Source organism: Bactrocera tryoni, chromosome 1, assembly GCF_016617805.1.
Source record: "Bactrocera tryoni isolate S06 chromosome 1, CSIRO_BtryS06_freeze2, whole genome shotgun sequence".
NCBI classification, from domain to species: Eukaryota; Metazoa; Arthropoda; class Insecta; order Diptera; family Tephritidae; genus Bactrocera; species Bactrocera tryoni.
The window spans coordinates 46,025,132-46,097,220 of NC_052499.1; the positions used below are offsets into that span (position 1 = coordinate 46,025,132).

Sequence of the window (72,089 nt, forward strand, 5' to 3'; positions counted from 1 at the left end):
CGTAAATTTTTAGTTAACATGTCTGACATCATATTGTTTGTTGAAATATAATTTAAATCTATTTCATTGTTAATGTACATCTGCCGGATATGATGCAATTTGATGTCAATGTGCTTGCTCCGTGCATGATAGAATGGATTCTTCACCAGACTTTGGGAACTCAGATTGTCGTTATTTATTACCATAGGTCCGCTCTTGCCAAAACCCATTTCTTTTAGAAGTTTGGTTATGTACGCTGCTTCTTTTGCTGCCGCAGATAATGCTATATACTCGGCTTCTGTACTACTTAGAGCTACGACGCTCTGTTTCTTAGATTCCCAAGAGAACGCACCACCAGCTGCTACGAAAGCATACCCCGTATAGGACTTACGGTCAGTTGGATCACTACCCCAATCAGCATCTGCAAAGCCTTCAATATCTTTGCCAGTTTTTACGTAGTGTAATTTAAAATCCGCTGTCTTCTTCAAATACCGTAGTAAATGCTTTAATCCAGCTTCATGCTCTATATGTGGATCTGTATTATGCTGAGATAATTTGCTAACTGAATGGATGATGTCAGGACGAGTTGATATTGCTAAATACATTAGCGCGCCTACTATTGATTGATACTGCACTTTATCGACCTTCTTGCACATTTCGTTACTGCAATGAACCTTAAACCCAGCATCCAATGGAGTTGTAGCGTCTCTACAATCTTCCATATTGTACTCTTTAAGCAACCTTAAAATGTACTGCTTTTGACACAACGTCATACTGCCCGTTTCATCGCAACGCCCTATTTCCATGCCCAAGAAATGCGTTAACTGACCACCGTCAACGATGTCAAACTTGCTTGCTATGTCGGCTTTGATCTGGATTAGTTCAGACTTATTCGAACTCGCAATGATTAAATCATCTACGTACACTGCAATTAAAATCGTTACATTTATCGAATTTCTTACATAAATGCATAGCGAGTCATGCTATGGCTTAAATCCCATATCTTGAAGAACAGAATCTAATTTCTCATTCCATTCACGACCGCTTTGCTTTAAACCGTATAAAGACTTCTTTAGTTTCAATACGCGATCTGGATATCTTCTATCGATGAAACACTCTGGTTGCTGCATATAAACCACGTCAATTTGGTGTAAGTACAAATTATGTTCAACCGCCAATGCGATTACCATTCGAATATTTGCGTATCTGACGGCTGGAGAAAATGTCTCAAAATAATTTACGCCGTATCGCTGACTGCAACGCTTGGCTACCAATCGCGTATTAAATTGCTTAATGTCGCCGAATTTGTCACGTTTAACAGTATATACTCACTTGCAACCAACCACCTTTTGACCTTGTGGCAAATAAGCAAGTATCCACGTGTCATTTTTCACGAGTGCTGCATACTCCTCCATCGCGGCTTTCCATTCAGTAGAATGATCGCTATTTAACGCCTCTTCAACACTGTTTGGTGTCTCTACTGACTCTTCACACATTAAATGGAGTTCATTGTTTGTTTTCGCGAACGTCCTCTTTTGCCAGTATGCAACAATTTTAGCCTACCTCGACCACTCACTACTGCATCCCGTACATTATTGCTGTCGTCGTCACTTTGATCACTTTCTACACCTTCGCTGTTTACCACTTGAGTATCTGCTACTTCGCCATCGTTGTTTTTACTATGTAACTGCACTTTAGTCAACACGATGCCCTGCAGTTCATCTTCGTTGAATTCGATGAGTTTCGTATCTGCCTGCTGAGTATCATTAGGCTTTTCGATGAAGATGACATCGCGGCTGACAAAAACTTTTCTGCTTACTTGATCACACAGACGATAACCCTTACTTATTTCTGAATAACCGATCATAATGCACTCTTTACCTTTAGTGCGAAACTTTTTTGATTGTTTTTTATCGAGAGCCACTGCCGTCCACCCGAAAATTTTAAAATGCGATACACTGGGTTTCGTACCCACCCACAATTCATGTGGCGTTTTGTTCACGAGAATTTTTGTCACTGTTCGATTACGTATATATGCAGCTGTTTTCACTGCCTCTACCCAAAAATGCTCGCCAATTTTGCATAATCTAACATTGCTCTAGCCATTTCTACCAATGTCCTATTTGCATGTTCCGCGACCGTTATCGCTTCTCAAGTTTTTAATTTTACATCCGGTTTGCTTTTCTGCCATAGCCTTGTATTCTTTAAATGCCTCAAAAACAGCATCTTTCGTTTTTAAAAAATATACACACACGCGATTTGCCATCAATAAATGTAGCAAAATATCGTGAACCACCAACTGATGTGCAATTTATTGGACCACAAACGTCACTATGCACTACAGAAAGTAACTCTTTTGCAGGCTTTTCTGAAACTTGAGGAAAGGGATTCACATTTATTTTTGCTTTTGCGCATGTCTTACATACTATTTCATTCGGCACTTTACCAATCTTTAACCCAAACACTGATTGGTTGCTTGACATGTCCTTTAAACAATTAAAATTTACGTGTCCATACCGATTATGCCACTTAAATGCATTTCTTTCTGTATCATTTTGTGTAACTTTGCTTAAACATTTGTTATGATCGCTCTTGTATATAAAAAGTCCATTGTCCTTGAACGCTTTCAATAACACGCAATTTTTGTTATTTTTAATTTCGACGCAATCACGCTCACAGACACAAAGTTATATTGTAATGCTGGTACATACAAAACATTTTTCAATGTAATCAGTGTACCGCCGACGTCAACGTCGCCACGGCCTACTGCGTCAATACACTGTCCACCAGCTAACCAAATTTTTTCACTAGCGTTCGTATATTTTGTAAACAAGCTGCGATCGCAACACAAATGCGAAGTTGCACCGCTATCCACGCACCAAGTATGTGTCGCCAACACGTTTCTGTTATTCGTTTTTGTATGCATCATAAAACAAGACCGTTCAACCCTGTTGCTTTCTTGCTTGCACTCACTCTTTTTCGGCTGTCTACATGCTGCTGCGAAATGTCCACGCCGACCGCAATTGAAACACTTGGCATTTTTACCGTTTTTACTGTTCTTGTTTCCTAAACCGTTTGCTACGCTTGCTTTGTTTTTGTTCTGTAAATTACTAGATACGCATGTCTTAGCTTGCATTAGCACTTTTGTACTTTTATCTTGTTTTTCTTCAATTGCACATTGCCGCGCACCCTCTTTCATATTGCGCCGGCAAACTTGATAATAAAATTATCACTAATATTTCCTCTGGAAGTTCAACTTCTATTTCAGAGAGACTCTCGCGAATTCCACAAAATTCGTTTATATGATTTGCAATGGCAGTCCCTTCAAATATATTTAGTTGTAATAGTTTTTTAAACAACAAAATCTTTCGCGCAGGTCCTTTTGGCTGATGTATTTCGCGGAACTTATTCCATGCTACCAATGCGCTTGTCAAATGCTTCACATGGTTTATTTGTGACGGTTTTACACAAAGTAAAATTGAAGCCAATACTTTTTCATTTTTAATATCACATGCCGCTTTTTCCGCAATCGTCATAGTGTCTGATTTGACCTCACGGCCACACACAACGCCCCACAGATCGGAGTGTACAAGAACACTTTCGATTTAGAAAAGCGAACTCATTGTCTTTTAAACTATAATACACCGACGGACAGTATAATTATTTGCGTTTACAAATTTAAATACCGACACACAGTCTTTCGCTATTATAACATACAACAACGCGTGCGCACAAGTCTATGTTTCACACAATTTCAAATTCGCGAATGTCGACACACAGCAGTCCGCTGGGCCCATAACCTGTTTGTTTGATTTATTGTGATAGACTAAAAATGAAGTGAGTATGAGAAAGGATTACAAACTAGTGTGCAAAGAGATGAGGATAACGGAAAATAGTGATGGGAAGTGTTGCCACGTATATATATTTCCAACAGATACCATCTACTCCTGGTGCTTTGCTATTTTCAAAGCGCTCAGCAGCCTGATAAACTTCGAGCTCGGTGATTTCTGGCGCTTCTACGACTTCTTCGCGGTAAAAATTTCCCCCTCCTTGGTTTTGTTGTTGAAATAGAGTTTCTACAACATTTTGGAGTAATAAGGGGCATGTAGGCGCTTGACGTTTGCCACCTTTAATACTTGACATTACAATCCTATACGCCCTTCCCCACGAATTTTCGTCCACTTTTTCGCATAATTCTTTGAAACATGTCATTTTACTCTTTTTAATAGCTTTTTTTAAGTCGTTGCGTTTCATCTTGAATGCTTCTCGTAGTCTGTGACAATCTAAGCTGCCTATGTTTCTTTGAAACGGCGCCTCGCTTTTTGACTATCACTTTTCAGTGATTCGATTTTACGATTCCACCAATAAGCAGGCTTTCTCTGGGCGGTTGTCCTCTTTTTATTCATAGCGGCATCACAGGCTTTGCTAATGTTTTGTACCAACAATTTAGCCTGTTGGTTTATATCATCAATTCCGTTTATGTTTTCATCCAGCATTAACTTAAGTTCCTCATCTAGGGTTTCAATTCTCCATCCCTTGGACTTCACCTTTTGGTGGCAAACATTTCGCTGTTGCATACTCTTGCTGATACTTATCATTATAGCCAGGTGGTCACTCTGGGTATATACGTCGCATATCCGGCAGTCTATGTATCGATATAGCACTCTGCTGGCAAAAGATATATCGATAGTGGAGCTACGCCAATTTTTCTCAAATGTGTTTTGTCTTCCTGTATTAAACAGTACTACGTCTAGAAAGTAAATGCTGAAAGTAATGCACTACATCTCAAATTTGTTTTTTGCTGCCCCATTTTAGAGCCCAGGCATTAAAGTCACCTGCAATTATATTAGGTGTAGTTGTCATCGCATCTTTTCATCACGTGGTCGTTTTGGTGTGACTTTAGCAGTCGTCTGTTCCATAGCTACGCTTCTACCGGCTATCCGCGACCTGCCGACCCACTCCCCCAGCTTTGAGCTCATCTGATATTCCAGATCCCGTAGGATCCAAGACTAACGGGCGCTGTGTGCACACAAAATCTCATTTTTCTTTTAGCTTATGATGGTTAATGGCTTATATTACCAAAAATAAGAAATATTAAAAAAATCACATACCAATATACAAGTTGTTTTGAAACTAGCATCATTTAATTAGAATGTTATCAGTTTTGCATGTATTCATAAAAATGCGCAAGATGATAATCATATCAATTAATATGATTGCATGAAAACGTATAAAAATATAAGCAAAAGGCCAACAATATATATTAGTAATGTATATATTTGAGCAAAATTTTCATTCAATACTCAGCTCTGTTCACGCGCCACTGTTAAAATTTCTCCTGCTGAGCTAGCTGTGGTGAAACACACTCATTGCATTTTGTTTGCTTTTGACACTTCACACGCTTGTTGATATACATAGAATACGTTCTCTGGCACTATATACACACGCAAAAATGACGTGTATAGCGAAACGATTTCATACAGATCGAACACACTTGTGTGTCGTGATGGCTACTTTAATAGAGAATGATTATATCAAGATATCAAATGGCCACAAAAGATCATTGGCGACCTTAAAGTGCCCATACACGAGCACACAAGTGCGTCCGATCGGTATGAATTCGTTTGCCCATACACGACACACAAATCCATTTTGCGTTCGTTCTTCACTGATTTAACATGTGCGACAGGCAAGCGGAACTTTTCTTCGAATTTATTTCTAATGTAGCACTTTTATCTATTTCTTTATTTCTTATTTCGTTAATAAGTTATTCCAACTTTTATTTTTCTCAATTTTATATTTATCACTTTTCATTTGCCAAATTGCCAATTAATTTTTTATAATAATATATTTATAAGATCAATAAATTCTGATACAAAATCTTTATTAAGGGGGAGCCTGCTTTAGAAGCTTCAAACAATCGATTTTTTTTTTTGCTTAAGTTTTCTTAAAAATTATCTAAGAATATGTCCCAAAGTTATAGATGGGAATTCGAAATATTATCGAAGCTAGAAGGGAAGTGACCGAGCGTCTAGCAGATATACATACATATGTACTCGTATGAGCGCTTGGGCAAAAAGCGAAAACTTTGAAGCGTGATTTCTCGGTTTTTCATTTTTACGATTATTCTTAATTGGCGGGCAGGATAGAAAAACAACTAAACGTCGTATGGAATTAGGGCAAAGTTTATTATCATTGGCATAAAATTAACTCATATTTAAACTAAAAAAAATTTTAAGAAAAGTCAAGTTTTAACATACTTTTAAACAGCATAAAGAAACATTTTCTGGTCAAAAGTCACTACTTATTCAATTTAAAAAAAATTAAAATTTTACACTTTTTTTTGAGTTTTCTTAATTTAACTAGAAGATAAACTAGAAGATGAATCCCTTGAATTTTTTGTTTTCAATAGAATTTGCGACCTGCATCCTGCGCGCCGTCCGAAAAATGCACATGGGAGATGCATCGGGCGATTGCTTCCCAAAGGCAGAATATCAAAGATTTCGTATCCAAAAAATTTGTGAAAGATGTTGAAATATATAACTATAAATCCTATAAATTTTGCTTGAATCAATTATTTCTTTCCCTCCCAAAAAAATCCTCAAAAAAATCGGTTTTTTGAAGCCCCGAAAGCAGGCTCTCCCCTTAACACTTGCCATTGTCCGCGATCTTCACTGTTTGTGCGCAGATAACGCCATACACGATACACATGTTCGCGCACCGATCATAAAAAATCAAACATTTTCGCGAACATGGATCGGTCCACGAACAAGCCCATACACGATAAACCGCAAGCGCACACATACAGATCGAACGCACTTGTGTGCTCGTGTATGGGCAGTTTTAACGGCAATGTATTTGACAGTTTGCTAGCAATGTACAGTGCCTGTCGAGGTACCTTGTTTTAATATATTGCGATCATATTCTAGAAATACTTATTCTAATAAATAATATATGTATTATATATTATTCTGACAATATTGTACTAACGGGGCATCTTGACAGGATAGAATTTATAGAATACTAACTGTCAAACGTATTGCTATTGCCGTTGCCAAATTTGTATGTGGGCTTTTGCAAACATATTATAATCATTTGCGCAAAGGCGTAGGGTAGGTATCTGATGTAGCGCACATTTTAAGCTCTTGAACTCCTTAAATAATAATTGTGGCATAAATTTTATATACCAGTTAAAATAATAAATTTAAAATGAGCAATGATATTTTGGTTTTTATAAGTTTATTAAATTTAAGATTTCGCTTAAATCGAACCCAATTTGCATAATTTTTCAGTAAATTAACAATAATAAACTAAATATTAAATTTTTTTTAAATGTTATTTTGAAAATGTACTTTATTTTTATAATATAACACAACCTTCTTAATTCTCGCTCTTCTAATTTCCATATTACCGAAATGAAAATGCCGTCGTCATACATATGTGCAAATGGGATATGTTGCCTCTTAGAAATTTTCATAGAAATGAAAACTGCGCTGTCAAACTGCTGAAGTGACAGCTTATAGCTTACGATATACTAATTAGTTTGCCATATATTGTAAGCAATAAGCAATGTGGAGTCTCCACTGGCAATAGGCACGGCAATACAGTTAGTAAGACATAGATTTTATCCTGTCGAGATGCCCCGTAATATGCCTATGTAGACAGCAAGCAATACTATCGTTTTAATATAACATAATGTATTCCTTGAAACTTCATAATGCTATAAAAAATTCGTGTAGATCCAAGAGCCTGCGAGGATGTAAATCTAAATTGTCTGATTTAAGTGCAAAGCCGGATCCTAGGTCTATAACAAAAGACTATGTGGGTCCCCCGGATAAGTTATCTAATATACGCCCCTATGTCAGACATATTCCCAAGAATGAAACAGACTTGGAAAGGCGCCTAAGGCAAATGCAGGAGCAGACCGAAAAATGGAATCATGATTTCTGGTCAAATCACAATAAGAACTTCTATCAGGTATTGAAATATTTGATTATTGTGTAAAGTTTAACTAATATTTGTAGAGTTTCTCATTAAATCACGCTCTCATTGTAGTTTATTGAGTTTTACCTAAAACGAAAATGGAAAACTAATCGGAATGTTAAGTATTCGTCAGTATTAAACAATTTGTAAACAGTATGTAAAAATTTTCAAAGATTGGAGACGGTATCAGTAGGGGAGTAAAAAGATTGGGTAAATTTTTGAAAAGCATCCCCGGATTTCGCGGTTAAAATGGGTATGTATGGATAGAGGAGGTCCTCCAGATTAGGAAAATATATATATAAAGTTGCCGCTGATTTATGGTTTTTGAGATATTTGCATTTAAAGTTAAAAAATTGGAACTATTTAAAATGCGTATTTCTCCCATTTATGTATAATGAATTTTATAGTAATATTTTTAACTTTTATATCCACTAACACTTCACTAATTTTTCTAACCATTTATTTTATATTTAATAGTGCAAAATAACTTTTGTTCATTTATTTTTTTTCATACGATAACAAAAGGGTTGCATTCTAAGTAATAATCGGTGCTACCGTACGTTCATATTTTACAGAAGCACCAAAAGAAATGAAAACAAATAATACCACAATGACAGGATATAGGTAACACATTAGTTTTCCGCATAGAATTCCTTTCTGCATTGGGGGCCTTCTTCCGCGTTTCAAAAAAAATAACCCTCGGTCGGACCATCGCCTGGACGTGCTCAGGTTTTTTGCGTTGAACTCTTTTTTGCGTTGGGGGGCCTTCGGCCGCGCTTCAAAAAAATAACCCTCGGTCGGACCAACACCTGGGCGTGCTCAGTTCTTTTGCGTTGAACACCTTTTTGCCCGATCCAACACCGTGATTTATCAAGATAATGAGAAGTCTAAAAGATTTTACATTACTCATCACACGATAATGAATTTAGTTATGACGTCATAATCTTTCTTTTCTCTTAATTTTATTCCATTACAAAATATGGTAACACTGATTTTTTGCTTGTTTACAACCATTTTCTTATTTTATGAATAAATGGATTTAAACTAAAGTTTGATATGGAATTAAAGTTATTTTTGCACTATTTAATATAAAATAAATGATTGGAAACGATTGAGTGAAGTGTTAGTGGATATAAAAGTATAAAAGGAGCATTGGCGGCAAACGCGCGATATGAGACATGCCGAGTTGCTAATGGGAGGATACAATTTGAGTAGGTTCAAGGTTGTAATAAACCTTCCCAGGAACAAACTCAGGCTACTGGTCGCATGGTATACCGGCCACTGCAAGTTGAATAGGCACCTGTACAACATGGGCCTATCCTCTTGCGATAACTGCCGGTTCTGCGACTTGGAGCCTGAAACCCCGGAGCACCTGCTGATTGACTGCACAGCAGTCTGTATGTTTCCAGATAGGGATCGCATGGCTTCACTAGCGCCCGGAAGTCTATTGAACTTCATCAATGCGCTGGGGCTAGGTGAGTCTATGTAAGTTAGGAGAGGGCACAATAGACCAAAGGTCCCGATGCATTCCTCATATTGAATCAATCAAGTATAAAATGTAAGTGTAAAATGCATTATAAATTGGAGAAACACGCATTTTAAATAGTTGATTTTTTGAACTTTAAATGCAAATATCTCAAAAACCATAAGTCAGCTGCAACTATATGTATATATGTATATTCTTGATCTGGAGGACCTCTATCCCTTCATACCCATTTTAACCCCGAAATCCGGTGATGCTATTCTAAATCGCAGCCAAAAGATGAGGCAACATAAAAACTATAACGTTCGAAAGTTACTAAATTAAAACTTAAGGATTAGTCTAAATCAATAGGACCAGTTAAATTTTAAAATAGCCTCCATGAGCTATATAGAGAAAGAGGAGGTTCTCCAGATTAAAATAATATAGGTACATATTTCCATTAAAAGTTGAAAACTTCAACCGGTACAATTTCGATTTCTTTGGCACCGCGATCTGAAGGTACCGTTGAGATATTCGACTTTCAAGTTCAAAAATTTGAACATTTCAACAAGCTATTTCACTACTTTTAAGACAATTTATTTTTCACTTTAAATTCGGTTAATCAAGTTGTAAATATTTAAACAAATTCATATTTTACACTTTTACATGCTTTATAAGCAAGAAATCTATATTTTAACTACTTTTTACACTCTTAGTGGACATCATTTATGTGCTAACAATTCCGATTACTTTGGCGGTCAGGTAAAAAAAAAACTAATTTCGCTATAAATGGGGTATGTGCTGCAAGGGGAGCTTCCCCAAGAGAGAAATATGCAAATATTGCTAACACTAATATTTTTTAAAATATTCCCAATTACAAATTCAAAAATTTGTGTTAATAACGCATAGTGTCTCTCAATGTTTCAGTATTTTTTTTTACTTTTTCACTTAGTATATTTAAATATACACTCTAAACATTGAAATAAGTTCACATTTCACCTTTATTTTGTTATTTTTTGCTAAATTTATTAATTTAAAAATCACTTAGCACACTCACCGTTGAAAATGTTAGATGGTTTACAATTATGAGGAAAACGAGCGTTGCCACATCTTAAACACCAAATATAAAGAATTTTCAACGACAGTACTTCCTTTTTTTGTTTTTGGTTTTCATTTTAAAGGATTATCTAGTCTCCGTTAGGATGGTAAGGTTTATCTAAGTTGTTGTCGACGTCATATGACAGGAGGCCCAGGAAGCGTGCTGTTTCGACGGGGTCGGACCACAAGGAAATGGGCGTCAGATAAGTCGGGTTGGCGGGGCATGCAAAGAGGTGGCCAGTGTCATGCGGAGACTCAATGCACTGAGGACATATGTTGGATATGTCGAGGTCTGGACAAAATCAGAACCAAGCTGCGCAACCATCACTCGCTTTTCTCGCGGCAATTCGAGCTCTTCGTCTGCAATGGGTGGTGTTTGGACTCCAAGAACGCCATTGGGGAAACTTTAGTATACCATCCCACTATTTCAGGGTTAAAAGTGGTATATTTGGATAGGGCTGATGCTCCAGTTTAAGAAAATATATAATTATAGCCGTCGCAAAATTAGTTATACCTATGTAGAAACAATGTAGTGAAGTGCAAGTGTATAAAAAGTGCATAATATGAAAGAAATAAATACTAGAAATCGAGAAATTGCAAAATAAAATTTGCAAAATTTTCAACTTTAAATGCAAATATCTCGAAAACTATATTTATAGCAGGCCGATTGCCTTGTAAGTTGCCAACAACGTTTCTTTGTCTTTTCCCCATGTGCTGACGGCTAGCGACTTGAGGATTTTGTTGCGGCTTTGTATATTGGCGATAATCGCGGTCGTATGAGGAATGAAGCAGCATAGACTATCATATGTTACATCTAAAATCTTATGCCCAGTTTCACAGTCCATACTTATGCTGTGCCAAAAAAAATATAATCTTAGCTAAGCATTGTTGCAGACTGAGTATTCGTTTGCGTTTCACAGTCAATGATTAATTTCTTTGAAATTTTATAATGATATATGGCAACGTTATGGGCAACATATGTTTTACAAATGTCATCCATAAAATACTTAACATACTCAGATACTCCAAATAAATCTTCTACGGTCCTCAACATACTTCCCGTAGCATAAAAGCGCAATATAAGCCAAAACATTTGTTCTGGGGGTAGTGCATGATTCCTAAAAGAAATGTATACATAATTTTGTGCTAAATTTGTAGTCGAATACAATCGAGAACATTTCAGACTGTTTCTTGCTTATCCGAAATCTGTCGCGGAAATCTTAATCGTCATATATGTAGCATGAAGAATTTTGGCCGTGATCTGAACTCTTTTGTTCGTCGCATTATAATATTCCACAGGTCATCGTATTCTGGGTCACTGTCAAAATCGCCATCCCAATCCGATTCCATATTTTTTTCACAAAAAATTATTTCTTCTTATTCTTCTTTTCACAAATAACTGAAAATTCAAAACAATTCAAAACAAAAATCTTAATCACTGCTTAGATCTACCAGCACTGCTCTGTATCAGCTAACCTCTGAGATAGAGAGTTCACTGGAGAATGGGGAGGTGGTGCTTTGCGCTTTTTTAGACATCGAAGGTGCCTTTGACAACACGTCTCATAGGAGTGTAGCCAGAGCACTGGAGAAAAGGAATGTGGCAGCACCTGTGCGTAGATGGATAGAAGCCGTACTGCGCACCAGAATTGCTGAGACCACAGTAGGAGATAAAAGAATTCGTCTCGGCACAAGAGGCTGCCCACAGGGGTGTGTGTTATCACCTCTGCTGTGGAGTCTTGTCGTAGACGACCTGTTAGCAATGCTAACGGGCAATGGGATCCGCTGCCAATTGTATGCGAACGATATTGTAATTATAGCCAAAGGCAAATATGAGGACACTCTCTGCGACCTAATACAAAGAGGTCTAAACCTGGCAAAGGGGTGGCGCAAGAAGGTTGATTTGAACATCAACCCCTCTAAGACGACCATAGTCCCGTTTACTAGACGCAGGTCCCTACCCGGTCTCAGGAATCTCACACTAGGAGGCAGAGAGATAGAGATGACCAATAAAGTCAAATACCTCGGACTCACGCTGGACTCTACTTTGCGGTGGAAGCAGCATGTAGACCTGACTTGGTCAAAGCAACAAAGGCATTAATGGTGTGCAATCGGCTGGCGGGAAAGTGCTGGGGCTGTAAGCCAAGGATCGTTAGGTGGTTGTACACCATGACTTCTGTAGGGATCAAACTATCGAAGCTACAGCGGCTAGCCTGTGTCTGCATGACGGGCGCAATGCTCACCTGCCCAACGGCAGCTCTGGAGGTCCTACTTGAACTCACACCGCTTCACTTGGTTATCGGTCAAGTAGCCAAGAGCACACTTCTGCAAATAACGGCAGAGGGGTTTGGCAAAGGAAAGATAATCTCGTCCCAGAGAATGGAAAAGATAAGTGGCAATATACCAATCTGCCTCCTTCCGAAGGACAGCACTACCAAAACAGTTAACTTCACTAAGAAGTTTAAGGTCACCCTCGGAAGCAAGGATGAGTGAAACGACTCCACCCTTGAGCTGTTACTGAGGAATAGTACGTTGAGGTGGTACACCAATGGCTCAAAAATGTCAGAGGGAATTGGTGCAGGGATCGCGGGTCCACGTACCAAGCTCTCCTCCTACGAGATCAGATCGCTGCTAGTGCAGGAGTGCAGAGAACGGCTGAACAGCCTTGCGGAAAGAAACCAGGTGCTCCTAATCTGGGTGCCTGGTCACAGAGACATAGCCGTTAACGAACTGTCAGATGAGTTCCTGGGGACCGTGGAGGTCCTCTGTTGGCCACTCGGTGTGAGTGGCGGCGCAGTGCGCGAACTATGTGCAGATTGTACAGCCGTAGAGGCTAGTGTCGCAGTATTGCGTTGGCAACATTGGGCCACGTAACTCGCGGTTCACTCCCTATGTGTCTTAAGGCCTCAGCAGGTCTTAAGATGGCTCCATTAATTGCATGTATCAACCTGACCGAGATGGAGTTTGGATGAAGCCTTTTGGCACAATCGCAGCAGAAAATTCCTCCGAGTCAGAAGGATACGGAGCAATCCTGATTCAAGGCGTTGCTTTAATGACGACAAACTTAAGTTTATACTCACTGATCCAAACGGGGTTAGATCGCCGAAAAATGTTGGAAATAATTTTTTATAGTTAATACAAAAATCAACATGAATTTATGTACAAACAATAAAAACGCTGTCGTTGAAAAGTTCTTCATATTTGGTTCTTAATATGTGGCAAAGCTGGTTTTCCTCATAATTGTAAACACTCTAATCTATTCAGCCATGAGATTGCTAAGTCATTGTTAAATTAGTAAATTTAGCTAAAAAATAACAAAATAATTTTCTTTTCTTTTTTTTTCTGTTTGTAAATTTATTTACAAGTCATATTAAAATACATAAATAAATAAATAATTTCTTTGTTTGTATTTTCACATTATTCTTTTTTCTATGTTAACTATAATAACAACATTTCCTAAGCTATAATTGAGTTGTGAACACTATTTCCATATATTTATATGTACAAGGTCCGTTCCAAAGTAAACAGGACTTCTAGGAATCTAGCGCACCCTGGTGGCGCCATCTATATGTCGACTGGTGCGTTAGAATCTGCTATCTTTATCGATGGTCCGGTGAGAATTTCATGACATTTCATCGATTGGAAGTGAAGTTATTGCTTTTTAAGTGTCAGTATGTTTGTGTTATCGGTGCGAAAATGAGCTTCGAACAAAGAGCCAACATTAAATTTTGTTTTAAAATTAGTAAAACTTTTACCGAAACGTTTCAATTGATGAAAAAAGTTTATGGCGATGATTGCCTATCCCGTAGCAGAGTACACGAGTGGTTTCAACGTTTTCTAAGTGGTCGTGAGGACATAAATGACGATCAACATGCGGGCCAATCAAAATCCGTGATCACCTTAAATTCCATCGAAACCGTGCGTGAATTCATCAATAATCAGCCGAAATCAACATTGAAATTCATGGAAATGGAATTGAACATTTCCAAAGCATCGATTTATTGCATTTTGACCAAATATTTGTGCTTACGAAAGAAGTGTGAAATGTGAAATTATTTCAATGTTTAGAGTACATTTCAATACACAAAGTGAAAAATGTGAAAAAATTTAGTTTAACATTGAGAAATGCCATGTGTTATTAATACAAATTTCTGAATTTTTAATCGCGAATATTCTGGATAATATACATAAGTGTTAGCAACACTCTTTTTGCATATTCTTTCTCTGGAGAAGCTCCCCTATCAGTACATATCCTATTTATACCGAAATTCATTTTCAGTACCCAAAGGACCACGTAATTGGAATCGTGCCCTTCAACCATATAAAGGAAGTGCTTTTTCGATTTATAATGAACTAGCGACCCGGTACGTACTTCGCTACTTATAAATTAAAATAATATTACACATCTGGACTGAGAGCGGCTGCGGAAGCGATGGGATGCCGGCCTTGGTTAGGTAGCTGTACACAAGGAAGGCGGTGTGAGCTGGAGCGTTGTCGTGGAGAAACTTTCAATAGTTGCGCATGTTCAAGTGCTCCATGATAATGTCATGAACCACAGATTTTGATAAATTTAACATCTGGTCAATTAAACGAATACTTAGTTGACGGTCTGAGTTCAAAACTTTGCGCACACGAGGCATATTGTCGGTGTTTGTCAAAGTCGCAGGTCTCCCAGCATGGTCTTCATCAGCGATCTCTTTCCGGTCCTCCAAAATGGCCTGGTGCCACCGAAACACACCACTTCTTGCTAAAGCAACATCTTGATAAGCCTGTTTGATCATATCAAACGTCTCTGTCGCAGATTTATCGAGTTTCGCACAAAATTTAATCGCGTACCTTGGCTCTAACGAACGCTGCATATTCGGCTTGCACCACTCACATAAACACGTCGAGCGAAAATGTTTGTCCTGACTCTCCAGGTGCTCGGAGACAACCAGCTGCTCGTTCTTTAGCGTTAAAAACCTTAGTACTCCAATGGTATCAAATGGCTCTTATATGAAATACAATAACACTTTTAACTTTTTCTTTGAAAATTAACCTTTTTTTATATATATACAAGGTCTGTTGCAAAAGAAACAACTTTTTAAATATAACTATTTCTGGTGGCGCCACCTATTGGTGGGTATATGAAATAAAAAGTTTAATCTCTTGTTGACATTTCGTAAAAATTTTAAGACAATTAGGTAACTACAATCGATGTTATCGATCAAAAAGTGAGCAGCTTTTGGTCATCGGTCGTAAAATGCATTTTGAACAAAGAGCAAATATTAAATTTTGTTTTAAACTTGGGAAAACGTTTACTGAAACATTTCAAATGATGAAAAAAGTTTATGGTGATCAGTGCCTATTCCGTAGTAATGTGCATGAGTGGTTTAAGCGATTCCAAGAAGGTCGTGAGGACCTCTGTGACGATCAGAAGTCGGTCGTCTTCAGAAGTCAAAAATAAAGACAATGCTGATTTGTTTTTACGATTCCGATTCCGATCTTGTACACCAAGAGTTCGTCCCACCTGGCCAAACGATTAATGCTGTGTTTTTACCTTGGTGTTATGAAGCGTCTTTTGTCACGCATTCGTCGTGATCGGCCACAATATCGTGAGCTAGGGTCCTGGCGCCTGTTTCACGATAATGCGCCGTGTCATCGGTCGACGCTTGTCACTATTTTTTTGACAAACAACTCCATATTAACTATTAATCACTCACCCTACTCACCTGAACTGGCACCCTGTGATTTTTTACCTATTTGGACAACTTAATTTGCCCATGAAAGGGCACTGGTTTCAGGACATTTCAGCTATCCAAAAAGCGACGACCGATATTCTCAAGAGCATTCCGAATAATGACCTTAAACACTCATTGGAAATGCTAATTGACCGGGCTAAACGCTGTATCGAAGCACAAGGAAACGACTTTGAATAAAAAATATAACTTTTAAAAAATATTTATTTTTTGTTGTTTTTTTAACACATGAGAATCGTAACTTCAATTCAGCTAAACATCTGTAATTGTAATTGTTCAGTGGCATAAGACTCGTAACTGCAATCCAGCTCAACAGCTGTAATTGTGCCGTTAGGATGGTAAGGGTTATCTGTGTTGTCGTCGACGACATCTAACGGGAGGCCCAGGAAACGTGCTAATACGACGGGGTCGGACCAAAAGGAAAAGGGTGTTAGATGAGTAGGGTTGGCAGGGCATGCAAAGAGGTGGTCAGTGTCATGCGGAGACTCGTTGCATGCAGGACATACATTGGATATGTCGAGGTCTATTCTGGATAAGTAGGAGTTTAAGCTCTTCGTCTGCGATGGGTGGTGGTTTAACTCCAAGAACGCCACTCACGTAAAGGGAGTCGGTGAAGGTGTTGATGGCTCAACTGTAAATGTCGGTCAGTACCTGTCGGATGTCAGTTGTCTCCTAGGAGGCGGTTCCGCTCCAAGCAGGTGGCTGCAATGGTGATTTCTACGAAAACATCCCAGCAGGAACTGCTTGGAGAGGATTTCATTATGCTCCTTAACTGGGAGCGTCTCACTATGTTGGTGTTCGATGAGAGACATCAAGAGGCATCTCGTCGTGGTCCGGAATGCAGTATTCTGACAAGTCTGTAGTTTCCTTATCTGCGTACCCCTGCATCCTGGCGACCATATTGGTGCGTAATTGAGGACCGGCCGGCCGATTGCCTTGTATGTTGCCAACAACGTTTCTTTGTCTTTTCCCCATGTGCTGCCGACTAGCGACTTGAGGATTTTGTTGCGGCTCTGTATATTGGCGATAATCGCGGTCGTATGGGGAGTGAAGGAGCATAGACTATCAAAACTTACACCTAAAATCTTAGGGTTATTGACAGTCGGAATTTTGACGCCATCAACTGCAATATTACGTTCAAGTCTATACTCCTTCGTCCAGTTCGTAAAAATGGTCGCTGTGGATTTTGTGGGGAAAAGTGTGAGGTTCCGTGCAGTGAAGAAACGAGGAAGGTCGGAGAGGTAGTTGTTTACTTTCGAACACATGCCATCGATTCCATTGCACGACGTCAACATCGTGCAATCATCTGCGTACGAGGTTATGGAAACTCCTTCTGGTGGCTGTGTGAGTTTCGAGATGTAGAAGTTAAACAGTAACGGGGAGAGGACACCACTCTGCGGTTCCTCCTGTTTAATTCTTCTCAGTTTAGATGTTTCACCTCGCAGTAGTAGGGACGATTGTCGCCCGTTCAGGTAGTTCATGGTCCACCTCTTCAGTCCTGGGGGAAGCGTAGTTTTCTCAATGTCCTGCAGTAGCGTTGTGTTGTTGACTGTGTCAAAAGCTTTTGACAAGCCCAATGCTACGAGGATCGCTCTCTCACAGGGTGGTTTTTGGTTAAGGCCACGAACTATCTGAGCGTTTATGACGCTAAGTGCTCTGGTGGTGCTGTGCACTTTTCGGAATCTATGCTGGTGGCTTGCTAGGCTCAGGTGGTGGGTGAAGGTCTGGAGTAGCAAGGCCTCAAGTTTCTTCATTACTGGGGAAAGGAGAGTTATCGGACGATAGGACCCGCTTTGTTCCCGGGTTTCCCCGGTTTCCCCGGTTTCAGTAATGGGACCACTCTTCCGACTTTGCACACATCGGGTATTTGAAGAGTGTTCAGCGACAGGTTGAAGACCTTGGTGAGATAGCTTACTCCCGTCGAGCCTAGATGCTTTAGCATAAGCATGTTGATTCCATCAGTGCCAATGGATTTAGAAAATTTTGATTTGTTGATGACATTCTGAACCTCCTCATCGGTGAAAGTAAGTAGCGCGTAGTTGTTTGGCATTTTACGCAGCCGTGGGTTAACACATCACTTGGTTTTGCCTACCGAAGGGTGCAGTGCAAATTGCCGGCTAAAATAGCTCGCGCACTTCTTCGGGTCCCAAGAAGCATGACCATTGAATTAAACTTCAACGAGGTCGTCATGTCTCTTCGGGTTAGACAAAGCCTTGACAGTAGCCCAAAGCTTACTCAAACCGGTGTAGAGGTTGCAGGACTTCAGGTGTTCTATCCATTTCGTCCGCTTATGTTGGTTTACCAATCGCCGAATCTCCAAATTGAGATCCCTTATTCGGGGATCCCCGGGATCGGAATGGCGTAAGGTGTAGCGCTCATTAGCTAAAACGGCTACTTCGGCTGAGAAATTGGTTCGGAATTCCGCTATTCATTCAGCCGGGATGAAGCGAATGGTAGCTGCTGCGATCACCTTGCGGAATCGACGTTCGCAACGGATACGTCCGAAGGAATGAAAAGAGCTATGAAGGTGCTCTCAGTAAATTCTGTAAAGCCGACCCAGTTGGCTTTGTTAAAGTTAACGAAGGTGCGGTTGTCCACAGAAACAAAATCGGGAGGTTTCCCGATAGAGATAATTATGGGCAGGTGGTCTGATGCGAGAGTTAACATAGGTCGCCAGGTTATGGTATTTATCAGACCACCACTAGCAATGGTAATATCGGGCGAGCTATTACAGGTGCCCATAACTCTGATGGGGGCTTCGTCATTCATTGTGCAAAATGTCGAATCGTCAATCTGTTCCGTCAGCTCCATCCTCCTGCGATCATTTGACAGGTAGGAATGCTAAAGATCGTGGTGCGCGTTAAAGTCGCCTAGTACCAGACGGTTTTCACCACGAAGGAGCGCAATGTATATTCGGGTGATATCATGTAGGGTAACATGTAACTGGGGGATGTATGTATTAAATATTTCCTATAGCTATACCCCGACATAGTGGGAGCTATGCTGCCTGTTTGAGCTCCTGGGGACCGTGGAGGTCCTCTGTTGGCCACTCGTGGTGAGTGGCGGCGCGGGCCGGGAACTATGTGCAGATTGCATAGCCGTAGAGGCTGGTGTCGCAGTATTGCGTAGGCAACATGGGGCCACGCAACTCATGGTCCACCCCCTGTGGGTCTTAAGGCCTGAACAGGTCTTAAGATGGCTCCATCCATTGCATGTATTAAACATGACCGAGGTTTTGCGCAAACGCAGCAGAAAAACTCCTCCGGGCCCGGGTTGGACTCAATGCCAGCACAAGACAGGAGAATACGGAGCAACCCTGCTGCAACCACAGATTAACACTTACTTATCCAAATGGGGTTAGATCGCCGAAAAAACAGCCCTTGGTCGAATGAAATCCGAGTCAATTCCGGTGCGTAGAACCGGCTGCCGTTGGAATTGCGAAGAGGCTTGTCCATGATTCCAGCTGCTGGCTGAAATTGACTGGTAGTTGGTTCCTCCACTCGTTGGGGCTTATCATTTTTCACAGGTTCTCCGGGTTGCTGAGTGTTTTCAGTGTCTTCTTTGGCGATGTACTTTTATGCTGACTTGAGCATATCCAAAGAGAAACAGAGTTGCACATTGGAGCTGCCTTGAGCGTTCTGTGCCACCTTTCTGCCTTCTTCCATTTGATTGCGGAGGATAGGGCGTTGTTCTTATGCGATGGGCACCAATCAGCCGTGTCAAAGCCGGGAAGAGCGCAGACCAAACTGGGACCTTGATCTGTGGTGATGGTGAGCGTTGAGCCGAACTGAGTAATCCAGTTTGAGTTGAAAGCAGTGCAAACAACGTCAGCGATCATATCCTTCAGGGGAACAGCAACGGACCATCTGGAAAATCTATCTATCACTGTTAAACAATACCTGAGATGATTGACAACTGGAAGTTCACTGGGATATGAGAGATGGACTGTGTCGAAGGCCACTTGGCGAAGATTTTTGGGAATGAAAGGTCTTACTACACCAGATGATATGTCACAAATAAATTGAGGTATTTTCGTCAATTGATAGACGTTGAAATTTCAAAATGGTGTTGTTGCGAATAAGCTGCTGAAATTCTTCATCCTCTTGTTACTCATGCTGAATTCTTTCGGCACTCAACATGGTCGGCATGTATGCTACTGATCCTGGATAGGGCGTCAGCTTCCATGTTCTCTCCACGTTTGAGGTAAACGATCTCAGTGGTGAACTGGGAGATATAATCGAGCTGGTTTAGCTGTAGTGGTGAAGCTCTGCTGGAGCTCTGTGCGAAAGCGTAGATTAGAGGCTTGTGATCCGTTTTTATGATAAAGGGTCGACACGCTGCAAATATTGCTAACAGCTCTCTATCGTACGTGCTGTACTTCACCTCTGTGGGGCAGAGCACCCTAGACAAAAATCCAATTAGCTTCCAGATGCTATCCTCTAACAATGCGCCTATGGCTGATTCGGATGCGTCAGTTGTGAGAGAGAGAGAGAAAGAGGCGGTAGATGAAAGAAATGTTCTAGTTGCTGCTGCAACACTCTTCTAGGGCTTTTTCAGCCTCTGGTGTCCAAGGCACTTTGCGTCTGCCGTTTTTCTTGGCATTTTTTAAAAAGGAATTCAATGGTGCCTGTAGTTGTGAAGTATTGGGAATACATTTGCGGTAGTAATTCATCATCATCAGGAATCTACGAAGATCGGTGATGGTCTCAGGCTTGGGAAATGACAGGATCGTGTCAATGCGTTCAACTGGAGGTTTGTATCCGTCCTTGTTAATTGTATAACCAAAATATGTCACATCTTCTTTTGATAACTGGAATTCATTGTGAGTTTGTTGGCGCATAGTACGTTGAATATATGTTCTAGATGCTGGAAATGTTTCTCATGGGTTTCAGAAGCCACTATGAGGTTATCAATGAAACAGCCAACAAAGTCCAAACCTCTTAAGATGTTGTCCATGTGGCGCTGAAAGGTTTAGGTTGCATTGTGTAGTCCCGGCGGCATTCCCAGGAATTCAAAAGAACCGAAAGGTGTTGTGACTGTTGTCTTCTCGATGTCTTCTGGAGCCACAGGAATCTGATGACATGCACGAGTGAGATCGATTGCTGAAAAAAATTTATTTCCGTGGAGGCGCTGAAATAAGTCTTTAGCGGCAGGTCCTGGGTGGGTCGCCAGCCCCCCAGCTTCTTGGGTACCATGTGGATGGGACTGGCCCAGTTGCTGCTAGAAGGTTGAGTCACTCTAAGCTCTAGGAGCAGGTTGTTGTCATTTTTTGCTGCTTTTAGTTTGTCACCGGCTAGTCGGCGGACTCGTTCGGCTACCGGATGGCCCGTGGTGACAATGTTCTAAACCACGTCAACCATGCTGTGAGAAGCTGATGTGACGCTGGGTTTGGTGATATCAATAAAACGGCTTAGTAAGTCGACATACCTGTTATCGGTATGGGTGTTGAAAAGGGCTTGCTGATCCGCTGTCGAAATACCATATTCCGTGGTTTCAGCAAGTTTTCCCGTCGTAGTGAGTGATGCTAACCGGTCGATGTTTTTTAGCTCTATCAGTAGGCCATAGTGTACGATGAAGTCAGCCTCAATGATCGCAGACTGAACGTCAGCGATTATGTAGGGCCATGTGAAAGCTCGACGAAGACCAAGGTTGAGGGTGACTAGTTGATGACCGTATGAATTGAAGCTAGTTGACTTTGCTGCGTAAAGTTTAAATTCCGACGGTAGTAGTTTGAGCTGGAAAAGCCTGGATGCTGGTTGACATAACCTAAAAACTGGTGTGGTTTTCTATGGCACTGTCTGCAGCTTTGGCGAGCTGGTCAAGCGTGCTGTTATTCTGAACGGCTTTGAGGATTTTGCATACGATGTCAGGCAGCAGCGCCAACCACTTACTGCGAAGAAGCTCTTCTGATGCTCTGTTGTCAGCCAGGGTCCTCATCTCGCTGAGAAGCTGGCTAGGCTTCCGATTCCCGAGTTCAAGCTCTGTCAACAGCTTGTACAATTGGCGATCAACTGAATCGGTGAATCGTTTTATGAGATTGGTTTATAAATAGATGTACTTATCTTGAACTGGTGGTGCCCTGATGATGTCCGACACCTCCTTGAGTATTCAGGCTTCAAGGCGCCGACGGCTGCCTGGTACATAGTATTGTCGTTCGTGATATTTCGCGACCCCAGCTATGCCTCCACCTGAATGAAGCAGAGCTCGGGATCGTTGGTGCAGAATTCAGGGTGTCTGAGTTGTGTGACTGCCATAATTTGAGCATCGTTATTAGATTGGATAGTGATTGTTATAGTTGCCTTGTACCGCATTGAAATTAATGTTTGCACCAGATGGTGTGTTGGTCTGTGACAGGAATGCTAGTTGCTGTGTCGCTGAAAAGTACGTTCTGAGCGTCTCCGGATTATAAAGAATTTTGTAGCAGCAGGTCGTCTCGCCGCTGTTGTTGCATATCTGCTACCCTTTGGTCTTGTTGATTTTGCTCACGGCAAACAGGTGAACGATCGAGAGTAATTTTTGTTGTGCTTATAGTAACATGTGAACATTATTGGGATTAGTTTGACGCAATCGGGGTCACCAATTTTAGCGTTAAAAGTTTTATTACTCCAATGGTATCAAATGACTTTTATATGAAATACAATAACACTTTGAAACTATTACTTTAAAAATGCACGTTTTTATCGTTCGTTAGCTAGGAACGCCCTCTACCGAATCCAGTCGGTGTGCGCATGCTCTAAAGTACAGTCGCGGCGGAAGAAAATCAGTACTATTACTTTCCGGACAAACCCTGTTTGCGTACATACAATAATTAATCTGACTGGATGTGCAGCACACATCCCGACGTATTCACCGTCAAATTTCAGTACAAGATTTATTTCTTCACATAAACCACCTACTAAATAGTCAGAACCAAGTCTAAAGATTTGGTTTAGATAGGTGAGCCCGTTCTTGAGTTATAAAATTACAACGAAAAGTGATTTTTATATATTGCTAGTCGAATAAGTCTTTTCGTATTTCTAATCAAACTACAACTTATTTTTTTTATGTATATACTAATAAATAAATTAAGAAATATGTACCATTTTCATCGACCACTTTTTGGCATTTTTCCACCAGAGACATTATTCCATCAGTGTAAATCGAAATTTCGAAATTTTCCAGAACGTAAGCGAGTGAACCATTGTTATGCTACACGAACTGATACAGCATCGTCTCATCTTGGTGACTTGCGTGGCATTCTTTTTTTTATATAAAAATTTTAAAATATAGCAAATTTCTTCATTATTTTCACACATTTTTGAACAGCTGTAACTTTTTTTCAGCTTCCCCCACTTTAGTTTTGTTTTGGTTAAAGGAACTTAAAATCTCACATTTCCAACACTTTATGGTATGTCACAATGTGATTGGTAGCACTGGAGATATACGACCGCAACGACATCTATTGACAAAATATGAAAAGATTTTTTCGACTACCCAATATATATCTTAATTGAATTACTACAAAAAATGTGATAAATGAAAAACCGCTCGACCGATTTTTTGCAAACTTCACATAACTGGTCTAGTTTTGTTTGGATAGGTCAGCCCGTTCTTGAGTAATATTATGATTTATTTATTATGAGAAATTTATAAAGTAGTATTAAACCTAATATTAAAAGAGGGTAAGAGCTATTACGTTTTAAGTTATAAAATTACAACGAAAAGTGGCATTGCTTTATATACATATATGTATATAAATTTTTGTTTTGAATAGAAATGAACAAAAATTAAACATTGAATTAAAGTTATGGTAAATGTAGTGAAGTTTAGGTCCCCCAACGAAGGAAGCCACAATAAAAGGATTCCGATTTAATTTCTTTTGTGATACCGTTGTTTATTTTTATATACTTCACTAATTCGTTTGTAAAAATTTATTTTATATAATATAGTGAAACAATAGTTTTAATTCAATATTTAACTTACAAAACAATTTCAAACTGACAATGGGATAACCTTAGTATACCGTCCCAGAATATCGGGAATAAAATAGGTATGGTCGGATAGAGGAGGCTCTCCAAATCGAGAATATATAGCCTCGAAAAGCCGCGGGAAACTTATAGTTTTCGAGATATTTGGGTTTAAAGTTGAAAACTACCACTATTTGAAGTAGGTATTATTTCGATTTGAATATAATTTTACACTTATATTTTGCATTTTTATGTTCACTAACACTTCACTAATTCGTTTGTACACATTTATTTAACATTATGTATTGCAAAATTAGTTTTATATTAATATTAAACTTATTGTTCAATTCTATTTATTTAACAACAACCAAAGTGTTGCAATCTGTCAAATAATCAGTGTTATCTTATAGACCTCTATTGTAAATAAACTAAAAGAATTAAAGAGAGTAGATTATACTAAAAAAAAAAGTATTAAAAACCTAAATAAAAAGGTATAAATAAAGAAGAAGAAATTTTGTTGTCTTGTTTTACAATGTTTGGATATATTTTTTTGTCAAACATATTCTACTACTAAATCCGTAACGTTTTCGGGATTATTGCAGTTGCCTTTCACAAAAAAATCTTTTTATTACCCGCCACTGTGGTGTGTCAAGTTTTCTCGCGTAGAACTGGAGACCTGGTCGATCCAACACTGGGGTGTGTAAAGTTTTTTTTTTCAGGTAAAACTCTTTTTTGCGTCGGCGGGCTTCGGCTGCGGTTAAAAAAATTAACCCTGGACAGTACAACACCGGGGTGTGTGTCAAGATTTTTTTTCCTGTAAAATTCCGTTTTACTAATCTTTCTTTATATTTTATTTTTGTTAGTTTGTAAAATATATTAACATGGTAACACTTTTTGACAGTTTCAAACTCTTTTGTGTTTGTTAAATAAATATAATTTTTGCACAATATAAATGTATAATAGATATAAAAGTGCGAAATATAAGTGTAGAATTATTTCTAAATCGAAAAATACGTAATTCAAATAGTGTTAATTTTCAACTTTAACCGCAAATATCTCGAAAATTAAACATTCCTCTATCCGACCATACCCCTTTTGTTCCCGAAATCTTGAGATGGTATTCTAAAGCCGACCCCTGACAATACCCAGTGTTAACATATTCATTTTGCATACGAACAAAAATAATGATTACATCCCTAAAACAGAGACCATAATCGGTGATGGACAACGTCCGGCGTGTTTAACGTGGTACCTATTGACGATAGTCTTACCCCACGGCGCTCAAAAGCACAGCAGGTCGAATTAATGCGTTCAACAACGCCCTGAATATTCCAGCCATTTTTCAGTACCAATCGGCAGTGTGAAATGGACATACTAACCACATTGGTAGGGTTCGAGGCCCATTTAAAACTTCTGCAGTACTTTGTGTCCGGCATCCGGTTGCAATGCAACTCCATATTGAACTGGCAAAAGTCGGCTCTTCCCGCATTCGGGTATTTTCAACAACCACCTCGATGCTTGCCGAAAGGCAGTGCCGCATGTGCAGGTTGAACTACACTCCAAGAGATCCTACTCCCCGTGATACCAGAATTAAGACTCCGGTTAGAGCTCGGTTACTACCAGTTGAGCTTCGATACTGCTCTGGACTGGTGACCAGGGGTTGGACCCTAACGCTAACCCTTATTCCAAGTAAAACCTTTTCGCCGCCTAAACAATTCACACACAAACGTCCATCAGTCCACTTAATTCCCCATACCCCCGAGATTCCTAATGAACTTGTACATCAGGTATTCTGCAATAACATGCACCCAATCCATAAACGATGAATTGCCAGCTCCCACATGGACTCTTTTGTCGCCCAAATCGGTGTTTTGTGGACGAAGGGACGACTGGTAATCGAGTGGCAGGCTTTGTGTTATTGTTAGTAATAGTTCGCTGCTACCCTATTTAGCACTGCTGTTCTTTTTGAAACTCTTTTCATGGTTGCAATAGCGCTCGGTTTCAATTGAATATATTCGATATGTTCGTAAATTTGAATTTTGTTATCTACTTTTTGTATGCTTAGAAAAATAGGAATGGTGAATACTGATTAAAATACGATACTTAATTCAATTCTTTTCATTAGAAATTTTAAATGTATAAATATATATAAATGAATTTTAATAAAAAAGGAGTTACCTTTACTGATTTCAATTTATATAAAACCATTAAAATGCATTAATTTTTTTGTTTTGTCCGATTCGAATATAATTTTATCTAAAACTAGAAATGTAATTAATACATGAATATTTTATATAAACAGAAATAAATATAAAGATAAAACATATAGAGTAACAGAATTGCAGGCTTTTAATATTTTGCAAAAAAGTAAGAAATTCTCGTCATAAATAAATAAGATTAGAGAATTAAGTATTTCTTTGAAAATATTAATAGCGGACATTATACATATTCTACCACATTCAGGGTAATTCTTTTTAGGCAAGATGTGAGGCCAATATAAAAATTAACTATGCACACTCTCTAAGTGTCTCATAGCCGAACCGCACAAACATTTGCGAAAATTGTTTGAAAAGAACGACAAAAGCTCTACTCAAGTTGCTAGACTCATTCCACGTGTTATTGCACAGAATGACACCAAAAGAGAACTTCTGATAAAGAGCGACAAATGAGTCCCCATTGCAACGCCATCTAAGTCATCCGGCCGTTATCATACAACGTTGCACAGAGAGAAGTTTTTGGCGACCTGAGGTCGTCATCGTTGTTTCCCACCATATTGCGATACATAAGGGGCACAAGCCACGATATATGGTGTGAACAGCACGTCGTACTTTGCCTACGATTGCCTGCAGTCGCGTCTTCACGCTCGCCAAGTTTGGAGTGAAACATATTTTTTTCACTCATAGTTAGCCCTAGGTACTTGACTTGCGTCACATACTTGATGTTGAATCCATTCACAATCGGTGGACGATCCGGCGGCATTGCCACCGTTTTTTCATAGAAACCAAAATATTTACAATTACTAAAAATTGTTCTCCGAGATCCGGAATTCTGTCCGAAAAGTAACTCTGCCAAAGAGTAATTTCCGTACATCCAAGCACTTCCAGTCGTTGTACCACTCGATCCCAGCTTAGGTAGTCGAACACCCCCTTGCTATAATAGGAATACTTCATTCCTATTTTCCAGAGCCAATACTTTTCCAAGTACTAGAATGAGACTGATGCCCAGATAAGGATGGGGGATTTTCAGAAAGAGAACGACTTTAGTACTTTTCCACTTGCGTGGAAAATATCCCCCACACACACACTTTTCGTAAATGGCTTCCAGGTATGTTGTCCAGGTATGTGGTCCAAACCATCAAGATCTGGGGACCGTTTAGACTTAACCAAGCAAAAGGCGTACCCCTACTCCCCATCATCTAATGACGGGTCACATTCTTCTTGTGCTTGAGGTACCTGTACCTCCGATCTAGGAAAGAACGAACGTAACAGAACTCTCGCAAACTCGATCCACGTCATCGACGCGGAGAGAGGTGATTTCCTGGCCTCAGGGGTTGTTCCTATTTCCCCTAATAAAACTTCTCCACTTTTTAATGTTTTCCAATATTTCCTTGTATTCCCTCATCGCACAACTAAATTCATACCTAAGCTGGGATAGCTTGTCAGAATTGATTGATTTTCCTAACCATAAAACTTTCACATTTCCTCAGAACCCTATCATTCACCGCCCAGACTTATTTATAAAGCCGAGCAATTTACTCGTCTACCCCCAACTTTTCAAAACTCCCTAAGCAGTATTTCCAATACCACTTCTGCTTCCCTAAGAGGGAGCCCATATTGATTCAGGTTGATACCAGAGTATTAGGAGGCTAGCTAAATTTGCAGTACAAACCCCTTCACCACGACAACTGCGACACATACCCCCAGTTGTGAAGATTCCACCGCTACGCAATCGTGAACTAACACTAACTAATACTGCGGCTTTCGCACTAAAGTCCGTGAAGACCTTGAAACTTTCAGAAAGACCCGAAGGGCTGCTGGAGGAAGGCAATACCACACCCACCCTCAGTCATACAGCCCCCCAACTCACACATTACGGTATACGATGCCTGGCAGTTTAATTGTAACAATGTTGGTGCATGAGCCTGTGCTGTGGTAATCGGTACTAGGGTCTGGAATATAACCCCGTTTGAGGTGTACGATGAGCCCGTATTAGTGCAGGGGATATGAACTGATTATTGGATACGGAAACTTGCCGATGCAAGATATCAGCGTAAAGCTCGAAGGAGGCCGATGTTGAGTGTGGGACCTTCTTTGCGATATGTTTCTTTCTTGCTGCCGTTTGCAGTGATAGTTGAGTTTACTAACCAGGTTCCCCAGCTGTTTGGTTATATCCTCAAGTTGTTTTTGCATCGAATTATCAGAAGCATAATTGGTTGGCATTAGAGATCTGCTTTTGGATCTTGGTTATATTTTGTCTCCCTTACTTGCTTGCTAACAGATCGTGTTTGTCGTTTTCGAGTACACCTGTAGCTGGCTGCCAACCAGTCTTTTGATTTCCGTTAAAAGTTCGGATTTACGCCGATTGCCTAATTCAATTCTTAAGTAATTTTCTTAAAGCGACGTTGCTGCAAAATTAAAAAAATTATTTTTCAGTATTTCCATGGGTGAAAGATACTTATTGATTAACTACGGCCCTGTACCTAGTCCAGTCGGATGTGATTATTCGCAGCTGGAATTGCGCCTTGATTGCTGCAAACTACAGTTCCATCTACTGATGTCAGAACGGTGGTAGCTCCAGCCTCTCCAGTGAATTGACGTGTGCGACCAGTTGAAGGGGTTTGTACAGGGATTGGGTCGAAGAACTTATGCGTTTTAGTCCCATTGATGTTGGAGGTTTTAGTAGGTGGTAGGTCTGCTTGATCGCTTTAAATTTGACGAAAAAATATCGGAGCTTGTTATTAAAAAATCTCAGAAATTTAACGTAACGGGTTTTTCAATAAGAGCGCTACAAAAGTTTTTTTAAATAAAAAAAAACGGCCGGAAGAGACGAGTAAATCCGGTTGACTGTTTGTCCATCCGTTCGCCTGTCTGAGCAAGTTGTAATTTGAGTATAAATTGAGATATCGTCACACGTGTTCATTGTGAAATTTTACATTTAAGTTGGCACTAGAGGGCTTCATAGGAGTCGGTGTCAAAATCGGAAAATGGGCGGGGCACCTTTAGGTGAAATAACATGTCGCCCGACCTAGTCTACCAATTTCACTACAGGTAGGCAGCTTTATCATCACATTTCTGTAATATGCTGCGATAATGGGTGAAATGGAACTACATATAGCAACGCCCCCACTTCCTATATAATACATCCGATTCATTCACTTCTAAGCTCTAAAGTATATATCGGGATAAAACTATCTTAAGGGGGGTAAGGTTTGTTTCGTCGAAAAAAGACCTTTTTTCATGAATTTTTTTAGAAAAAATTATTGCTGTAGGTTTATTTTACTTATTATTATATGAAAGTACAATATTTGAAGGATACTAAAATTTTTGGAAAAACTCGACGTCATTCGAGAGCTATATATACATACATATGTAGAATATTTGTACAAAATTTCAAAACGATCGATGCAGTAGTTTTTTCTGTAGGCTGGTCACCGACTTTAAAAATGACATATTTGGGAAAACCGATTCAAAGTTTTTACCGCTCAGCGCAGGTAGCTGGAAGGCGCGCAAACTTAAGTTAGAGGTACCGTTATTCAACCTGCTGTAACTTCGTTAGTTTTTCTCCGAATGACCTAAAACTTCAGTTAAACGTTCAGAAAAAAAATAAAAAAAAAAAAATTGTCAAACCTTACCCCCCCTTAAGTATAAAAATGATCAAAATCGGGCCTAAAGCCCCTATATATCGAAAACCAGAGTTCATATGGCAGGATTTTCAAAACATCAAGTTGACCATATATGTACATATGTATGTACATATTGGTAATGGTATGTGAGGAACCTTAATGAAACTCAGAGAGCATCTGTTTTATTAGCTATTGGTAGTAATGCTAAAAGTATATAAAATGAAGTAAATGTTACTCCTATACCATATAAATTGACTGAAAATATAATATTGGAAAGTAATATACTTATTACTATCAGTTCGGGTGTAATCGAACATTTTATACTCTGGTAAATTGTAAGATCTTCAGATCTTCGCAAAAGAATTTATGTGAGGGCTAAGGGAAGTGTTGACTTGATTTCACCCATTTTTGACAAATTTTTGGATGTAAGATGAAATACCGCGATGAATTACCGCGGGGATTTTGTGTCTATTTCTGATAACTTCATTCATGTTTGATTTGTAACTATACTATAAAGTAAAACAATCATATGGATTTTAAAAGTTTAGTATATGGGAATTAGGCGTGCTTGGCATCCAATTTGCGCCGTTTTTACAATATATCATGGGAATATTTAGAAAACCTCACACACCAATGGTTGAGATCTGTCAAGTAGTTCCCGAGTTATATTCAATTATTTCATTAAGTTATCACACTTTTAACGGTTTTCAACATAACTTATGCACCAGACGTCATAAGTCTACACTTCTCTTCAAAATAAATGTTTACTGCTTTAAATCATAGGAATTATTATTTCAATAATAAACTTTTATATATACCAATATTATCAATAAGCTCAGATGCTAACGGTACTTATCATGCCACACAGACAGGAGTCGCCCTAATTAACGGGACTTTTGTTGGCACACCAAAGAAATGCGTCAAGAGTGTGCGCTCATCTCGTTTCACTTCTACATAGTTATTGTATCGTACAATCTTCGAATTAATAAAAAACTCTTACCTTATTCTAATTTTGTAGATTTTTAAATCGAAAAAAATTTAAAGCGGTGAAACGCAAATTATTATTAAATTGCACAATAAAGGTCCAAAATAACCGATAAATAGTAAAACCCGTCGATAGAAATTGAACATCAGGTTGGACAAATATCAACAACTTTGTAAATAAAAGGTATTAGGACGTTATCAAGAAGCCATAACCTGACAATTTTCGCTGAATGTTTAGAATCGTTGTCTCGTTGAAAAGAAAATTTATACCTAGACCCAATTTTATGGCACTTTGTATGTTATAAATTATTAAAATTTGCACTTTTGCCAATAGTAGATACAATACATTCAAAGTTTCCTATCATACTAGCTCTCTCGTTTTCCCACATCGTAACACCCATTCCATGGTATTTGATTGAAGATAGGAAATTTTTTTATTGAGTGCTTTAACCGATCTTCTCCACGCGATTTTCTGCTGTTTGATTCCAAACAGACTAAACTTATTCTAGCCGGAGAATAAAGCTTCATTCAAAATTCAAAACTTTCGTGGCATATTTTAATATTGCCTCAGCGATACATCTTTATCTTTTACCCAAGGAGATATGGGTTTTTTCAAGCATAATTGCCTGGGGTCGAATCGTTACATCCGTGCACGGATCGGCAAACATACGAAAGAAAATTACGTGATACGTCAATCGTATGGGGTGATTGGTAAACGGATCGTAATGTATTTTCAATTCACAATAGTTTTTAAATTCCACATTGCTTTAGATCGTATTTTTAAGTCACAATAGATGTGGAACTGTCAAAACTGTTGCGAAATTTTCAATAAACTAACAAAAGCTAATTGAATATAAAAATGGATCCAACTTTGTTTTTTTATTTGAGCTCTAGTGAAAGTGATGGGGATAAAAAAATAGTGCGGAGATAGCTAAGAGATCGTAGCAATAGCGTAGGTATAAAAAAAAAACAAATTATGAATCCTTATAACAAAATTTTGTAGATGTATCGTTGAACAAGTGGAAGATTTGCTAACGTTTGTGAAGCATTACATAACATCTGCATAAAATTTAAAATAAGTTACGACCCTCAAAATTGCGATTCTTATCACACACAAGAAATGGACCCGGGGTAGCGAACCGTCTCACCGCAATCAACCAAATAAAGTATTTTTTAATAAGTTGAATTCAAAAATGTATGTATATGTCCTTAACCTTGTAAATAATTTTATTTTTAATAGCAACTAAAATACAAAAAATTGGTTCATATTTTTTTTTTTTTTTTTAATTTTTAATGAGATATTCCATTAATTTGTTTCTTGTTTATGTTCTTTATTACTAAAAATTATAAAAAGCATAAAATTTAAAAAAATTTGCTTACATTTACATAAATTTGTCTATTGCGAGTGGTAGTTTTCGTTCGAATGACGATTCGAACGAACGGATACGTTTATATAATCGTTTACGTATGTCATCATGCTAGATTACGATAGAAGCGTTACGATCACGTATGTCATAGTACGAAATGCAGGCTTTTACGTGACGAGTAATACGTTCACGGATGTAACGATTCGACCCAGGCTCCCTTGAAAATTATTACGGTGAAAAAGTTTATGGTCTTTTGCAACTATTGCTGAGCTTTAAAGGTCACCTAGGTCGGAATTATTCCGACTTTTACCTTCACTACGGACACAACAAACCTCACTTCTCTTTGTGTCAGGTTAGGAGAGTGCCCAGATCTTAGCTTAGAAGTGATTATTACACCGTTTGCAAAGTCTTCGACCAGATGTTCAATTTCCACGGGTTTTACTATTAGCCGGATATTTTGGAACTTTTTTGTGCAATTTAATAGCAATTTAACCTTTTTATACTCTTGCAACATGTTGCTACAAAGTTTTGTTCACCTAACGTACGTATCACCTAAAATTAATTGAGTAAAATTTGAGATATCTTGATGAAACTTAGTATGCAAGTTCCTAAAAATAATTACGAATTCGTAGATGGACATAATCGGACCATTGCCATGGCCACAAACAAGATATAAAACTGAAATTTGGCACAGGGGACGTGTGGATAAAAAACTTTGAAAAAGTGGTTGCGACCCTCTAATATGCTTGGTGTAGATATCTCCTAAAGCTCGAATATTATAAGTACTCCTAGCGACATTGTGAAATTGGATGAAATCGGAAAATAACCCCGTTTAGTCCCCATACAACGGTATTGTTCTAAACTACCTCCGAGATGGTATAAGGGAGCTTTATGAGAGTCGGTGTGCAAATTGGACGATGGACTTGGCACCACCCACTTTATAGTGAAATCCTATATCTTTTGACCCGACTGACCGATTTCGACTAAATACGTAGTATTCTTCTCACATTTCTAGGTCACATTGTGAAAATGGTGGAAATCGGAGCTACTTCTCATCCAACACAATATTAAACCCCATTTGATTCTTTTACTTTCCCGTACACAAATCAGGAAGCAATTGGTATAAAAGAATAAAACTTTGCACCAAAGCGTGTTTTACTCATAACATTATATCTTTGTGCCTAAAATATGTATATACAATTGGGCCAAAACTTGACCTAGTCTCCATATATCTATTACCAGGATTTTCGAACATCCGGTTTACTTTTCTTCTTATGATTAGTAATTGTATGTGAGACACCTAAGTGAAACCCAAGGAACATTATTTGTGGCATGATAATAGTTAATAGATCAAATCGAGTCGATACTATCCCAACTCCCATATACTACGTATAATGAATTTCGTATCGTTATAGCCGAGTTAACAACAGCGCGCCAGTCGTTTCTGCTTTTTGCAATGTGCGACCAATAAGTGATTCCAAGCGAAGCCATATCAAAGTATAAAAGAGCAAAATAAAGAAATTAACAATTATTTAATATAATATAAAATAAACGAATTATTTGCAAATTAAAAATTCCAGACTTTTGTTTCATTGTAATAATAAAAATCTTACATATTTTATTATGAAAAACTGTTTTTTTAATATTTATAGATTAAGTGTTTAGTTTTTAATTCGACTTCTCGAAGTAAATTATAGTTATTTAACTTCAACTTTTCAGTATCACTTTTGAATTTTTGTTGATAAATTTTTTGTTTATATAGACATTTTCAAAGGTTAGTAGGTTTCAATATTTTTAACATATTTTTTTATATTAAAATTTATTATCGTTCAATATCGAGATATTCTGGAATACAATTTGGTTTTCGATTTGTTGTTCAAGCAGAGTCTGGTGCTTTTTGGGCGGTGGGTCTGCCACTTTAGAAAATCGTGATAGTTTACTATTTTATGTAATTGGTTCGTTAGAGTCTGCATTTACCTCCGACATGCTGCACCAAATATTTATTGACAATAACTCACTAACTTGTTGCTCTAACTTTGATGAGGGTATGAAAAGTGTAGGATATTTTTTTTTTGTTTCAGCTCATCGTTCGATCGAATGCGGTATTCGTCGTGGCTAACACGCAAAGTGCCATAAATTTTCCGCAGAACATTTCTCTCGAAAACTCGTAACGTCTACTCATCAGATATTGTCATCGTCCATGCCTCTGCACCATATAGCAGGACGGGAATAATGAGTGACTTAAGGAGTTTTGTTTTTATTCGTCGAGAAAGCACTTTACTTTTCAATCGCCTACTTAGTCCGAAGTAGCGATTGTTGGTAAGAGATATTGCGTTGGATTTCGAGGCTGACGTTGTTGTTGGTGTTAATGCTGATTCCAAGATAGACTTCGAAGTAATGACTGTCAACAGTGACGTGGGAGCCTAGTCGCGAGTGCGACGACTGTTTGTTTGATGACGAGATATTTTGTCCGATTTCGCCCATCTCCACTCCCCCTCCCTTGAGTGCTAGGGCATATGTGTTCCAAGTTTCATTACAATACCTCAATTTGTACTCATGTTATCGCTTGCACGGACGGACAGATAGTCACTCGGAATTCAACTCGTCTTGTCATCCTAGTCATTTATATACATATATGTATGAACTCCACATTTAAATTATTTTCAAGTGACCGCTAGGTGAAGAAAACTGTTACAATTATAAGTTGTGGAAGTCAAACCATACACTAACGTGCAAAATTGTTAGGATTCACTTACTTCATAACACAAAAAACTTATCTGAAATGTGTGCTAAGTCTCTGTCCATGACTGTATATACATATGTACATATATATATCTAATACAGTAAATTTCCCTATTACGGACATTCCTCATAGCCGTACATCTCCCATAACTGGATAAATTTCATGAACACAATGTTTTCATTATTACTTTTATGCCAACTGGACATGACTACGTTCCAATGACCGGACACGGACACTATTTTAGTAATATTTCCTTCTAATTATCTCTGATATACGGACAAGATTTCAAAAAACGTGTCAAGAAAATTGTGAACAATTTGTAGGTCTCACTTTTTTAAATTCTTAGTTTGGGGAAAGTTTGTTTAAGGGGGTATTCTTGTCTAGAATTTTGAAAAAATCGATTTTTTTTATATATCTTGAAAGTTTAGACTTTCAAAAATATGACCTTGGAAGGATTTTTCAAAATTGGATTTATTTTCGGAGATACAGCCGATTTCGTGACGTGGCGTCGGTGTTCACTAGAATTGTCTCCTAAACTTTAAACGCGTTTTTATCAAAACTGACTTTTTCGGAACGATACCCACGATTTCTCAGGTTAGAAATTTTTATAGGGTCTTCTTTATAGGCTTGTCTATGGTTGGAACTAGCCCTATCCCCAAATTTTTATTTTTATTATTTTTAAAAAATTCGAAATAGTCAGAAAAAGTGATCCAAAAAAACTTTTTTTTTTCAGGCAGTCCCAATTTTTTGAAAAAAAAATTTCACACTTTTTCGTAGTTCCGGCCATTGCGACATTATTCTAGATTAATAATCTTTCATTTTTTTTTTTTTGGTTTCAGATAACTAGGAGGGTTGAAATCATGGGTGTGGTCACGTGGAAATTTTTAGAGACCCCCCACTTCGTCAGCTCATAATTTTTGAAATTTTTTACTTTTTTTAGTTTTTAATTTTTTTTTGTACTCTTCTAAAATTAACAAAAAACTAATAAAAAATGGATAGTGTGGAGATCTGTACCTGTTAAAGAAAGTGACAACACGCTTTCATAATTTAGCAACAAGGAAGGCTTTGATGTAACGTGTCTGTGAATACGACATTTAATATTAGATATACATATATTTGACGCCGACCGTGCCGGACGGAAAGTCCGATAGTTACGTGGGATCCTGCTTATGAAAAGCTTAACTCCACGGTGCTCAAAAGCACAACGGATCAATACAATGCGTCGATCAGCGCCCTGAAAATTGGGTAAGGATTTTCAGTACCAATTGGCAGTGTGGCATGGACATACTAACCACCTTGGTAGGGCTCGAGGCCCATCTAAAACCTCTGCTGTACTTTGAGTCCGGCACCCGGTTACAATGCAACTCCACATTCGACTGACAAAGTCAGTTCTTCCCGCGATTTGGGTTTTAACCACAACCACCACAAATCTCTACAAAGGGCCAAACCCAATGAGCAGACTGGAGTTACCTCCAGGGGCTACTGCTCCCCGTGCTACCAGGTTAAAGTCTTTGGTATGATCTTGTAGCCGAAGCTACAACCAGTTAAGCTTCCATACAGCCCTGGACGGGTGGCCAAGATCTTAGTCGCCTCTTACGACAGGCATGCCTTATCGCGGATATTCGGTTTCCCCTCGAACCAGGAGGGGTCCCCCCGTACCCGAAGGGGGAAAAAAAAGAAAGTGACAATACGCTTTCATAATCTAGCAACAAGGAAGGCTTTGATGTAACGTGTCTGTGAATACGACATTTAATATTAGATATATATTTGACGCCGACCGTGCCGGACGGAAAGTCCGATAGTTATTAATATAATATTATAATTGTTAGTATATAAATTATAATAAATCGTGATATCGCAGAATATTACAGATAGTAAAAATATAAATTACCTTTTTTACGACACTTTAAAAATTACCTGAAATTCATGCTTCTACTTAGACCAGAATACCCCCTTAACGAACAATATGTAAAATCATCACAGCAAACCAGTTGCCTTGCACTGGTGTTTTTCGAGGTGGTTCAACGGAAACTTATGGCATAATGTCATTCATTCACTCCTGGCTGACATTGGCTCGCATATATTAGAAATATAGTTCTGAGTTGTATTTTGACTCGTAAGAATACATTTTGAAAACTCGTGTTTATCACGCCGCATTTATGGACATGTCGCTTAGCCGGACAAAACACTGTGATGTACTCGCAGAACGTCTCTACCACAGCATGGAAAGACGTGAAAATTCCCACAGATATTCGTTTACTACGTTTTACCTCGTTTCTGCAGGATATGCAATATTACTGTCGGTTTTACAATTACAATTAAAGAAATTAAAGTAAATTTTTTTTTTGTAAAATAAACTTTAAAACTAAAAAAAAAAATCATGAAAAGCGTTAATCAGTCAAAATTTGGTTTAATGCCACTACCATAAAGATGATTATCGTAGTAAAGTATTCGTGTACATACGTCATTAGGTAACAGTTTTAATTAGGTAACGGTAAAATTTTCCGAAACTTCCAGTTTTCACGTTATTTGGAGCCATAATTCAATTAAAGTCAAAAAAACTTTCCATAAAAAAATTGTTTACATTTGGTTTAATGCCACTACCATAAAGATGATTATCGTAGTAAAGTATTCGTGTACATACGTCATTAGGTAACAGTTTTAATTAGGTAACGGTAAAATTTTCCGAAACTTCCAGTTTTCACGTTATTTGGAGCCATAATTCAATTAAAGTCAAAAAAACTTTCCATAAAAAAATTGTTTACATTTTGATGATTAAGTATTTATGGGTATTGAGTTATCACTCAAAAACACATTTTCATTGGTTGAAACTTTCGATAACTTCTTTTGAAGGAATGAAACTTTTTTTGAATTATAACCCTTTTGACAAATTGTTGTTTTTGGACTATCGGCACAACGTTATATATTTGAAACATGTTTGGACTGCTTTAAAGGGAAAAACTGAAGAAAACGGTTAGTCTGTTATGTTAAAAAAAAAAAAATAACGAATGTGAGTATATGTACATACATACCGACTTTAAAAAAGCTGAATCTGATTAAAACATTTGGTTCGACAGGTATAAATACTCCTAAATGTGTATTAGCATCTCGGTTTCGCTGGCTTGAATGGTTGGATATTAAGGGAGGGGTCCTAGCCCCTTCCAACTAAAAAAATCGGTTTTTTTTTTGTGATTTTATTTCTTAAATATGGATTGAGGAGTTTTATTCGGACCTTTTGTACATTACATAGTACAACAGCTAATCTGGGGGGTGAGAAATTCCAAGTCAGGGTGATGGTACTAGGTCAGTACAGTAAAACCCTCAAAGGGTTTGGAGTAAGTATGTGTCAGTTTTTTTTTACTATACTGACCTAGTACCATCAGCCTGTCTTGGAATTTCTCACCCCCCAGACAATAATCCCAAAAATGTTCCACAGTGTTATTGAGTACACTTTTGCTAATATATATTATTAAATAAGCGTCTTGAAAAAAAAAAACAATTTGCGGTGTTCACCATAACTCGGCTGGAAATTATCCGAATATAAAAAACAGAAAAATTAGTCAAATTCCAATCAAATCTTCCTCCCAACGTTCTCTGATAATTTTTTTTATTTAAAAATTTTTGGCGGCCATTTAAAGTGTAAACTGTTATTTTCCACTAAAAATTCCGCCATTTTGTGGGTGGAAAACCACCCTTAATGTAAAAAATATTGCTAAACGGTGGGGACGGTATTTTATATGTCAAAAATGTATACAAAGTTTGAAATGAATCGGTAAAATAGTTTTGAGATGACAGTTAACACGGTCTTTGAAAAATTAGTTTTGAGAAAAACGCGTCTAAAGTTTTGAATAGAAAAAGTGACGAAAAAAATTACCCTATATTGTCAAAAGTGTGCTCAATAATGTACAAAAGGTCTGAATAAAATTACTCAATCCATATTTAAGAAATAAATTCGCAAAAAAGTTTTTTTATCTTGAATCCCAAACCACTCCCTTAACATAAAATGCTACTTTGATGTTGGTTTTCAATTTTGGAAATAGTCACTTGGGGATACATGAGGCGAATAAGGAGGGGTGTTGATGAGAGTATCGCCCCGTTTTGTATGATTTAAGTAAAAAGCTCGGTTATTTTTTGGGACACATTTTAGATGTCGTCAAAACCATTACAATTTTGTTTACACTTACATTATAAGCGTGGGCACACAGACAAGACGTATCACATCTGGCAACACTGTTTGTCAGTTATTCATTCTCTGTACATTCTTGGAATTTCAGTTTCAACTGAATTCCTAATTCTTAGTTTTTAGTTTTAAGAAGCGTAACTCATTATACAGACGCCAACAAGAATACAAGTGTTCTTCAATAAATAATCTGTAATTTTATATAATTGTAGTGTTTCATTCGCCACATAAGCATTGATTTTGATAAATATATATAGGGGACTCACAACTTGTTATAACGCTCTGTAAAATCATAAAATCATAAATTTGATTAAAATCATTGTTATTGGATTGAATAAAAAATTAGTTTACACAATTACAATTCTTAACGCTATGTTTTCGTTTCGTTATGACTTATAACATTATGAGACTATATGAAACCCCTAAATATTTTTTAGGAACGGGAAGAGTTCGTCAAAACGCATGGAGCTGCAACTAATGGGGAAGTAACTGCAGATGAGATGAGTGAATTCTACAAGGCATTTTTAGATAAGAACAAAGAAAACCATTTTCGCTACAACTTTTCGTGGTATTTAAAAAATTTTGAAATGCTAAAATTAGCTTTTAGAGTTTCTGTTGTACGAGTAATAAAACGAGTAAAAATGAAAATACTGAAATAAAATGTAAGTTTTTTGTTAAATTTGTTTTAAACTGTTGTTCATTGAATAAAATTAAGTAATGTCAATAAAATAAATAATAATTATTAATCAAAATATAAATTTAAAAAATAGTTCATAAACTTTTATTGAAAAACAATTATATTTTTAAGAATACAGAAATAAAATGATTAAATAATACGCTTTTGCCATTGGGTTATTTGGTGTTACCAGGAGTGTAACACCACGCATCTAATTAATATTTTAAACTCTTATATGCACAATAATTATATAAAAAAAGTTTAAAGTTTGTCCAAAAATTAACCACTATTGAATTTTTGTAAATTATTTCCAGGAAAAAAAATTTACCTTTTAAAATTACGCCGCTGAATTCTTTCCCTCACGGTTCACCAAATTTCCGTTAAAGATGTTCGAAACGTTGGCGATATTTTTGTAGCGATTATCTACAACTCTGTTGGGGAAAGGTAATTCATTTCGAACAACGAAAACATCTTAACATAGACTGCACGACTTCACGGCTTGCAGTTGTCGCTGTCGCTAAAGTAAACCCATTTCTACAAGGTGCGTTCCAAAGTAAGCAGGACGTTTTGAATGTAGCGCCCCCTGGTTGCGCCATCTATGTCGACTGGTCGAATTTCGTGAAATTTCATCGATTGGAAGTGAAGTTATTGTGTTTTAAGTGTCAGTATGTTTGTGAACAAAGAGCCAACATTAAATTTTGTTTTAAAATTACCGTGAAAAAAGCTGCATTGAAGCAGAAGGAGACTATCTTGAATAAAATAAATCGATTTTGCCGAAAAAACCATTTGTTCTGTTTTTTTTTAAAGTCCTGTTTACTTTGGAACGCATCTTGTAATTGAATAGGGAATCCTAAAGTAAGAAATGGTTGTTGTTATAATAAAGTAAAAAGTATCGATAATCAAACAGATCTAAGCATTAACATGTTAAAAGAAGAAAAGCAATAAGAAGAGTTAAAAATTGAAGGCGGCAAAAGCGCAATTTTGTAGACAATTTTTGCATTTCAACAGGTAAACTCTTATTTGATAATTATTTAAATGACACCAAATATTTTAAATACGTCCATAAATGAAAACCAAGGCGAAACTGTAACAAAGATAAGCTTTATATGTAGCTTGTGTTGTGTTTTTATAACTAAAACTAAAACTCGTAAATGTGTTCATTAATAATTTATTCGGAGATTGCAGCTATTACAAGATGCTCTATACCTTCCCTTGCATCGTAATCTCTAGAGAGATTTTCCGTGAATACAGCACCCCCATCAGTTGTATTACGCCGTGGATTCCCGAAAATAGCGGCTTGTTTTTAGAAAAGACCAGCGACTGCCTCTGCCTTCCAATCTCATCTACCACGTTATACGCTTTCGTCTGGTCCATGGGACCGACATGATCTAAGTGAAGAGTGGTTAATGGCTGATCTTCCTTATGTATTGGATTTAACAAACCTTCTCTTCTTTTGGACCTAACTGAGGAATAATAAATGTTTTCTGAAGTGCTAACTGTGTCTTATTCACAGAGAAGTGATCCTGTTTATGTACCGTCCGAAATATTTCATCCCCCATCAGCGATGAAGCCACTATAAGCTCCCTTATTGGATCCTTTTGAGTAGCCCATGTTTCAAGTAGAAATCTTTGTCCTGTTGCTGAGCCTGCCTTGGCCTATGCAGAAAAGAATAATCCAGCATAAGACACGCTATTCTGCTCAACGCATCAACGTGATGCATCTTCGAGCCATTTTGGTGTTCTATTTCATAGTCAAAGTCTTGTAATAGCAACGGACACCGGGATACTCTTAGTGGGATGTCCTTCTTTTTCATGGTCATTGCGAACGCGTTGCAATAAGTAACGATCTTGGAGTGCAGCCATAAAAGTTATACTCTCCACTTTTTAAGTGTAATAGTACACCATATCCATGTATCGAGGCGTCCGTATGAACTTCAGTTAGAGCAGTTGGATTGTACAACTGTAATACTAGTGCACCAGCCAGACCATAATGTACCCTAGAAAATCAACAGCCGTTTTCAGGAACTGGCATTTCTCCCACTTAACCCGGCAACATGTTGCTTTGGACTGAGATAGTTTCGGTGTCAGAGCTATCGTCTTCACCATCTACCGTCAATGAAAAAATCTGTTGCCTGTCCATGTACGCCGATCTTAAATCACCATCAGCTGTACAAAAACAGCAGTTTTAACCATTAACGCATCACCACTGCGCTAGTCCAAACAACTTGTCAATAGCTACCATATGTCGCACGCTGTAATCAAATCGTAAAAACATGGCAATAAGTCCTAAAATCGATATTTGCTTTAAGGCTTGAGAAGAGCTAAATACGATAAAAACCTATTGTTCTACTACAATGCGAAAACTACGACGCAATAAAGCGCCCAACTGCGCGTGTCCGCCTTTCGAAAGTCATTATTCAAACGGTAACATTAGTTGCGTCGTTCAGAAAAATTGTTTACATTTTGATGAATTAGTATGAGTCTAATTTATTCGTATTGAGTTATCACTCAAAAACACATTTTGGTTGGTTGAAACTTTCGAAAACTTCTTTTGACTGATTGAAACTTTTTATGAATTAAAACCCTTTTGACAAAGTTGTTTTTGGACTATCGACACAACGTTATACATTTGAATCATGATTGTAACACTTTGAAGGGAAAAACTGAAAAAAGGACGAAAAGGGTTAGTTTGTTATCTTCAAATAAAAAATAACAAATGTGAGTATACATATACATATACCGGCTTTAAGAAAGTCAGTTAAGAAAAAACTGAATCTGATATAAAACGTTTGAGTCGTGAATATAAACACGTATTAGCATCTCGGTTTCGCTGGCTTGAATGGTTGGATATTAAGGGAGGAGTCCTAACCCTTTCAAGGTAAAAAAAATACTTTTTTTGAGAAATTTGATAATTTTGAAAAATTAGTTTTGAGAAAAACGCGTCTAAAGTTTATGAATTGAATAAGTGATGAAAACAAATTACCGTTTGAACATTTGCGTGCCCAACTAAGTGGGAAGCATACCACTGTATATAAGGTTTTATGAGTCACTTAAACTTAAATAGTGAAAATGCATTCCTTTTAACTAATATGAAATATGCAAGTGACAATTTATTTTTACCACAAATTTTATTTACACTTAATGAAAAACTTAATTAAATGGTGAAATGAATACGTGCGGGATCGCTGTTGAACTTGGTTATATATAAATATATCAGGATCGCTTCTGATCCAAAGCTGTACGTAGAAGGAGTTGATCGTAAACAATTAAGGTGATGTGACGCTTGGGCCCGCTGATGAAACAAAAGTATTTCCGGAGCGCACAGGATCGGTGTTGATCGTAGCGAATAAATTAACGCGACGCAGTGTATCAGCGATGCGGATATTGCGAATGTTGATGTATTGTTGGGCGAACTGCAGCTGACGAATTGAAGAACTTTCCGGTTGTCCATTCCCTTTGTGAGTTGGGTTGCGTACAAGTGTGGTGTGTTGTAATGTCATCAGCTGTGGTGAATTAAGCTGTCGCAGTAGGATGCGCTAGTTTTACCGAGTAGAGGGGGTGGATGCTTAACTCATGGAAACATCGTTTATTTTCAAAAGGGTGCTCAATAATGTACTAAAGGTCTGAATAAAATTACTCAATTCATATTTAAGAAATAAAATTGCAAAAAAAAGTATTTTTTACCTTGAAACCCTAATCCCTCCCTTAATATAAAATACTGCTTTGATGTTGGTTTTCAATTTTTGAAATAGTCACTTGGGGATACATCATTTGCACGGTCCAAAAGCCTGTTGAACGATTGTTTTAGCTCATGGCCGGTGCAAGCCTTTTAAATGGCCTCTACGTTTGCATGATGCACGGTGCCATATCAGGTGAATACGGGAAGTGGTTAATGGTTAAATTGTGATTTTTGGTCAAATAATCTTCCTTCGAATGTTGGATTTTGAGCAATTTTTAGTCTCAGTCAATTTGTGCGGAACAAACCGTGCTCACACCTTTCGTAAGCCCAAATGTTCGTCAAAATGCGATAAATCGATGAAACCACTCGTGCACTCTGCTATGTTATAGGTAGTCATCGCCATAAACTTGTTTCATCAATTGAAACGTTTCGGTAAAAGTTTTACCAATTTTAAAACAAAATATAATGTTGGCTCTTTGTTCGAAGCTCATTTTCACACCAATAACACAAACATACTGACACTTAAAACGCAATAACTTCACTTCCAATCCATGAAATGTCATGAAATTCTCACTGGACAATCGATAGAGATAGCAGACTCTAACGCATCAGTTGACATATAGATGGCGCCACCAGGGGGCGCTAGTTCCTAAAAGTCCTGTCTAATTTGGAAAGCTCCTCGTTCTGTATACATACATATGTATGTACTTATATATACACATGAGGTAAGAAAAGCTTTAAGAGTACTTTAATATAATAGAAAAAGAAAAAAAAACAAAAGAAATTGCAGAACAGTGCAGTGTTTATATGTAAATGTATGTACATATAAATTTTCACGGTGGATACATGGAAAAACAAAATATACCAAACAATTTCAACAACCAAAAAAAAAAAACAAAACACAAACACGCGAAACCGAAAAACAAAACATAAATCGGCGCGATAAACTAAAGCACCAATAAAACAAACAAAAACGAAACAAACGGGCTTGAAAATTAAAACAAATATACATAAATACTTACAACAAAACAACAGCACAAGGAGGTAGTCAGCTGGAGCCCAGGAATTGGAACAAATAGAAATATACCCTACGATACCAAAGTGAGCATATTCAGTTCATTTAATCTACTTTTACCATTCATACATGTACACAATAATGGTCAAAATAATAAGTACATTCCTTTAGGCTGCAGTCATGACTGAATTTTGAATGTTTGGTGAAGTACACGAATACTACTATGGGTTGATTTTATTAAATTCGATATGGTAGTACTTTTTATATTGAAAAGAAAATGCTGAATCCGCTCTTTGTAGTGGGCGTGGCAATTGGTTGTTGATGTTCGTTTTCTAAGTAAAGTCAAAATAATAAGTATACTGTTAATTATTTTCAGATTTTCATCAAATCGAGTGATTTATTTTAATGGTTTGCTCTTTAGGTTGTATAGCTCCATGTTTAAGACTCATTAAAAACTAAAAAAATGTATATATGGATAGAAAAAAGCATTGCAGGGCGGAGGAAAAGGACATCGTCTTAATCCTTATAAAAGACGGCCAGAGTCTTAGGAATACCGCTAAAACATTAGGTCGTTCATTGTGTTTCGTGCGCAGAATGCCTTAAGGATGAAAAAGAATGTTGAAACTCGCGGTTGATCAAAAAAGACATAGGACAACCGTATCGTCATTCTTGGTAAAAAGGACCCATTGGTATCTTTAAGGATAATATCAGCCGACATTGGTAGCATAATATCTTCCCGAATGACCCGACGAATACTATATCGAGCTAATTTACCTACCCGGATAGCCAGAAGAATACCATTATTGCAAAAAAAAAATTACAGATAAGATTACAATTCACGAAAAATCATGCAAATTGGTCCGGCCCAAGTGGTTAGAAAAAGTGGGCGCAATATCTTGTGGAACGACGAAACAAGAAATTAATTTGTTCGGAAATGATGCCTGAGGGAATGTTCGTTGTCCGAAAGGCAAAGAATTACATTCACAGTCTACAAAAAAGACCGTTAAACACGGTGGTGGCAACATAATGGTCTGAGGCTGCTTTTCGTTGTATGGCGTAGGACCAATACATCGTATTTCAGGCACCATGAATAGGATTCAATATAAAGATGTCTTGGAAAACACGATACTGCCAAATACTGAGGAAAGTATGCCACTAATATGGAAATTTCAGCAGGATAATGATCCTAATCATACTTCGACGATGGTAAAAGATTGGTTCCAGGACAATGGTGTGAGTTCTCTTATATGACTATGTCAATCTCCCGACTTGAATCCAATTGAAAACCTTTTGGGGGAGCTAAAGCAACAGATTGGGAAGCAATCGTTCCAAAATAAGGATCAAATCAGAGAATTTTGTTGAAAAAACCTGGTATGAGATTACAATTGATACGTACCGCAAACTTATCTCCAGTATGCCAAAACGAATCTCAAAAGGAACTGAAAATAATGGCAGATATACTAGATACTGACGAAAGAAGTAAATAAAAGTCAAATAAAAGACAGAAAACTCAAACTAATACATTTTTTCATTCACATATACCCGATGTACTTATTATTTTGTCCAGCCATTTTTTTAGTCTTTTTTTTATTTGCTAGAAATTTAAGTTTATATTTCAACTATTATTACAAATATCTTTATTTTTATTATTTTAGTCATATATGAAATGAAATATGATATTATTTCACTTTAAACATTAATAAAAGAAAATTTATTAGTCATTGAATGCTACACGGGCGTATGTAATTATTATTTTGACCATATGTGTACATATGTAAAAATTTCTAGTTTATGTATACAATTCTATAACGCTAATAACGATTCCTTTGATTAGTTTACTACGGCTAACAAACATTTCGGATTTAACGAAAATAAGCCGGCATTAATTATTATATATGAAATCTTATTGCCTATTCATACTTGACTTAGTGTCCCCTAACCAACACTAGCTATTTCAAGTATTTACCTGCAAGAATTTAAAAACACAAAAATAACAGTAAGCTGAATAAACAAATAAGCAAAACTAAATTTAAACTCAGGAAGAAATACAAACCCACAGTGTATAACATACATACTACACTTACATATCGTCACCTGAAATGCAAAATAACGTAACAACATTTTCGGAAATTTACGGTGGCATGAATTAAACACGAAATAAAATGGAACATAAGTGAAAAACAATTTCAATATTGGTTAAAACTGGTTTATATCTGAGCGCAGAACCTGAAAATATTGGGCATATGTATGTAATATTATGTATGTAATTTGAAGTAGTGAATCGTAATCAATGAGACACTCAATTTCTAATTTTTTGATGATACGTTATTTTGCATTTCAGGTGACCATATATACATTAGAGTGATTAAAAAAAAAAATTTTTTTTTCGTTTGGTACTCGGAAAAATAGGTTCCCAGACACCTCTAAGAAAGCCTCTCCAAACATGAGTTTTTAATTGTAACAGGAAGGTCCTCCTACATACAGTTTTTTATTTCTTTTTATTAACTGATAGAAAAATTTATATCTCGCTTCCAACTACTTGAAAAAATATCTTGTTCCTTAGATTTTGTAGGAAATTGAATGCTCTACAAAAAAGGTTTATACTGATTTTTTCGTAAACCTAAACGTTTAAAAGATATTAACAGTTAAAGTTTGATTATTTTTGGGAAAATTTTTTATTTCTTATGAATTTTATAACTCAATAAAAAAAAAAATTATTATGAATTATGAAACTTATAGGCTTTCTTAGAGGTGTCTAGGAACCTATTTTACAGAGTACCAAACGAAAAACAAAAAATTTTTTTTTTTGATCCACCTTAATACGCGTTGATGTTTGACGATGAATATCTCGTAAACGCTTAACTTAATCGAAAAATCATAAGAGACCATTTTTATAGAGCTAAATTTCCTACAAAACTATGAGTTTCATCATTCATAATAATTTTTTTTCATTGAGTTATAAAATTCATAAGAAATAAAAAATTTTCCCAAAAATGATCAAACTGTAACTGTTAATATCTGTTAAACGTTTGGATTTACGAAAAAATCAGTATAAACCTTTTTTGTAAAGCATTCAATTTCCTACAAAATCTAAGGAACAAGATATTTTTTCAAGTAGTAGGAAGCGTGATATAAATTTTTCTATCTGATAATAAGAAAAAATAGAAAACTGTATGTAGGAGGACCCTCCCGTTACAATTAAAAACTCATATTTGGAGAGGCTTTCTTAGAGGTGTCTAGGAACCGAGTACCGAACGAAAAAAAAAAATTTTTTTGAATCACTCTAATATACATACATAATAAATACACTTGCTTACATTTTAAATTTAAAATACATATTTGCATATGCAGCATTTCACAAAGGAAAATACCCCTTTTCTATTAGGTTTTCTCACACTCTCACCTTGCGAAAAAATATATGTAAGTACAAGTATACACAAACATACGATATGCAATCTGCCAAGTACATTATAAAATACCATACATTGCGTTTTATTAAGTTTTAAATAACTAATCGTTATATTCCGTACACAAGTAAAAGCTACAAAAAAAAAATATCATAAAAAACAGTTCAACAAAATATACACAATTTGTGAGAACTATAGGAAATACATATTAACACATACTATTTGTACAAAACATATTCCAAGTCCTTATTGGCAATTATCCGGCAAAACCCCTTGTTCTTTGACAAACAAAAACAAGCAAGATTGCATACAAAAAGCGAATTGATCTCTCTAACGAGCTCTCAATTGCTTAAGAACATAAGAATTATCATAAACACACAAACAATTTGTGCATACTTATGTAAATAGCGTAATGATTTCTTTAACGAGCTCTCAATTGCACAACACATACATAAGTATATACAGAGACCGTTTATCATAGAGAAAGTTCACGGCACGGAGAACGTAAAAATATTTTTGGCTAACTCGGTCGAGATGAAGAAGTTTCACCACTGCCAGCTCGGAGGGAGAAATTTTAACATTTTCCCTTGAACAGAGCTGAGCGTGGAATAAAAATTATGCTCAAAACTATATATTGCTCTAACAGAAGTATGTTCGCTCTTTTGCTTATATTTTTATACGTTTATATGCAAACATGTGTATTCGTATGAATTCTTTTTGTGCATATTAATGAATACATGTGCAATTGCATACATTTAAAGCAATATTCGTAGTTAATGTGAAAATAAAGCATATTTTTAAATTATTTTTTGTATTTGATATACTCGTATTCATACTTATGTGTATACTTCATTACATATGTATGTATATAACAAACTATCAAAATATATTAAAACAAGAAAAAACGTTAACTTCGGCTGCACCGAAGCTAATATACCCTTCACAGGTGCATTTCTTTTAGTAACTATGTGCTCAGTTTGTATGGAAGCTATATGCTATAGTAATCCGATCTGAACAATTTTTTCGGAGATAACATTGTTGCCTTAGAAAATAATCTATACCAAATTTGGTGAAGATACATTGTCAAATGTGAAAGTTTTCCATACAAGAACTTGATTCCGATCGTTCAGTTTGTATGGCAGCTATATGCTATAGTAAACCGATCTCATCAATTTCTTCGGAGATTACATTGTTGCCTTAGAAAATAACAAATACCACATTTCGTGAATATATCTTGTAAAATGTGAAAGTTTTCCATACAAGCATTTGATTCCGATCGTTCAGTTTGTATGGCAGCTATATGCTATAGTGGTCCGATATCGGCCGTTCCGACAAATGAGCAGCTTTTTGAAGAGAAAATGGTGTTTGCAAAATTTCAAAACGATATCTTAAAAACTGAAGGACTAGTTCGTATATATACAGACAGACGGACGGACAGACAGACAGACGGATATGGCTAAATCGACTCAGCTCAACAAACTGATCATTTATATATGTATATACTTTATAGGGTCTCTGACGATTCCTTCTGGGTGTTACAAACTTCGTGACAAACTTAATATACCCTGTTCAGGGTATAAAAATTAAATACATTACAATAGTGAAAAATGTAAATAAATCGTACATTTTATCATTCAGAACATATGTATATTCACATGTATTATGACCATATGTGTTTATGTTCGCTTTCGCTATTCGGTCACTTATCAATAATAACATGTGCGCGCTGCTCATATGTACATACATACATAAATATGTGCGTATGACATTGGTACACAAATAACTCATACACAAACCTACATACTTGTATGTGTTCACATGTAGATATGTATGTATGTCACCCCCAAAAATTACAAATATTGTTTTACAAAAACAATAAATGTCTGAAATAGCATCAGCGGCGTCACAAGTCAATATGGCAGCCAAACGTAGTAAGTCTTACAGCAAGAACAATTTCATTTATGAACGCAAGCGCACTTTCAACAAGCAAACTCGCTTCATTCATAAAAGCGATCACCTTCACATCTCCCCCAGCATGCGTTTGCCCACAAACGGCTTTTTGCGACGATGGTAAACGCTAAAAATCATAAATTGAACAACTTTCTGATGCTTCTTCACAGAAAGAAGTGAGAAAAGGGGCAACAACGGAGTTGTCGATTTATAATATTTGTCAATTATAAAATATTTTTTCATGGTTCGCAAAAATGTGCGTCGATATGTACGCACGCTCATACATATGCATACATATTTACGCAAGTTTGTTGGTAACGCTGTTAGAGCGGCAAGGGAATCGGTTACAATCGGCGATCATTCGCTTATTTTTTCGGCACAGCTCGGATTTTCTACTAACAACACAATGTTGCGACGTTTTGTCGACGCGTCGGTCCGTCGACACTTTGACTCTTTGACAAAACGTGAGCTTCGCCATTGGTTGTTCGTGTCAACGGAAATTTCGCATGAAGCATTGAGTGTATATAGAAACGATGTTGAACGTTTACTTCTTTCAAGTGTCTTTATTCAACTGACTCTTTACAAAAATTCTTATTAGCTAAAAGCTTAACTATTTTAGAGTAATATTAATGAGTGTAGGAGAGAGTAGTGGTAATAATGTATGTTCGGGAATATGTTGTATGTATGTTTAGTGTGGGGGCGAACGTGTGGGTGTAGAGTTGGATAAAGTATGTAAAGTGTGAGTAGTTTAAATAAGAGTAAGCATAGGTAATTAAATATAAGAGTAAGACTAAGTTAGAATCAAGAGTATGATTCGAATAAGTATAGGTAAAGTATATAGGGCTATTATGTAACTCCTCCACCCTTAAGTTATTTGTGTCCTCGCAAATATTTAGTTTACAAGGTATTTCATTTTATTACAGTTACTGAAAATTTTTAAATTTAAATTAAATGAAATTACAATAAAATTAGTTAACATTTTCATTGTTCAAATTATATTTTTGTTTAAATTGACTTTTGTAATATTTTATTATTCTATTATTCGAAGAATCCACAACATAATTACCTTGGCGATAATACTTTTCAAGTTTCTTATATTTAGGTTTAGTTTTCGCAATTTGTGTATTAAATACAATGTTTCCATTTGATTTGGTTCAGCCTTTCTACTTTTATTCAATTTATTTACTCTTTGAATTTTTTGTTGTTCAAACTCTTTACAAAATTCATTTATCTCTTCTTTGTCAAAGTTTTTTATTATAAAATCAATTGATCGCTTTTTTGTGGTAGAATGAATTGTTCTATTATATGCGTTAAAAATTTCAAAAAGTTTGTCGTCTAAGTCTTTCGTTTTATGGCTAGTGTCTGCTTCTAATACCCTTCGATGCTCATTAAGTGTACCGTGTAATCTTTCAATGTCAGAATTACCTGTCTTTAGGTACGGCGTAGTTACGTGAGACTCAATATTTTGTTCACTTAAAAATAATTTAACAGCGCTGTGTAATATACAACGATCGTTATCGAAGATAAGTTTATTCATTTTCCCTAAAAATAAAATACGTTCTTTTAAAGCTGCTATTATTGCAATCCAATTTCTATCATTTAATTTATGAAATGTTGCATACTTTGGGAATTTATCTATGGTGGTGAAATACATTTTATTCCTACAAGGGTACCAAATGTCTATATGGACTATGTCATTGAGGTGTGTAGGGGTTTCTGTAATTTGGTAAGGAAGTTTTAGGGGATTTCTGTCGTGCTTAGCTATAGTGCAAATTGAACAATTATTAATATAAAGTGTTATTGTTTTATAAAGCTTCGGGTAAAAGTATTTATTCTTCAACTCTAAAATACTTTGAAAAGTGATAAAAAGATCATCATTTACGCAATAGATACACATTAATATACCTTGAATAATATTGCAAAGATCAGATTCCGGAGTAATTTCTACGTGATTTTAAAACTTTTTGTTTACAATTTTTACTACACATTTTTCTTTCTCTCCATAACTTATGTAAGTATATTTGATTTTTGTAATAATTGATTGCTTTTTCTGTTATAGATATATAATCCAAGTTATCTTCAAATGCGCTATGTATTGTTGCAGCTGTTGACATAATGTCAACTCGTTCATCACTTTCTCTATTAACTTGGTTTTCTTCACGTAATTGGCTATTAAAAATATTCACATTTCCTAAATGTTTAACTTAATTTTTTACACAGTATCTACTTAGAACATCGAGGCAAAGATAACAGCCTTTAATATGCGATATATCAAAGTCGTACTCATTAAGTAGGATTTTCCACCTATATTTGGTTCTCTAAAATTATGTAGCCAAACTAATGGTTGGTGGTCAGTCTGAATTAAAAATTTGCGATCTACTTAGAACATCAGCGACTGTGTTATCTTTGCCTTTAATATGCGATATATCAAAGTCGTACTCATTAAGTAGGATTTTCCACCTTCGTAGTTTCATATTTGGTTCTCTAAATTATGTAGCCAAACTAATGGTCGGTGGTCAGTTTGAATTAGAAATTTGCGACCGTACAGATACATATGTGCGAAAATGTTTACTGACCAGACAACAGCAAGCGCTTCTGGGTGGGTGGCTTTGTTGGATTAAAACTGACCCAATTGCGAATTGTGAAGCATCAGTTGTAAGGATGAACTTTTTATTAAAATCTGGGGCTTGTAACACTGGCTCACTAGTAATAAGTTTTTTTAACGTTTCAAATGAATTCAGGAATTCTTGGCTTCTATAATCCAATACAGCATTTTTTTTTTAAAGACGAACCATGGGGAATGCAATTTTCGCATAGTCTCGCGTAAATTTGCGGTAATAACCGGTGATTCCTAAAAATCTTTTGATATCCTTTATGTTTGAAGGTGGTTGTATTCTGTTTATTGCTTCAATTTTTGAGGGATCAGGTTTAATACCTTCATCTGTTACAAGGTGTCCTAAAAATTTTGTGGTCAATGCAGAAAAATGACATTTATCTATTTGTATCTTTAAATTTGTATCTCATAAAGTGCTAAATATTTTTTAATGGACTGTATGTGTTCCTGAAAAGTTGTGGAAAATATCAAAATATTATCTAGGTATACAACGCAAATTTTATTTATATGATCTCTTAATACATGTTTTATTAATCGTTGAAATGTTGCAGGGGCTGTTTTAAGGCCAAATGATATACGATTAAATTCGTAATGGCCACTTGCAGTTGAAAAAGCTGTCTTAGCCCTATCGTCGGAGTGCACCACAATCTGGTGGAATCCCTTAGCAAGATCAATTGTGCTGAAATAAAAGCATTTTCCCAACTTATCAAATAAACCTTCTATATTTGGAAGTGGGAACTTGTCGTCTATTGTTTGTTCATTTAGTTTTCTGTAGTCAATTACAATTCGCCATATTTGCTTACCACTGTTATCTGGTTTTTTGGACACAACCCATAATGGGAAATTGTAAGGACTACAACTCGGAGATATAACATTTTGCGCTAGCATTTCCTGTATTTGCCTGTCCACTTCTGCCCGATGTAGGACAGGGTACCTATACAGTTTACTATATATAGGAGTGTCAGTTTTTGTATTTATTCGATGACGAATTTCACTACTGAAAGGTAAGTTTTCACCATCTTTAAAAAAAAAAATCTTTAAACTTATTTACAACAGTCTTTAAAACTTCTTGATCTTTAGAATTTAAATGATTAGGAAACATACTAAGTGACGAATGTTCTACTATTTCTTTTTCTTAATTAATAAATATTTCCAAATGTTTATTCTTTTGATAATCATCTACTATTAATTCTTCTTCTTCGCAAAAATAAATTGGTAATGTTGCATCTTTTGTTATTAAAACTCTATTCTCGTAGTCGATTTTACAACTCAAATTAAGCAATATATTGTTACCTATTAGACCATCGTAGATAGTTATGAAATTTAAATTCTAGGAAATTAACATTAAAATTTGGTTTATGAAATTCTTTAAAAAATGGAAAGCTATACTGTACGTCTGTAGTAACAGTTCGCTTTATAACTTTTAAAGTAATAGAACGTGATTTTATTCTCCATTTGGGATTACAAATATTTGGGTTTATTATACTAAATTCTGCACCTGTAACTATTATGAATTTAAGTTTTAGTTAAGTAGGGTAACTTCCTTTGCCCTCTAATTGAAAATTTTGTTGGTTTTCATTGACTCCTATTTCCATAGGTTCTACAACTGTTTCACTGCGAAAACGATTATTACTTCTGTTATTTAACAGTCGTTCATTATTGTTATTATTATTCTGATTAAAAAAACTACTCGAGCTGAGATTAGTTCTGTATGTTTGGTTGCTGTAGTTGCTATTAAAACTGAGTTGAGTAGAAGAGTTTAGTGTTGCACTGTTTGAGTTATTTTGTCGCTGATTGTTATTAATGATATTGTTGTTGTTCTGAATAAATGTATCGTTTGCTCTATTGCTGTAATTAAATAGCTGACTATTCTGTTGATTAACATAATTGCTCATATTAGCTTCTCTGTTATAATTATTATGTTGCCTATGAGAAGAAAAATTCATGTTATTAACATTATGTTCACAGTTATTCTTTCCATGAGCTGTTTGGTGATGTTTATAGTTCAAGTAACCATTTGATTTTATAATTTCATATGCGTCTTTTAAAGTTTTTGGATTCCTGCCTACAATAATGCTTTTGACAGGCACGGGTAAACCATATTTAAATGAGTTTAAAGCAATCCTAGCATTGCTTTCACTATTTATACTAGAAGAGCTGTTGCAACAAAAAGTTGATGCGTTATTTAACCGACATAATAAAGTATTAAGGGAATTATAAAAAGTTTCAATTGTAGAAGTACATCTACAAATTCTAATTTTATCAATAAGTTCATCAACTGAATTCTTTTCGCCATGATTATCTATAAGGACTTTTCTTATTTCTGGCCATGTAAGTGAATTTCCATTAATTAAAATAGATCTTCTAGCACTTCCAATAATTTTATCTTTAATCTGGCCAACTAACAGAATTTTATATTCTTCATCAGTAAAACTGTCTAACATTGGACACATGTAATCTATACGCTGTACAAAATTTAATAGCGCATCTCTTTTTCCGTCATATGAAGGAATGCTATTTATGTTGGTGGAAATGAGCTTAAATTTTACGTTAATGTTTAAACTATCCATATTTGCTAAACTAAATTAAATAAAATGCCAAATAAATGGATAAATTTTACTTTTTTAAAACTACGAGCTTTAACGGGTATGTAGACAATTGCTCTTAATGCAAATTATATACATACGTATCCATATACACCTATATGTATGTACATAAGTGTGACCAACTTTCTTTTGACTTCCAATTGCTTTTCTTTCCAAGATTTGCTGCTGCGTTGATGAAGGTGATGAATTCGGCTTTAGTTCTTGACGAGAGGGGGAAAAAACGTGCTGTTCTCTTGTGCTCTAACTATACTTCTCCATGCAAGCGTTGTACTGCTCTGATTTGTTTTTGCAGTTTCCTTTTTTCTTACTGCCTTCGTTGTCGTGTAAGAACTTCAATACCTCTCTTGTTGTTCCAGCTTTTTATTCATTGTTTTTTATTGGTTAATTTTGATTTGGTTACTTTTTTTTCTGTTCTGCCGTAAGCTCTCTTTGAGTGCCAGAAATTATTCAAATACTCGTAGAATGATTTCTCTCTAAAACGGATTATTTACTGTTTTTTGAAACGGCTTTTGATTACAGTTTTTTTTCTTTTCTTTCAATTATGTATATCGAAAAAAATTTTTAATTTTTTTTGGATTTCAATATAACAAAAGTTCTTATGGAAACATTTTGTCGTTTTCATTACTTTTTATTTTTTTAAAAGTAATTTATTTTTCTTAAATTTTCTTTCCGAAAATATGTTCTTCAGCTTTCCTCTTATCGAGTCACGTTAATCACAACAAGTTTTAGTTTAAAACAAATATTCTTTTCGAACGATTTGTCTTTTGTGTAATTAACTTTTTATTTAAATTTTTTTTGTTTTTAACTTTCTTTCCGAAAATAAGTTCTTAAGCTTTTCTCTTTTCGAGTCACGTTAATTACAATAAATTTGATTTTAAAACACTTGTTCTTTTCGAACGTTATGTCTTTATGTAATTAACTTTTTATTTTAAATTTTTTTCCAAAACTTTTTATTTTAAATTTTTAGTGCGCGCAATTGACTGTGCCAGAAACGATGTTGAACGTTTACTTCTTTCAAGTGTCTTTATTCAACTGACTCTTTACAAAATTCTTATTAGCTAAAAGCTTAACTATTTTAGAGTAATATTAATGAGTGTAGGAGAGAGTAGAGGTAATAATGTATGTTCGGGAATATGTTGTATGTATGTTTAGTGTGGGGGCGAACGTGTGGGTGTAGAGTTGGAGAAAGTATGTAAAGTGTGAGTAGTTTAAATAAGAGTAAGCATAGGTAATTGAATATTGTCCTGCGTGAAATTATGAATGAAATGAAATGATTTATTTTCGATTTTTCTACATTTTTTTTAATGTAGCGCAACTTAATAAACATAATTTTTTGATTTCTGTTCTGGTGCGTAAATATACAGAGAAGTTGGGTTTCTGGCCGTGTGAAAAACATAGCATTTTCCGATTTCCTTGCATCCTGATGATTGTCAACGCAAAGGCAATTTTCCCTAGAAATTGAATACGTTTGAACTGAAATGGCTGTTGTGAAACATAATAATGACAGATCCAACTTTGAGACGCAAATGATGTTAGAGCATACCAAGCCTCTCCAAAGAATTTGGAAATTCCACTGGATAATTTACGGTTTCGTCTTCCTTGTCAAAACGATCGATCGATTTATATGAGCGCAAACCTCCCAGAATTTGACTTTGAATCTTCCAGTTTGAGTTATTAACATCGGTATTTTTGGCAGCTAAAATTGCGCGTGCACTCAAGCAATTGCAGTTACGATAATTTGACCAATGTTCGGATAAACATTCGTGATGCCCATTTCCAATTCTAAGCGAATACAATGAAAATGTCGTCGGCAATGTCATTTTTTCGTATCCCATAATTAACGCGAATTTGAAGGCTGATATGTCGAAATGATCTTCGCGAAAAGTATGCGAACTTCAGTGGCATGCGAAGTAACTATCGCATTGTCCTTCGTTTGTTTCCAGTGATTATCATATTCCAGCAAATACAACTGCTAGCATGCTTCTCAAAAATTTGCACACATTGTACCATTCACAATACGCAGTGACTTAAATGAATTTGAACCGCGAGACGCACAACAGTCGGAAAACTTTCATGAATTGCAAAAGTAAATATCCTACAAAGCGTTTTATTGCAGTTCACACCCATTCGATACTGCTGATCTCATATCGTTCAAGGCCAATAACCGCTATGTTGCTTTCTTTAGTGACGTACTTGTAAACGTATTTGATCGATTTCACCAATCTGCAATATTCAACATTGACATGAGTTTTGAATGAATTAGACAAAAGTGGCGAATATGGTACGATCCATGTGTTGTCAACTTCGATGTGTTGTTAACGTCGATATTCACGCCTCTAAATGCTAAATGTTCTGCCATTGTCGTCTGGTGAGCGACGCCGATACAGAGAATATCCATCATTTCCCATTTCCGTTTCCGAAAGAAAAGCACATGAGTAGTGTTTCGTGCATTTATTGTCAAACATACAAACCAAAATGGGATTGTAAGGTTCGCAAGGTCCATGAACCATATTGGTTTTCATCACTTCGTATAATTCTGGATCTATCTCCGAATCAGGAATTTCCACTGAAATGATTTCATCAATTTGATCTGGTGTAATCACCATCCGCATCCAAAGAAGAATGTGCGCGTGCGGCAACGCGCAACAGAATACATTCAGCATCTAACAGCACCATATATACCATAGGTTGCTTCAAGCTAAAGACCGTCAAACAGCGCAGCTACATATTGTTTAAAAAGTCGTGTTGTGATATCGTTACGATCGCTAGCTGATTGACTGCGATCCATAAGTCCGCACGTATGCCATCGCATTTTGGGAGTACTTCTTGCATTTCTTTGGCGTTGATGGCAAAAAGAACGCCGACAAATATTAGCGCGACCTCTTCGTGGCTTCGTACAAATTTGAAGCAGTAATTGATCACTTCGTCTGAAACACACATAAAGTTTTCACTGAATAATTTTCAATAATTTTTCCTTTGGATAGCCGGGATAAAAAAGCAAGCGACCGCAATTGAACGATTCAAATAATTTACAAATCCAAAAATTTTGAAAAACAAAACAAACAAAAATTGAAAAAAATGTGTATGAATAATGTGACTTTTTGGAATTATCCAATTTTCCGACTTCTCCTCATGAAAAGTATAAGGTATTTGTTTCTAAACCTTTCCCGATCCACAACAAACAACCTTTAAAAATTTCATCGACCGTTCTCTTAGTGTTACTAACAAACAAACATTCAGTTTTATATACATATGTATGTATGTATGTATGTAACGTGTGTATGGGGGTAAAGAAAAAGGCTATTTTTAGGGGTTTTCCGGAAATTATTCGAATTTTTTTCGCCGTAAAAACCATCTTTGAACTTTAACGAACATTTAAGAAAAAGAATTGGCAAATTGGTCCAGGCGTTATTGAGTTATGAGCGTACATACATTTTGGCGATTCATTTTTATTTATATAGATTAATATATTTTCCTCCTCTGGAGAAGCTCCCCTATCCGCATATACCCCATTTATACGGAAATTCGGGTCCGCCAAAGTAATCGGAAAGGTGCCCCGGCAGCCAATACAGTATCATTCGCAGGTCAATAGCAAAACGCATCGACGCTTTAGCAGAAAAATGTTGCTTACAAGTACCATAAAAGGCATTTGCGGAGAGGTAGGATATTGAAAATAGTCGCACGATCTTCGGAAACAAACGAGCAGTACAGACGACGAACGATGTAAGATGCAAAGTCTTCTGGAAGGATACGCCGATGTTTTCTCTAGTGCGCTGAAAGATATTGGTAAACCTTATATATGTATGTATGTAGTTCAAGCTAGCATCGAACTTGTAAGCAAACGCAGCGTGACAAGGTCAACAACAACAACGAAACGAAATCGACATCCGAATAGGCAAGCCTCGTTGTTCTAGTAAAGAAGTAAACTGGAAGTGATGGGTTATGTATCGATTGCCGACGTATTAATAAGATGACAAAGAAACAAAAATTTTTATTCCTGAAGAACGACTACATTAAGCATAACGTTTTCGATACTTCGCTCGATTGGAAAAGTGGGTACTATCAGATCGAAATGGCACCCAATAGCCGGAAATACACGCTTTTATGACAACGGACGGCATGTACGAGTTCAAACGCAAGCCGTATGGGCTGAAGAATACACCAGCTTTGTTTACTAGACTCATGGCAGAAATCCAAAGACAAGTGGAGACAGGCGACGTGCTGCACTACATTTTAGTTGGCAGCAACTCCTTCGACGAGTTGTACATAAAACTTTCCCGTGTACTCCATGTACTACGGGCGTGTGGACTTACATTGAAAGTCAACAAATGTGAGCTGCTCACGCAAACGATAACATTTTTGGGCATCAGTTAAATTCCCAACTGAATCGCGTTATCGTCGCAACCAACTATAGTGAGCTACCGCATCGAAACCGAACACGAACTACATACAGATGGAAGCTCTACGCTCGTAAGGCCGCTTTTTGCTGCAATTCGAGAATAAACAACTGCATCCGATATCATATTTTAGTTGCTTCACTACAGACAAGGCAAAACGTTTTCACAGCTATTAGCTTCAAGCGTTCGCGATTGGAACCAGTTGAAAAGTTCAAATTCAAATATTACGTATACGCAAAGAAATCAACGTTATATCGAAAAGACGACACAAACCAATATGGGTTGTTCCGAAGCTGATAAGGTTCCAGATAGTTAGGAATAAGGCACGTCGTATGAGAAAACAATAAACAGAATCCTCAATCTCTTCTGGTTTCCCCGAATGTGCAATTACGTAAAGAGCTATGTCATATGTGGGTTCTGCTCTAAATAAAAACCCTGGCGGATGACTAGAGAGTCGATATCACTACGAAAACTACAAAAAGTTAAAAACGCAACGAATCACGCAGTTATTGCGAACGGAAGTGATAGAGGCAAAATAAATAATTAAATAAAAACTATAACCAAAAATTGTAAATTTAGCATCGTAAGCAAAAATATATTTTGTATTAACATTAAGCCGTAGTAATGTAAGCAAAAATATGTTACCAATATGACAATATTGTATATTGTAACTATATAAGCAAAATTATAATAAAATGCGGAATTCAATAAATCAATCGGGTTCAGCTGAATACGAAAATTCAAGTTGTCTTTACTTTTCATCAACTAAGTGATTTTTATCAAAAATTGAAAAAGTCTGTGCAAAAAAAAGAACCCTAAAAGTGTTTCAATAAAAATAATAATCCTCTGGTGTGGCACGAGAACCAAACCAAAGAAATTCACCTGTAACCGCCTGCACAAGAGAAGTAGGCGCCCTTAATTTGAAAATTGAACAAATAAGGGCTATGAGCACCAGAATCTGTGAGTTAGAAAATGGGGTTAGTCCCCCACAAATTAGTAATCACTTATTTTCTGCACCAGCAACGGAAGCAGCTAAAAAGCTTTCTAGGATTAGCCTCCTATTACAGGTAATTTATTAAGGATTCGCACAAATTGCTATTTCACTAGATGACGAATGTTTAAAACCATTTAATGATTTAAAGGGATTACTTATGTCTTCAGAAATTCTTACATTTTCGGACTTCACAAAAGCTTTCATTTTAACAATAGCTATTGAAGCTGTTCTTTGAGAAAGAGAAATTGGCAAAGATAAACCAATTAAGACAATTATTCTACTATTGAAAAGGAGATGGTTGCTATCTAATGGACACTTGATAAACTTAGGACTTATTTATATGGAGCAAAGGAAATAAAAATATTAACCGACCATCAACCTCTTACATTCGTCTTGACTAATAGTAATAACAATGCAAAATTTCAGCGTTGGAAGGCTGGAATAAAAGAGTATAATTATAAATTAGAATACAAACCCAGTAAAACTAACCATGTTGCCGACGCTTTATCCCGGCTACCGACGGAAATTAAGGTTTTAACATCTTCTGATTAAATCACAAATAACACAGCCCGACAAAATTAAAAAACTTAGTTGAATTTATCAACTGATTCTAGTTAATTTGGGCGCGCTGAATTCAAATCTGTAATCAGTTTGTCTCTATAAGCTCTAGTTGTCATGATATAGCTTTTTTATACCCTCCACTTAACTTATGACCTGAAAAAAAAATTTCGCCAAAATTATGTTTACCTTAAAATATTGTAAATATTTTTACCTTAAAATTTTATTTTAATTCAAATATTTATTTCGTTTCATAAGTATATTTTACCCTCCAGTCAACTTATAGTTATGCTTTTTTGATGAATTCGGTTAATTTAACTTAGTAACTCATTTACTGGATGGTATATAAAATTCGGTACAAGCAGTTTCCGAAAATATTATTTTTTGTGTAGTTGCTAGCTGATTAACGGGAATTGTATTTATATAATATTATTGAGGACGTTATTTTTTCTTATTGCGCTCCAATTGCATATCGGAAGTTAGTTGCTTGTAAGAAGTGGTTGATCTAAATAGAAATGACTTCCAATAGAAACGGTGTAAAAATTACGCTGACACATTTTGTTACATTTGTGGAGAATACACCTTTAAAGAAAACATAAGACCTATTTCCGAATTTGTTAAAAATCGTATTTAGATTACTTTGGAGTTGGTCTTGGTAACCAAGATAAAAGCTGGGCTCCACACATTGTGTGCAATACTTGTTGTCTAAATTTGCGACAGTGGACCCAGGGAAAACGAAATAGGCTTAAGTTTGGTGCGCCGATGGTTTGGAGAGAGCCCAGAAATCATTTGGACGACTGTTACTTCGGTTTAGTGAGCATTGGTGGTATTAATAGGAAAAATCGAAATAAATGGCAGTATCCCGATTTACCGTCAGCACGCCGTCCAATTCCCCATTTCGAAGATGTTCCCATTCCAAAACTGAATGATTCTCCAGAGCCGAGTTCGGAGTTTGAACATAATTCCGCTTATGATCTAAGTGATTGCGACAGCGTTTTCAAAGACACAGAAACTATTCCTCAACGTTTTAATCAATGCGAGTTGAATAACTTAATTCGACATTTGGCCTTATCAAAAGAAGCGTCTGAAGTGTTATCTTCGAGGTTAAATGATAAGAAATTGTTAGAACGTGGAACAAAATTAACTTATTACCGCACCAGGGATAAAGCTATTTTAACATTTTTTACTAAGGAAGGCAATCTGGTGTTTTGTAATAATATAAATGGTCTTATGCAGGAAATGGGGCTATCCAAGTATCTACCTAGCGATTGGCGTCTCTTCGTGGACAGTTCCAAGTGAAGTGCGTCTTATTGCACAACGGCAATGTGTATGCATCAATTCCAATTGCGCACTCCACAACAATGAAAGAAGAATAGAACATTGCATTAGTGATAAAAAAGATAAAATACCAAGACCACCAATGGATCATTTGACAGAGTGGTTATACTAAGTACCCTTGCTTTTTGTGTCTCTGGGATAGCAGATCCAAGCAACAACATTTGCAGCAAAAATATTGGCCTACGAAAGAAAAAATGGTTGTTGGCGATAAAAATATTGTAAATGAAGCTTTAGCTCCACGTGAAAAGATCGTCCTACCACCGTTGCATATCAAATTAGGACTCATGAAGCAGTTTGTTAAGGCTCTGAATCGCGATGGGGAATGTTTTGCATATATTTGCAGCAAAATGCCTAATCTAAGTAGAGATAAGATTAGAGCAGGACTAAGGCAGTATATGAATGACAACGATTTCAATAAGTCAATTACCGAAACTGAACGAAATGCGTGGGCATCATTCGTGCAAGTTATAAAAAATTTCTTGGGAAATAATAAAGCTTCAAATTGTGTTCAATTAGTGGAGAATACGCTGGATAAGTTCAGAGACCTTGGCTTCAACATGAGTATTAAAATCCATTATTTGCACAGTCACTTGGACCGATTTCCCGAAAATTTGGGTAACTTAAGCGAAGAATAAGGAGAAAGGTTTCACCAAGATATCAAAATTATGGAGAATCGGTACCAGGGAAGGTGGGATACACATATGATGGCAGACTACTGTTGGAATTTGCAAAGAGACTCTGATCCGGCTGTTCATTCCAGATTGTCTCTTAAAAGAAGCTTTACATTTTGTAACTAGAATTATATATATAAATATATATTATATATATTTTAATGCTTTGTGAGATTTTTTTTTATTTTAATAAATCTGTTTGAAACAGTTTTACTTCTTTTTATTTTTTTATATTCCTATGAAAAAGTTTTACTTCTTAAATACTTAAAAAATTTGGTCATTCTTTTGGCAATAACTATAAGAGCAAATAAAAAATGTTGATGAAAAAAAAATTTGGAAAAAAACAGACGGCCATAATTGGAGGTCATAAATGGAGGGTATAAAAAAGCTATATCATGAAAACTAGAGCTGATAGAATCAGTTGATAAATTCAAAGAAGCAAATTGAGTGTTGGCCTGTGTAATTATTTCTGAAGGACGAGAGTTATAAAGTCATTAAGAACCCCATCTAAATTATCTTAGACACTATATAGCAGAAACATATCTTAATAAAGAAACCATAAAAAGCATTTAAAAAAATATGTTTAACCCATATATAGTAAATGGAGTCGAAATTCCGGAACAATACATGGCCTTATTACAAGAAATATTTCTCACAATTTAAAATTAGAATTACCAAAGAATTGTAAAAGATGTTTATAGTGATGAAGATAAGTTTCAGATTATCAAAGAAGAAGAAAAGAGCGCATCGGCATGGGACAGAAAACAAGGAACAAATATTGGAAAAATATTATTTTCCTCAAATGGCCAAGCTAATAAAAAATTACACAAAAACTTGTGAAATTTGTCACTGTAAAAATACGATCGCCGAGCTTGCAAACCCGAAATCCAAGCTACACCCACCGAAATCTTCCACATGGATATTATTGAAGTCGCAGGTGAAAGATACATATATGTATATCGTGCATAGATAAATTTTCGAAATTTGTGAAATTTTTTAGGATAAAAACATAGAAAAGCCATAGAACGCGTGCACTCTACTATAATTGAAATAATGAGATGCCTTCGAATATACTGACTATTAAATTAAAGAAATTATTACCATCGCTGTAGATAGATACAATAATACGATTCATTCAGCGTCAAACAGAAAGCCAGCCGACATTTTTTTTTTTTGGAAGAACTAATAGAAAAAACTACCAAGACCTAAAAGTTTTAAGGACATTGTCAACAGCTTATTAGGAATCAAAAGAAAATGTTAACCTGACACAATGGAAAAAGGAATAAAATAAAAAAATAACAACCAGGTAAAATAGTTTTCAAAAAACAAACAAATAAAAAAGAAGAACAGACCAATTTTTAAGATAGAGACAAGAGGCAAAGACAAAAATACCCGTGACAGACAGGTACAAATACCATATAGTACATATGTGTCACCAAATATTAGCAAAATACTATATGAGCAAAGTAGTATTTCGCTGGTAACAATACTATGACGTTTCATTGTGGTATTTGTATAAACACAGCTAAAAAAAGATAGCAAAGTTTGCTAAAAGCTTTTACACAAAAGCTCCTTGAAATATTCTGTCAAAAAATAATAATAAACGAAAAATGGAAAATAATACGAAAAAACGCGCATTTATTTAGGGACTTCTGAGACGAAGTCCCTTATTTAAGTTTTGGGCCAAAACATGGAAAATCTACGAGGAACTCACAAAAATAATCATGTGCTACAAAACATTTGCGCACAACTGAAAAACTAGCACGAGGTATGTTTGAATGCTGTAGAGATGCATACGCGGTTAAATAATTTATCTAAAAAAAGATATAGGTATGTAAGAACCAATCCATTTACCGAAATATTCTTCTTTAATTTTTCTAAATCTAACATTTTTTAGGCAAGAAAAACGTAAAATTGGTCGTATTGGCGGATCTCCGTCAAAGTGGGAGTTCTACAACGAAGTGCATAAGGTTTTGGGCAGCTTTAAAGCAAACAATTTATTTGAAGTAATGGACGAAAGTTCAATTGACGGTATGTAATTCATTATTTAAAAATACATATTATTATTATCATTTGTTTTTAGAGCCGAATTGTGAAGAATCTTTGTTGTTGAAAATGCATTTGGTCATCTGAAAGTGCGATTTCGCAAAATTGGGAAAGGTTTGAAAGTTAACATAAAAAATATGAACACAATTATAAAAGCATGCTGTATTATGCATAATATTGCAACAACAGAAACGATAACATCAATCAGTGTTGGATTCAGCAGTCAGACATCCAAAGTAAATGGCAGCAGCCAAAAAGAAGCATTTCCGTAAGTGATACCAAAAACAGTGGAATTGCTGTAAGAAACGCATTAATGACTAATTTTATTACCCGTTAGTATAATTGTAATACCATACAAATGTACAAAATAAATATAAAATGTTTATTTATTTATTAACGGTGAAAGCAATGTGATGTTTTCTTCTAGTAACTTGATTACTTTTTCTTCATTTTCTAAGGATTTAATTAAATACATCTGCATCATTTTCTGCTCATCTTTTATTAGTTCGAAAAAACGTTCATCAGCCTGTACTTCAGCGAACGATGACTCACTACCCGGTATTTTGCTAATGGAGTGTTCACTTACCGATACCTTCATTGCATCAAATTCAGAATCAAGAAGATAATTTTTTGTTGAATATTTTTTCACCTTCTATTTGGTCAACTGAAAACGGAAACGGTTCATTACGTATGGCGAAAGCTTAAACGTTGAATCCGCAATAAGTAAAATCGGTACCTTTACACCTTCAATGAATTTGAAATGTCTTTCAAATAGCTCATTGTTCATGTGATAAGCCTTTAATGCCGAACATTCAAAAATAGAAGAATCGTTACATCTTCCAGGTAATCATATGTTTATATATGTAGGTGAACTTATAACGATAGCCTGCAGCAGCAAAGAGAATTGTTGAATACCATCCTTTAAAATTGAAATCATCTGAAACTTCACATTTTGAAGGTTTCACTTCAATGTGACATCCATCAATAGCTCCATAGTATTGAGGAAACACCAATTATTCAAAACCATTAACAATTTCTTCGATTTTAGCTTGTGTTGGTGGATACCCGTCCAACATTGTTTCTTGGAATACGGTACAAATTTCCCTACACACCTCAAGAACCATTTTTTTTACCTACTGTTGTTCTACCAATCCCAAATAACCTTGCCACTGTTCTATACTCTGCTATGAAGCTAATGAATAAAGCCCGATACCAATTCGCTTTTCCAATGAAATAGCAACGACCAACCAAATATTGAAACGTGGAACGATCGATTCGGAAAGTCTTTTTGAACTTATCGTTCTTAAAAGTAGGTGATTTGCCTACCCCCAGAAGCTTGATTTTTTCACCTATGAAAAATTTGGAGTTATATTCAAAAGTTTGCGAACATCTCGTATGACTTACACATGTCCAAAACCGTCTACATTTTCCATACATTTTTTAGGAATGCCAGGGTCATGTACCGCCTTATTTTATGGTGAGCTTTTAATGCAATTAAATTTAATTTAAAAAACTGGCTTCTTAGGTTGTTACTATGCTTAACTGCAACTACTGTGCACATCTAAGAATATATGTTAAGAGCCCATTAGTCACAATAAAACAGGGAATACCGAAAATTTCGAACGGGTACTACAAAATTATACCCACCATTGACTTAGACGATTACTAACGGATTATCAATGACATTAGGCCTATTGTTCGCTATCAAATCAGGAAAACAAGCACTCTATTTCCACAAGAGGAGTACCAAATCACACAAAATGAAAACCTTGAAATGGCTCCCGAGTAATCCTGATGCAACCGACAGTCGTGCCAAAAACGCAATCAAATCAATTCATTTCATCATAGACAACATTGTTGATCAATTCGAGAACACGCCAGAGTCAACTGATTTGATGCAACATGAACAATCTGTTCTTCGGCAATCACGAACGAGTAAAGGGTATGGCTAACTTCGGTTCAAATCGTATCATGTCAGTTCATAGCGTTGCGACGATTGCTTGAATCGAACGAATGTGTAATTACGGGTAAGTCACGAGTACAGCAAATTTTCTGCTGGATTGATTTGAATCATGTGTGGTAAAAAAAAATATTCATCAGTTTTGAACATGTGCGCATGTTACAAATTTTCGATGGGTAAAAAATGGAAATTCATATGTATTTGAAATAGAATAGAATTGCACGAGTAAATCAGGGTATAGGGGAAGATATACAAACCGAACACTGTCGAACATTTCATTCATTGAAATATGAGTATTGTGCTGAACACATAGAGAGCGACAGATTTCAAGCTACATCTCTCAAATACTAAAATACACACATTCTTATGGACACAGTTATTTAGACAGCTACACGACTACATGACAGCAGGCTCTCAGTTGTCGCTCTCGCTAATTTAAAAATATTTTTAAATTTGCTGACGACAGTAGAGAAGAGAGCAGAGAGGAGAGGATTCCACTCGTTAAATGCAAAATGTTTCAAAGCTCTAACAAACCTGACGTTATTTTACAAAGAGAAGCATAAAATAGCTCTGTTATATAATTTGTAATAAAAATTCATAATTTAAAACAAATAAATTTACCTATTTACATCATTTTTGCATAAAAAATTTCACTTTGAACACAATATTAAAATTTCATTGAAGTGAAAGGTATGGCAATAACGAAATTGTCTACATACAAAATGGACAGATCCCTGCAAGACGGGTAGCTGTTAGCAAACGTGTAAGCGACTTGTTATTGTTCACTTTTGCATTCGTTAAAATATTTGTTACTTTTGTTCAGAGAGTGGGAAAAAAATAACACATAGCTATTTGATGTTCAATGGTTATCTCGCTCTAACCAATGGCAAATATCGCATGCTGCCTTGTTCTAACAGAATACATGCATTTGGTAGCAAATCTCTTCACAGTATGTTACGGGTAACAAATTCTTTTGTTAGCGCCTAGCTTACCTATGTGTTATGGATAACAAAAAGTATTTGTTACCCGAATATCTGTTAGTGTTATTTTGGTTATCAGTTTGTTACCTATAACATATAAACATGTTAGTAGGAATAAGCAGTAACAAGATTATTTGTTACCCATTTGTTACTTCTAGCAAATTCAATTCTTTTAAATAAAATTCAGTTTTTTTTTATTATTTCGCTTTATTTAATAATAAAATCAAAATAATCAAATATTTACTTAAACTAATAATTTGCCTATTATTGTTACATTCGGCAGAAAAATAATACAAATTAAGTTTATTTCAGTATAAAAATTATAGTTCTAAAAATTCATATTTATAAAAGTAAAATTAGAAACTTCCACTTAAAACTAGTATGTACAACTTAGAACTAATATATACCACTTAAAACAAATATGTGCAACTTAAAACCAATTTGTATAACTTAAAACTAATATTTACAACTTAAAACTAATATATATAAGTAATAATAAGAAAACTTATATTAATTTTGCCTTAAGTTTATGTTTTTTTTTGCTTAAAACGATTGTCGCTTAAGGCCACAAATTTCCGGAGCTCCCCACAGATAGTGTTTTTATCCTTGTCAGGAAATATATCTAAAATGATAAATATATATCAGTAAAAAAAACCTACCAAAAACTAACCCTACGCACTTTAGCTTTAGTAGGGATCCCTTCTCCTTGCGCCCCTCTAAAGTGTAGTGGTACATTAGATCGTTAGAAAATATACCACGCAGTACGCCGTCCACACTGCCTTTTGCGTTCTTTGACTTCAATATTAGCCGCATCTGTAAAAAAAACACAGTAAATTATATTACAATCGCATAATATTTAAAAACGAAATATTTACCATAGCATCCGTGCTTTCCTTTTGTAAAAGTTTGTCTTCTACGAAGCGCACGTGCTCTTCCGATGACATAGGCAGCTTCGAAGCGAGCTCCAAGTAATGTTCGTCCTCCAAGTCACCGGTGATGCGGATAATTGAATGATGCGTCTTTGCCGCTATGACGCGGCATTCGCGCAATAATTTGCTTTGCGCCTGCACCTCGGCCTTTTCTGGCATCTAGAAAATTAAAATATAAAAATTAGCTTCTGTTTTAATTTGGTAATGTAATACTGCGTTACTTACTTTGTCTGTTAGGGACTTTTTAATGGCAGTGAGTCGGGTCTCAATGGCATCCAGCTTCTGGATTATATCTGAAAAACAAAAATGTATTTTTATAAAGCAAATATTAATACATTTACTCGTATATAATAATACATTACACCTGCATGGCCGCCAGAAGATGGTGACGGTACCACAATTTGTGATGGTTCTACTCGAGGAGCGCAAACTAGGTTGTAAGATATTTTTTTAAACACTTTATCTGTAAAAAAAATATTATTAAAAAATGAAAAATATTTATGTTCAATACAACCTCTATGGGGGCTCAACGGTTGTGAGCATTAAACTTCGGAATCCATTTCTTGCACGAGGTCATCGAAATTCATTCTATAAAAAATCATAAAAAAGGTGATGATTAATGATATTTTAAATTTAATTTAATTTTTAAAATCATGCTTCGGAGCAGAAATGCGTATATGTATATTCGAACTACATATGTTCACTTTTATTCATTATGAAACACTAATGTTTTTATTTTAAACAAATTTAGATATTCTGCATACGAACAGATATCTTAAACGAATAAGTGAACATTTTTAGTTATAGAGGAGGTTCTTCAGTTCAAGAGTATATATACTTATACTCGCGGGAATATTCGAGATATTTGCGTTTAAGGCTGAAAATTACCACTATTTGAAGAACGTATTTTTCGATTTAAAATTAATTTTACACTTATATTTCGCATTTTTATGTCCACTAACACTTCACTAATTCGTGTGAATTTTTCCTAATATTAATTTTTGTTCAATTATATTTATTTAAGATCAACTAAAGGATTGCAATATTGATCTGAAGGACCTCCTCTATCCGACCATACCCATTTTATTCCCGAAATCTTGGGACGGTATACTAAAGTCGACACAATATAATTGTAACCGCACAATTCGTTTAAATTTAGATTTTACATTTTTTACATTTACACATGTATGTACATACGTATGTGTATGTATATGTACATATGTATGTAGATATAACGCACAAATTACATATTTCACAAAAATGCACAAATTATAACATCTATTTGAATTAAATATGCACTATTTAACTTTAATAATTCAAAACTTACTCTCTTATTTGTTTGTTATACGCAATAGATTTGAATTTTCCAAATAGTCCAAATGATTTCTGTAATGTTAAAATTTTTAATTATACACACAACATTCAATTCACAATGCTTACCTTTTTCTCCTTCTTAATCTTTTTCCTTTTTTCTATAATATATAAAAGAAATTAATAATAAACATATAAGAAATTAATTATAGAATATCAAATTATCAATTAACGAACTTACCTCTTTAAAATCCAAAATAAACTGCACTTTTCGTTTTCTTCTTCTTGAAAAATTGGGTATTCGTCTTTCCTATTCTAGCAAGTTAACATTACAATATGTTTAGAATGTCGATAGTTTTTCTCTATCTTACTTACGTAATCTCCCATTCAATTGAAAATTCCAGAAAATGTAACAGTGTTAGTGAACAGCTGAAAATGTATCAATGTGTTTGTGCAATCTGTTACCTCCGTCTTTTGTGTATATGCGGGCCATTGTTATGTCATGTCGTGTGCATGTAGCAGCCTTCACGACGCCATTTACAGTTCACTGTCGTGCAATCCTGTCGTGTCGTTTTAGGGAAAATAAATCATACAAATTGACAGACAACATCACACCAAATCTTACCTGTTATATTTTAAAAAAATTTAACTGAAAAAGAGATTAAGTTAGATTTACAATATTCATCAACTTCACCTGACGAACGTCAAAAAATTAGATTACATTTCATCCAAATATATCATGTCAATAAGTTACAGTTTCTCAGCATTATTATATAACTCTTTATTTTTACACAAGGTTGATAATACCAAAAGAAGTTTCAATTTATTCCTCCAATAATAGATATTCAACCGATTGCCCTCAAATTACTTTATCAGCGAGACGCTGATACTTAAGAAGGGGGAGTTAGCTCTGTCAGCAATCACGTAGTTATTGCGAATGGAAGTGATAGAGAAAAAAGAAATAAGTAAATAAAAACTATAACCGAAAATTGTAAATTTCGCAATGTAAGCAAAAATATATTTAGTATTATCTTTAAGCCGTAGTAATGTAAGCAAAAATATGTTACCTATATGACAATATTGTATATTGTAGCTATATAAGCAAAATTATAATATAAAAAGCCGAATTCAATAAATCAATCGGGTTCAGCTGAATACGAAAATTCAAGTTGTCTTTACTTTTCATCAGCGACTGTGACCGGTAATTTGTATTGGTAATCGTAGACTCATTTACCAAATTTACGATCCTACTAGCAGTCAAGAGTACCCCAACAAGCCATGTAATTCAGTTAGTGCTAGAAATCACGAGCTTTTTTTTAAATATTATCTTATCCAATCCAATAAGGATCTGTTTTTTTTAAAGCCTAACAATAAGTTATAAAATCTTAAATCTATTTAAAAACTAGACAGGCTTAAGCAAGTGATTGAGCTGTGTTGGTGATACGTTGCTCTTTAGTACGCAGGCATATCTCTTCTTTTCATAGGAATACTAAGGTCTTTATGGATATTTTTGTTACGCATGTACCATGATGAACACGTAATTGTTCTTAGAATTTTCGATTGGAATCTTTCTATTATATCAAGATTAGTGAATGCCGTTTCACGTAAGTAAGGCGGACTGTTGATCATTACCAAAGTCT

At 35.9% G+C, this 72,089-nt stretch overlaps 2 protein-coding genes and 1 long non-coding RNA gene across 4 annotated transcripts; 1 reads left to right on the forward strand and 2 right to left on the reverse strand.

Annotated features, from left to right (window-relative positions):
• The first annotated feature begins 7,611 nt into the window (after positions 1-7,611).
• LOC120779991 (COA8 family protein CG14806, mitochondrial) lies at positions 7,612-39,985 on the forward strand. 2 transcript variants are annotated; one of them, XM_040112285.1, is made up of 3 exons: positions 7,612-7,956; positions 8,035-8,090; positions 39,757-39,841. In XM_040112285.1, the coding sequence occupies exons 1-3, from the start codon at positions 7,675-7,677 to the stop codon at positions 39,806-39,808; spliced, it is 390 nt and encodes a 129-aa protein (XP_039968219.1). In that variant the 5' UTR covers positions 7,612-7,674; the 3' UTR covers positions 39,809-39,841. The 2 variants fall into 2 exon arrangements, with proteins under 2 accessions (XP_039968219.1, XP_039968215.1); XM_040112281.1 differs by lacking the exon at positions 8,035-8,090 and having other exon boundaries at positions 7,618-7,956; positions 39,757-39,985.
• Positions 39,986-43,108: 3,123 nt separating this feature from the next.
• Positions 43,109-43,921, reverse strand: LOC120782347. Its single transcript, XR_005706245.1, has 2 exons — positions 43,679-43,921; positions 43,109-43,617 (listed from the first exon to the last, which is right to left on the reverse strand). It is a non-coding gene; the product is annotated as an uncharacterized LOC120782347 (long non-coding RNA).
• A 24,717-nt stretch (positions 43,922-68,638) lies between these two features.
• Positions 68,639-70,491, reverse strand: LOC120766503. Its single transcript, XM_040092060.1, has 7 exons — positions 70,466-70,491; positions 69,653-69,726; positions 69,501-69,601; positions 69,364-69,431; positions 69,085-69,297; positions 68,889-69,022; positions 68,639-68,831 (listed from the first exon to the last, which is right to left on the reverse strand). The coding sequence occupies exons 5-7, from the start codon at positions 69,295-69,297 to the stop codon at positions 68,819-68,821; spliced, it is 360 nt and encodes a 119-aa protein (XP_039947994.1). The 5' UTR covers positions 69,364-69,431; positions 69,501-69,601; positions 69,653-69,726; positions 70,466-70,491; the 3' UTR covers positions 68,639-68,818.
• Between the last annotated feature and the right edge of the window lie 1,598 nt (positions 70,492-72,089).

Bases quoted from the DNA above. Each gene is read 5' to 3' on its own strand.
- LOC120779991 (XM_040112281.1), top strand. From the start codon at position 7,675: ATGTATTCCTTGAAACTTCATAATGCTATAAAAAATTCGTGTAGATCC. The intron at 7,957-39,756 runs GTATTGAAATAT...AATATTTTTTAG, and splicing joins ACAATAAGAACTTCTATCAG to GAACGGGAAGAGTTCGTCAA.
- LOC120766503 (XM_040092060.1), bottom strand. From the start codon at position 69,297: ATGCCAGAAAAGGCCGAGGTGCAGGCGCAAAGCAAATTATTGCGCGAA. The intron at 69,023-69,084 runs GTAAATATTTCG...TTTTTTTTACAG, and splicing joins AGGAAAGCACGGATGCTATG to ATGCGGCTAATATTGAAGTC.